This window comes from Bidens hawaiensis, unplaced genomic scaffold (assembly GCF_021521415.1).
Source record: "Bidens hawaiensis isolate Kalapana, Puna unplaced genomic scaffold, B.hawaiensis_p1.1 tig00018785_1, whole genome shotgun sequence".
In the NCBI taxonomy this organism is placed as follows: domain Eukaryota; kingdom Viridiplantae; phylum Streptophyta; class Magnoliopsida; order Asterales; family Asteraceae; genus Bidens; species Bidens hawaiensis.
The window spans coordinates 387,986-460,074 of record NW_027492855.1 but is presented as its reverse complement, the minus strand read 5'-3'; the positions used below and the strand labels follow the sequence as shown (position 1 = coordinate 460,074).

Here is a 72,089-nt window from a genome sequence, read left to right as displayed (position 1 = left end):
CCATTTATGTGTTATGTTTTCGGGGCTGTGTGTATACTCAATATGTTTGTTAATACGCTTATCCTAAGAGATAAGTGTATGCCTTATGTGAATAATGTGAAATGTATGAATGATTGCTTGATGTTACGTGAACGATCTTCGGATATTGCACGTACTGTCAGGTTGTAACGCTATGTATAAGGTAAGTATGATATGTATGCTTATGTGTATGAATGTGATAAAGTTAATAAAAGAAGGAAAGGATGGTTGTATGGTTGTATGGTTACGACGAGGGTACCGGGCCCTAATAATACTCGAGGTATGATGTATGGTTGTATGGTAACGAGGAGGGAATCGAACCCTACTAATATTCGAGAACTAGGGAACCGGACCCTACTAATATTCGAGGAAAGAGGGTACCGAGCCCTAATAATACTCGAGGAAAGAGGGTACCGAGCCCTAATAATACTCGAGGAAGGAGGGTACCGAGCCCTAATAATACTCGAGGAAGGAGGGTACCGAGCCCTAATAATACTCGAGGAATGTAGGGCGTAATGCTCTTTATAACGTAAGATATGAAAGCAAGTTAATACAAAAGAAAGTATGAAAGTATGAAAGTATGAATGAAAGAATATAAGTTTGTGTGTATTGTATAATGTATGATTAACTAGAACTCACTCAGCGTAGCTGACTTTTAGTATGCACGCAGGTGAGTAGGATGAGGCAGCTCGCTTGAGGAGACACGTGGCACTGAATAAGAGGCTGGCATCGGAAGACTCAGGACGTTTAAGTTTAACGTTTTGTTTATTTTGAAAGACAATATGTTGTTTTAAGACAAGATGTGTTTTGTTATGAAATGTTTTATGAAAGTTTTTATATTCCGCGAATGTTTTAATTAACTCTGATATTAGAACTGTGTTTATGAGTAAATCCAACACGAAAGTAGGGCTACCGGTAACGGGGCCTTACATCTTCTGAACAGTTTTGAATTTTAAAGGTTCCGCAGCTTAGTAAGAATCGAGATATATGAGAAAGAGAGTCTTCGTTGAGGATACCATGAAATTGAACTGAATTTTCCACCATATGAATGGTGTTTGATTTGATTTCGAAATGTTCGGTGATATCGGGTGGAGCCACTCCATTGTCGTAGCCTTCGAGAGTTGGCTTGGCATATTGGCTCATGTTTGATTCATGGTTTTGTGCTTCCATCATTTCTTCGGTTTGATTTTCTCTTGATGTGGTGGCGTATACTGACTCGTCTTTGATTGGTTCAGCGGTTTCTGCAGTCCATTTACGTATTCGTCGATGAAAAAGTCGTTCCAGTTCAGAAATTAGAGAAACAAGCTGAGGTCCGAATGTATAGGACATACATGGGATTGAATCAAATTTAAACTATTAAACTACAGGTTAGTTAAAGTTAAGTTAAATTAAACTATAGGTTAGTAAAAGTTAAAACTAAAGTAATGGTTAGTTAAATAAAAGTAAAGGTTAGGCTAGCCTTTAACAAAAATAATTCTTAATCTAATAGTTAGTAAAAAGAAAATAAAATAAAAGTTCAAAATTTATACAATTATAAACAATTATTAAATTAAAACTTGGATCGTTCTTAGAAACGTACCATGTCCCCGGCAACGGCGCCAAAAACTTGATGTGTGCTTGCGGTGTGGTAAAATATAAAAGATGGGAAATTTAGCTTTCGCACAAGATCGTATTTTAAATTTATAAAAGTGATTTATACTAAGACTAAACACACAAAAAATAGACAAGTGTACCTATCGTATATGTAGAATGGTATTGGTAAGAACCAAGTATCGATCCGTGGACACAGATATTTCTAATAATGAATCCTTGTTTTAGTTTAATCAGAGAGTTTTAATCATTTTGGGGTTAGATTTTAAACTTATTATAAAATAGAATTACTTATATATATATATATAATATGTAGGTGACAAGAAGAGAAATTCTAAATGAGTAAATCGTTATATGAAGGTTACCATCTAAGATCAAGAATCCACTTCATTCTTCCTTGATGATTATTAAGTAAACATGTGATAAACTTTCCCTAATAATATATGATAGAATAGTCCTTCATTTCTAAGTGAACATATTCTATGACATAAAAGAAAGTAGCATGTGTATTTTCAAGTCCATCCTTGCTTAATCTCATAATGCCACGAGAATGTCAATTTAAGTAGGCAAGTAGTATAGTAAAGTAGAAAGATTATGATTGATTTCGATTTCTCAAATACCAATTCTAACAACTTCGGGTGATTGTAGTTAACTCACACAAACTCCCCTTGATTATTTAATTTGGTTATAATTACACATTCCATTAACATATGATTTATTTAAGTAGCATGATAACCTAAGCAATCGTGTTAACAATCTTATTTCAGAATTATCAAAACTAGAGAAATAGATCATAACTTATATCTTATCATTTCTAAGTACAATATAAAGATCCATGTTTTATCTTGAATAAGTTATCAAGGTATTCTTTTTACCATTTCTAGTTTCCAATAACATGAGTGAATCATGAATGATTATTAGTCATCAACCTTAATGTATTAAATTAAAGTGATAAAGCATTTCTTCATCAAAGGATAATTGCAAAATAACCGTACTTTACCAAACTAAATCACATATTCAACATAATCATCAAGTAAAACAAAGCTTCTTCATAGAAATTAGATGGTAAATGGAGTTTAGCTCATAATGAGCATGGTTATGAACATTAAAAGAGATGAAGATAACAAACACATGATCAACCTAGAACAATGTAACCAAATGTGGATGAATCTTCCTTCTTTAATGATGATGATGATGATGATGATGATGATGATGATGATGATGATGATGATGATAGCCTCCAAGCCTTCAAACTCTCCACAAGATCATCAACAAGAGTGTAATGTGGGTGTTTTTATAAGTGAAACCCATATATAATGTTTTCTTCAAGCACACCAAATGAGTGCAATATGCTCCTCTATTTATAGGCTGTCTGGGCAACCAGACACGGCCCCGTGCTCCATGAGGCACGCCCCCCGTGTCCAATCGCATTAAATGCTCTATCAGATTGTACATGATGACTCACCACGGGGGCGTGCTTTCTGATGCACGACCCCGTGTTTTTGGGTGTCTGTTATATCTTCTTTTGTATTTTCTGAAAGGTGACCACGATCCCGTGCTCTCTAAAGCACGGCCCCGTGTCCAGCTGTCCAGTATTTTGTCTTTTCTTGTAGATTTTTGTCTTTTCTAAAAGGTGAGCACGACCCCGTGTTCTCTAAAGCACGGCCCCGTGTTTCCTGAAGCACAACCCCATGTTCTCTAAAGCATAGCCCATGTTCTCTGAAGCACAACCCCATGTTCTCTGAAGCGCATCCCTATGTTCTCTGAAGCATGGGGGTGTGTTTTTCTGTTTTTCTGGTTTTCTTCAATTTTTCTTTGTCTTTTCATTTGTTTCTTCGTTTGAGGCTTGGATTTACTTGCAAATACATTTTAACATGATAAGTAGTTATTTTAACAATATTATACGATAGAAGTTGCAGTTTTTAGAGATTATTTGATGGTACAAAGATGTATAATTTTACATACATCAATCATCAACCACCCGCAACCTCCAACCATTGTATTGTCGCAAATAGTTGCCAATTAAGCTAAAATTGCAACTGATTTTAATTGTACCAGAACGCCTAACTGTCGCAGTACAATTGTATGACCCGCCATGATCACACTTTAGCCAAACTTTAACGACTTCTCCACCGGCTATGGTCTTCGACCGTTGGGTTACTACGACAACACCAACTTCACGACTTATCGTTTACGCCCAGTCCTTAAGTTCATCGACAAACGAAAACAACTGAAAATAAATTTAACATTCTGTTAAAAACAATATCGTCATAAAATAACATAAACATACTTTATAAAAATTATTTTATACCTCGTTGGTTGAAAATGGCGAGACATTGTCGGAAGTTTCACCAACACACTCTTCTTGATTGTCATCATCAGAAAATGACATATCTAACTCGTTTTTTTATTATTAAATTTTTTGATATGTTAGAATATTATGCAGTGAAACTATATAAGCTCTATATATATTTGATTGGTTAGAATATTATGTCGTGTCATATAATTAACGGTGGAATGTTGTTTCGCGTCAAATAATTTACCGAATATTATATCGTCTCAAATAACTGGCAGAATATTATATCGTGTCAAATAATTACCCTGCATGTACGAGTCGTATAAACTATACTACTCGTATAAAACGGGTCCTTCACGGGTTTTACATACATGGTACACTGAACTAACGAGTGGTATAGCTTATACTACTCGTATAAGTCTGAAGTCTAGTCAAACACTATCTAAAAAGTTGCGTACACATCTGAAAAGCTGGTATGTACGGTCTTAGAAGGGTGTTGATCCAAAACGAGCGTAAAGAGGGTGTAAGAGGATTATACGAGTAGTATAGGCTATACAACTCGTATGAATACCAGCATCGCCTCGTATAAGAATTTGGTCAAACACTTGGTGGTTGTGGGTGTACATATTTCTATACCGGTTTTGAAGAAAATCAAACAACATTTAGCATAAGTATTTTCTGTTTTGTCTTGAATAGGGTTGGTTACAATGGAGGGAGAAAACACCCAAACACCGTCACAGTCGCCGGAAGAGAAAGACGTAGTAGTAATGAGCGAGATTCACTTAGGCTGTCCGCCCAACTTCAATGGATCCTTCCTTTCTCACTTCACCTTCTCAATTCCACCAGGTATATATATATATATATATTCATAACCTAAATCAATCCAACTCATTCTTTACAATACTAGTTTTATTATTTATATCTCCATTTACAAATTCAAACTCAAACCTTCATTCCAACTCTCACAATACTACTACTTAGTCAACCGTCACTTCATTTTAATAACTTCAGTTAGTTATATAAAGGGACAACAACTAGGTTAAGGTTTATTATCATCCATAATAACAACTACTCTTTTTAATCTAACTTGTTTAAAATATAAATATTAATACTGAGGTTTGGTGATTATAATAATGTGTGTTCATAATGGATTGTAGATGTTGGCTACATTCAAGCCAAATATGAGGAGGTTCTTGATTATTCCAAACTCAACCACGAAGTCAGCTTGGAATTGGATCATGATGGTGATCTTGCTTTACCCAGACGCAACAGTCAGTTTTCCACTACCCATTTTTTTCATTAGTTAGGGGTGTAAGTTATAGGCCCGTTTTTTATACAAGCTCAGGCTCCATTGTGTTGAATAGCCTTGTTGTTTACAATTCCTATTTTTCTTTTTAAAGAAATAATCCATCTTGTCTTGTTTGTAGAACATTCAAAACACAAATTTGATGTGCCTATTCAACACAACATCACCTCATCAATTCCAAAGGTTGGTTTGCAGGTAAGAAATTTATATTATTATAAGTAACTGAATTTATTTATATATTTATTTTACTGTCGATTTACTAAATATAATGTTTTTATTGATGTAAAAGAATATGTATGCAATTATGAACTTTTAGGATGATATAAATTGACTTTTTTTTCAGGTTTGGAGAGCCGAACTAGTACTTTGTGATTTTGTATTGCATAAGATGTATACTTCATCTGAGTTTAACGGGATTGTAGCAGTAGAACTTGGTGCTGGTACAGGTAATTGAGTAATCTTAATCAGATAACAAATTGTTAAATCAAATGTGTTGTAGAAGATAGTGTTTGGATATGCTTCGTTTATGTTGTAGGCTTGTAAACGAACTGAAGTTGTTCATTCATTTAGTTTTAACCAAACACGAAATAATCAAATGGATTTTTTGTTCATGTTTGTTTGTTAAGAAGATGAACATGTTCGTTTTCGTTTGTTAAGATTCTAAACGCACAGTTCACAAACGTAAACGAACACAAACAAACGACATAAACGAACACAAATAAACATAATTGAACAACCATAAACGAATATATATGAACACAGACGAACATAAACGGGTTAAATGAACCTAAAAAAATTATAAAATTACATAGTTAAATGGGTTAAATGAATGTTCACGAGAGTAACTAAACGGACGAAACATGTGTTTCGTCAAACAGTTCACTGAATGTTTGGTTCGTATACAGGTCTATTTTACTGTTTAAAGGTGTAATAGACACATAACCAGACGTTCAAGTTTTTGGCAGAATTTCTGATCATGCAAGTAATTAATAGATTAACAAATAAACATTTTTTTTGTGAAAAAAGAAGATGTTTTGTGAAGTGAGAGTAAAAGGCTATCAAATTTGGTAAATAAGGTTGAATATCTAATCTTATTTTACCTTTGTATACTCTGTTTTTTTTTTCTTACATTACATGATTTCATTTTTTTATCCTTGTTAGGCTTGGTTGGTATGCTACTTGCACGGGTCGTAAAAACAGTCTTTCTGACAGGTACATATGCATATGCAGTTATGCACAATGCACATAGATTTACGATCTCTCATTTATGTATTCCTAATGCTTATATTCTTATTATCATGTGATAGATCATGGGGTTGAGATACTTGAAAATTGTGCTACCAATGTCCATCTTAATTCAACATTGTTACCATCTAAAACCTCTGTCTATGTACGAGAACTTGATTGGAAGGCTTCATGGCCACCTACGCAAGACAATTGTGCATCTTCTCAAAGGTGAAAACATTATCATTTTACCTTACTTGTAAGTGGAGGTGGTAACTGAGTGGGTCAAGTGGGTAGTGTAACTGGTCAAAACAGGTTGGGTTGAGCTGACCCACAAACACTTTCTTGTTTCTTTTTTCTTTTGAATTTTATATATGCTTGATGGTTTAAAAATTATTAATAAAATAGCATACCTCCTAAATAGAAGCAAGCTTTACACTTTTTATTGATTATAGCAACTAACTTTAAATCAGGTGCAAAATAGAGGCCAACTTATAATTCTTTTTACCAATTTTGGAAACCAACATCATTTTAACTGATTTTACGTGAAAATTTAACATTCTGATGTGACATTGGTAACTGGTTTAAGCCATGCCAATTGCCACATATGATGTCACATATATAAAAATTGCTTCTGTGAAAAAATATAGAAAAAGAGTTTATTTTACAAGTTTGAGAAAATGATGTTTTTTTAATTATAACCGTTAAATTTTACATTACATGACACATGCCTTATATATACACTAGGGATTTAAAAAATTCAACAAAAAATGTCCTGTATGTAATATGTAACTATGTATTAAGCAGGTCCATTTGTTGCTACAATTAGTAATAAGCCGTGATTTGGTTGCTAAATCGGTAATAAAGTGCTTCTGTTTTGAATCTTATTTGAAGTTGGTTGCTAAGATCACACAAAAATGTAAAGTTTGTTTCTTTATCGTGTAAAACGCTTTAGTAGATTTTATACGTTTTAAATATATTCCGGGTGACTCGACCAGCTCGGCCCTTTTCTGTTTTAACCAATTTATTTTTATTTTTATCCATTTGGCCTTTTATAGGCAAAATTTAACTCAGTTCAACCTGTTTATTCATAAACCGGTCAGTGGTTCAAACTCAAAAGTTTATTTTTGAATCTAGTTATGCTTGGAATCAATCAGAATTTGAAGAACTAAAAAGGGCATCTTTGCTGGTTGCTGTTGATGTGATTTACAGTGATGACCTCACTGATGCATTATTCCATACTTTAGAGAGATTAATGTCACATGGTTTAGAAAAGGTAAATGTTCGCTAATCAGGGTTTCAACTTTCACCGTTGTTTTTGTTTACATCCATGGATAGTAATATGTTGATCTAATTTTAGGTATTATATTTGGCTCTTGAAAAGCGATACAATTTTAGCATTGATGATCTTGATGTTGTTGCGAATGGTTATTCACATTTCCGAAGTCACGTAAGGGATGAAATAGGTAATTTTTCGTTTAGACTCATTTACTTGTTAATTCGGTTTTTATGCTTTTTCATTGTTAAAATGGATAAGATTCAACAAAAAAAGAAACGGGTCAAATGGGTAAAACCTAGTGAATCACTATATCAAATAAGGTTATGTTATTGTAATAATATAGTTTTTTTCCAAAATATATTTAACTCATTAACAATGGACAAAGAAAAAAGGTTTTGTAGGGCAGCGTGACCTACTGATTTTGACCCAGACATGTTTCAGGTTAACTGATTTTTGACCCGAACTCGTTTAGGATTGATTTCTGATGGTTGGTTGGCAAAATAGATGATGCAGAAAACAATGAGCTTCACAATGGATCATTAAGTTATTTTGTGGGCACACGCATTGATCTAACAAGGATCCCTCAGTACGCGATTAATTACAACCGAGGACATGATTTAGAGCTCTGGAAAATCAAGTATGTGAGAAGAAAAAGAATCTATAATTTGAAACAGAATTAGTTTCACCACCTGACTTACAAGTTTTGGCCTGTTTACTTAGTAATGACCAATGAGTAAACCATAGGACCTGATGGTGCTAGAACCGGCTGCTATGTCACTTTGTTCTTTAGACAAGCAGAGCTGCCCTCTTGTGAACCATTTGACGAGAAGTCCGTGACGAACAAACAAGAACAAATCTTATGGTCACTTAACTAATTGAGGGAGCATCAACAAGTTTCTCGTTCGTTTTTATACATTCAAGTGAACTTTTCATTTATTTATAAACACATCATTGACAATAACATGGTTTTTATTATCATTTCAAGTTTTAGTGAGTGATTAATTCGAATGATTGATTAAAATTGAAGATAAAGATGGAACGCAGTTGTACTTGTCAGTCATCAACAAGTCATCTCTTTGATTAATTGTTCTTTAGGTTTATCTTTTAAATTTCTTGGGTTTAAATATTGTTGAAGTTTCATTATGTTTGAAAAAGAAGAGAAAAATTGTTACAAAAGCCTTTCTTGCTTTCATCTTATTCTTAGGAGTGTTTGTCTACACTACAAAAGGCTAAATCTATCTAGAGATTGATCATATCAAATTGGTTTTTATCAATGATATTTTCATTCAGAGACCGAATTGAGATGGTCAATCTTCTTGTAGAGGAGTCTTTTTTTTACCAAAATGAATGGGATGGAAAGATTATTTATTACCAAAATAGATGATTTGAGAAATATTTATCAAAATAGTTATTTTTCATTTATTCTTTTATTTAACTAATCTAATATAACTTCTTTCTTTCTTTTTTATTTAATCAACCAGTTATTATGAATTTCTTTTATTTTCTCTTCAATCAACTCATTTTAGAGTTTTTATTTTAAAGTAGGTCAGGCTCGAAGAACAAAAGAATGAAGAGAAACCATATTTGGAATAGTTTGTTAATTTTTTTTTTTTTAATTCTTTTTCTCAACAATGCATAAAATAGGCAACTTAACAATAATTCGAAAGAAAATAAGGAAACAGAATAATTATTAGTAACTTAATTAAAAGTCTTGTGTACCCTAAAGAACATGAGCATAAATGGTAAGAATGATATATACGGTAAGAGTGATATATAGAGAAAATAAATAAATACTTGCCTCTCAAGTCTCAACAATGATATCATAGGCAAAAATAAGTAATGGGCCGAATCAAAGTTATTTTAAGTTAAAAGAATATATGTATAGGTTGAAAGCTTATTTGGATTTACAACATTCTATTTCTATTCTACTTTTTGGCGTCGTCGTTTTCTAACAATCAAAAACCGGCATCCATCTTTTACACCAAATAAATAGTGTGCACCCAAATTCTCTCATCAAAACAATAATAAACAGCATTCATTATGGGATGTTCAGAATCAAAGATCGACAACATATCAACTGTGAAACAATGCAAAGAAAGAACAGCTTGCATGAAACAATCAGTCTTGGCTTATGCTGCCTTTGTCTCCGCCCACTACGCCTACGCTGTCACCCTCAACAATACTGGCACCGCCCTTTGTGATTACGCACAATCAGAGCTCCAGTCTCCCAATGACCACCCTCCGACACTGCAGTCTCCACTGCCATCTCCACCGGATGACAATGACATATTGGCCTGGGATTTTTTTATAGAGTTAATGCAATATTTAACTGAAAGTGGCATTGAGAATCCAAGTGCACATGGTGACGGGCAGCTGCCACCATCCATGCTGGGAGATACGGAGAATGTGAATTTAATGAAGGTGTTTAGAGAGCTTGGTGATGGTTTTATGGAAACCTCACATAGTGCATACAAAGCTTTACACGTTCATGAGGCCAATAAGTTGCTTTACCACTCTGGTTTTGCAGATAATCAAGGTATCATATATATATATATATATATATATATATATATATATATATATATATATATATATATATATATATATATATATGAATGATCATATGGTTTTTAATTTATCGGGTGGAGAGGATTGTGCATAAACTAATCGGCCCGATAAAATCTAAGAACCAAACCAGGACTCGACTTTAACTGTTATGTTCTGTTAGATTCTTGGTTTTATAGTTCTTTCAAAATAATTTTCGGGTTCATGATATTGGAACTTTGGAAGGGTGTTCTTAAGTTTGGCTTGGATGTCAATGGTAGAATTACATCCAAGTATTAAGCTTTTTTTTCAATAAAACTGTGCATTTTGTTGAAACAAGCCACCCAAATAAGTATATATTTTCATATAACAAATTTGGTTACAAACATGTTTGATAACGAAAAATGTTGTTGCTAGTTTTGGATTGTGTAGTTTGAAACTTAATCAAAGTTTTTTTTATCTGATATCAATTTATGCTCGTTTCAGGCCAAATTGGGCATTCTATCGTGAGGGTTCTTAAGGGCGGAAAGGTCGATTTTTCTTCCAAAGAGAAAGAAACTCATGCTACCCTGCTAGACAAGATGCTAGCATGGGAGAAGAAGCTATATGATCAAGTGAAGGTATGCAGCCTTTTAAATTTTTATATTTTAATCTTTGTGACAATACATATATATATATAACTTTTATTTATAATTAATAAATAAATAAAATTAATATATTTTATCTTTTAAATATAAAGATAAACAAATATGAAAAATTAAATAATTAAATAATAATAAACAAGCCCGTCTGGAGTTAAAATAATGAACTTATCAGGAACCAAGCTTGAGCTTTATGATAAAAAAAAGTCTCCCGATCCCTTTCGTCTCTATAGCCTCTTCCGTCTCTTTGAAAAAATGTCTCTCCCGATCCCTTTCATCTCTATAGACTATAGCTGATTATTCCGCTCTTCCGCCCAGGTCTCATCCAATTACCCTAACAGGAAAATAGTCAAAACAGTGCAGCTTTTTTATGGCCTGAGTTCATATTTGTCTAGTTTTAAAAAAACTATACATAATTAGCAAGTTTTACAAAAAATATACTAAACAGTAAACAAAGCGTGTTTCTTATTAAAATCAATAGGTTTTACGGTTTAAAATACAACATTTGATCCATATCCTATATAACAAAACGAATCAATGACAAATTTGGAGTTGGGTCAAAACATTTCGTTGAGAAGTATTAATTTGGTTCGGATCATAATGGGATCCTCACCAAAATTGGTTCGCCTGTAAATGTGTCATGAATGTATCACAACTGTCAAGTGTAATGATGATGAACAGGATGGCGAAAAGATGAAACACGAATACCAGAAAAAGATGGCATCCCTCAATAAACAAAGAAAACGAGGCGTTAGGCGTGACAGACTGAAGCAAACAGAAGCAACCTTAAATTGTCTGCAAGCAGCATACGCTGTTGAAATGCAGTCCATAGATTCAACCGTCACAGAGATCAATCGCCTTCGCGATCAACACTTGTATCTGAAACTCGTTCAAATCGTAGAAAAGTAAGTACAGATTCAAACAATAACAAAATGCTACAAAATCAATTACTAATGATCAAAACTTATGCGCAGGATGGAAGAAATGTGGAGCAACATGCGAGAGCAGCATGCACAGCAATCGACAGCCGTGCAGAGGCTAATTAACAACAACATCAAAATCTCGCAATTACCTAACAACACAACTGATAATAATTCGAAAAATATGGAGCGAATTCATCTTCAAGTGACAAAATGGTGCTCGGAGTTCGAAAACCTAATTCTACACCAGAAGGAATACATCAAATCACTCAACAACTTGCTAAAACTAAACCTAAACTCTGTACATAACAACCTAAAGCCTCAAAACCCTAAGATTACGTCACTGTTAAGTACGTGGAACGATCAGATCGAGAAGCTTTCGGAAGCTAGGGCAAAAACCGCCATTAACTCATTAGCATCTGCAATTGCTGCAATTGCACAGTGTCAGTCTCACGAGATGAAGTTGAAAAACAGATGCGATGAGATTCGACGAGAAACTGAGGAAAAAACGAGAGAATTTGAGAAGTGGTGTGATAAGGAGATATCGAGGAGAGTACCGAGTGGTGAGATGGATGACGTGGACGTGATTGCTGACCAGCAGGCTGTTATGGATGCGTTGAAGAGGCGGCTGGTGGATGCGGAGGAGGTTCACCGGCGGTATGGAGTTCAGGTGATTGAGAAGTCGGTGGCGGAGATGACGGCGGCGTTGACGGAGGCTTTGGCGGCGATGACGGAGTATGCTGGTGGTTGTTTGAATATGTATGGAAGCTTGAAGTCTCACTTAGGAATGGCAACGGGGCGGGTTTGGGGCGGGTTTTGCTTAACCCGAACCCGAACCCGAAACCAAAAACCATCCCCGTACCCGCCCCATTACCCGTCGGGTTTAATTCGGGGATTCCCCGTTTGGTTTTTTGTACCCCCCCGACCCGCCCCGTCCCCGAACCCGAAAACCCGAAAACCCGAAACCGATAAGAGAATTAGGGATCTTACATTACAGGTGGTAGCCTGGTAGAGTGGTAGGATGAGAACGAGGAGGAGGAGGGTGGTCCGGTGGTGCAGACGGGGCGATTGAGTGGATGGTGATGGTGGTGCAGACGGCGATTGAGTGAATCGGGGGCGGAATGGCGGTGGCGCACTGGTGCTGCAGATTGATGGTGCTGCGGACTGCCGATTGGTGGTGCACTGGTGCTGCAGATTGAGTGGTGCACTGGTGCTGCGGACTGCCGATTGGTGGTGCACTGGTGCTGCGGACTGCCGATTGGTGGTGCACTGGTGCACTGGTGGTGGATTGGCGGTGGATTGGTGGTGGATTGGTGGTGCACGGTGGATTGGTGGTTTAGGTACTGAGACAGTGGACGGCGATTCACGATTGTTAGGTTTAGATTTGAGATTGTTAGGTTTAGGTTTTTAATATATGTATATATATATTATTTTTATTTATATTTATATATATTATATCGGGGCGGGTCGGGGCGGGGGTACCCAAACCCGAACCCGAACCCGAACCCGAAACAATCCCCGAAACAATCTCCGAAACCCGACCCGAAACCGAAAAAACAAAACCCGACCCGACCCGAAATAAGCCGGTTTTCGGGTTTCCCCGTCGGATTCGGGGATTTTTGCCATCCCTAGTCTCACTAAACTTATTACACACAAGTATTTTGGGTAAGTTGAGGATTCTAACTAATTATTTCTAGAACGTTTTTGAAAGGGTTTTTATTTATTTATTTATTTATTTTCTCAAAAAATAGAATAACGGTATGGAAAATAGAATGAAAGTATTTGTTTTATTTGGTTAATATATGGTAAATTGAATGAATTATTATTTTATTTTCTTTGTTATTCAAAAAAATTGTGTGAAGAAATAAAAATGATAAAAGTACTTCAATCTCACAATAATTATATTTACAAAATAAAGAAAATTGCAATAGTGATGGTGGTGATAGCTTCAACAAAGACAATGGTGGTAACGGTGGCAGTCAGGGGCAGTGATAATGCTGGTGGTGGCATTGTTGGTCAGGTGGTGATGGCGATGCTAAGTAGAGGTGCACAAATCGGTTTTTTTAAAAAAACCGGTTCGGTTATTAACCGGACCGGTTTTTTTTGGCCCAGAAAAAAACCGGTTCGGTTAATAACCGGACCGGTTAATAACCGGTTTTTGTCTGTCAAAACCCTAACCGGTCTAACCGGTTAGGACCGGTTTAGAAACCGGTTAGAACCGGTTAATAAACCGGTTTTTTAATAACCGGTTTTTTTTTTTTTTTTTTTTTTTAAATAACCATTATTTTTTCACAGTATAAACAAACCGGTAACTACAAGGCAAACCGGTAACTACAAGGCAAAACGGACTGACCGAAGCCATTCTTTGCTTTCGTTGTTAGGGTTCTTTGCTTGGAAGATTAAAAACACATAACTTTCATTTATAGTTTTTACATTAAAAATACAAACATTAAATCGTTATCGCATATTCGTAACTCAAAAATACAAACATTAAAGAATGCTTAGACACGATTACATGAACAACTTGCTGTTTCTTACTCATTATTTGCCTCCATGTTTGCTGTTTCTTTAACTAATTTTCTTCGCTACCCGATCCCGAGCTATTCCTTAGGTAATCGTCGTACGCGGCTTCTTCATCGGTCATTGGTTGAGTGTGTCCTTGATTGACCTCGTCTTCATACAAGCCCGCCTCATACTCCATTTCCCCCTCGAGTGAGCGTTGATGTTGTGCCCTATCTAAAGAGTCCAAGTAATCCTTGTAGCAAATCGACATCTCTATAGCTGGTGGAGTGAGTCGAGTCCTCCTAATCGATATAACCCTGCCAGAAACAGAAAAAGCAGACTCCGAAGCTACCGTGGAAGCTTGGACCGTTAGTAAATCTTTGGCCATGGCGGCGAGGATCGGAAACTCATCCTCCTTACCTCTCCACCACGCCAGCAAATCAAGACTTCTAAATTCATCCGGAGTCATGTGTTTCACAAAGTTGGTACCACCATACCTTCCAAGTTCACTGCTTGGGGTGTTTACCTTTTGACGTTTACCGGCGTCTTCCCAAATCATGTAGTACATCCCCATTTCAAGGTCGGTTTGGGATTGGGATTGGGCAACAGCTCTTAACGAGTCATGAATTTGGGAAGACGACCCGTATTTTGTAAGGTAAACATCATACATGTTTGACAAGGTGGTGTTAAAAGCATTCTTTAAAGTTTGGCTATAATAGGGGTTTTGATCGTCGTTTAACTCTAGCTCATCACAAATTTTTTCTATTAAAGCTTCAACACCACCAACATTGATGCAAGGGTTTAACGCAGCAGCACATGTCAAAACAGCAGGTAGTTCTTGAAAATATTTTCTAAATTTTTCTTTCATTTTTACACCCATATCAAAATAAGGTGCACCCCTACAATGAAGTTCACTCAACTTTGTGCACATGACAGCAATTTTTGGTAAAGCAATGGGGCTTGTTGGATAGTAAACCCCGGATAAACTAGTTGTGCAAGATTTAAAAATTTGAAGGACCTCCGTAACGATCTCAATCAATAACCAGTTTCTAGGATCGTACGGTGCACATTTACCCCTACTTGACAAAATTTGATGAAACGCAATTAATGATTCTTTTTGTTGGATGGCTTTCTCAAACATATCACAAGTCGAGTTCCATCTTGTTGGACAATCCCAATTTGGCCCCAACCATTGACAATTAGCTTCTACATAAAATTTTTTGTATCTTGAAAATGTTTTATTGTTGCTAAAAACATCTCGTAACATTCTTTTAAAATTGTTTCTTTGCGTTTCGATCACGTTTAACCCATCTTGCACGGCCAAGTTGATAATATGTGCAATGCATCGGCTATGAAAAAACGCTCCATCACAAATAGGTTTATACTTTAATTTTAAATGGCCAATCGCGGCCGTATTGTTGGACGCGTTATCAAACGAAATTGAAAAGATTTTATGTTCAATCTTGTATTGTCGAATGACTTTATCCAAGAGTTTAAAAATATTTCTACCCGTGTGCGGGTAATCAAACAATTGAAACGCAACGGTTCGTTTCATCATTTGCCACGACTCGGGGTCAACCCAATGAGCCGTCACACAAATGTATGAGTCGGGCGAACCATGAGGTACCGACCACACATCCGTTGTTAAGTTTACACCAGTTTGTAAGTTTGAAAAGTATGAAATTAGTTCGGATTTAGCGTTTTTCCATGCTTTAAGACAATCTCTTCTAAGGGTCGAACGACTTACGTGTTGGTAGCGTGGTTGAACATACTTTTGCATCATCTCCGTGAATTGAGGGTTGTCGAAGTGGTTGAAAGGAAGTGTTTGTTGAATCACAAAGTTTGAAAACTTTTGACGTACCGCTTCAAGGTCGTACGTAAACACCGCTCCTTGATTCGTCATCTCCGGCTGCGAACTACTTCCCGATTCGTCCTTCAAGGCCTTGCAAAAGGGCCTTTGTACATGTGCTTTTAAAGTGGAGTTTGCATCTTTGCCATAAAACTTCAAACAATGTTTGCATCGAGCTTTTTGGCTACCGTTAGACATTTCGCATAGGTCGAAATGTTGCCAAACATCTTGGTTTCGTTTCGTGGGGATGACCCGAACGACCGTTTCTCCCGTGTTCGAGGCACCCATGTTGACGGATGAAGCAGCACTTTGGGAGGCCATGATAATCGACTACGAAATAAGAGCGTATGGAGTGGTAATGTGGTATAATTGAGCGTGAGATAACAAAATAATCGCGTATGAAATAAGCGTTTAGAGCGTTTGGAGTTGTATAATCGAGTGTGATCTAACCAATACCCAACCTAAACTATATATAGATGTTTGTGGGGGTAAAATGGTAAAAAAAAAAAAACGGTAAAAAAAAAACGGCCATATAGCCGTATACAACAGTCAAAAACCGGTTTTTAACCGGTTAACCGGTTATGGAGAAACCGGTTAACCGGTTTTTCCACAACGGTCAAAAACCGGTTTATAAAAAAACCGGTTAACCGGTTTTTCCATAACCGGTTATTAAAAAAAACCGGTTTTTTCATTAACCGGTTTGTTAACCGGTTTTGGCTCTAAAACTTGTAACCGAAATACGAACCGGCGGTTTGTAAACCGGTCAAACCGGTTTTTAAAAAACCGGTTTTCGTAAAAACCGGTTTCCGGTTTAAACCGGCAAACCGGTTCCCCAACCGGTTTTTTTGACCATCTCTAATGCTAAGCATAAAAGAATATAACTATGGAAACTCCATCTCTTATAAAGAGCTTCCATTTTTTTCCTACTTCCATGTGAAATGAGTTTTATCTTTCTTATTTATACCCATGTAGAATGCTTCCACTTTCTTCCATCTTTCCATGTGTGATGGATTTTCCTTTCCCATTTTATTAATATGAGATGAACTTATTTATGGTATATTTTATTTCCTTTATTTCTTTTTATTTCCTTATTTGAATTTTACAATACTTATCTTGAGAATATTTTTGATCCTTCAACTTTTCTAAGTTGTCAAATTTGGATCGAAATTTTTGGGATGTTACAATACATGCAATAGCAAACTGTGAATGTTGTGTGTTTATCAATTGAATGACTAATTGCTATTTGTTTAGTTGTTTTACTTTATCACATTCGGAAAGGTCCAAAATAATCACATTATGATCATACGCCTGTTATGGTAGATATAGCCCGTGTTCATGAGGCATAGTCAACCGACACCCTTTATTTGCTCATGGTTTGATTGATTTATACTCACAATATCAGTTTTGCTCATTTATATATATTTATTGTATTGAAATTGGTGACTTTCTCACTCAACCTCGTGTTGACAACTATATGTTATTTTTGTACGCATTTGCATGTTATCATTTGATTTGAAGTTAAGGTGAAGAAATAGTTAGAGATGCTTTAAGATAAAATTAATAACAAAACTATTTGTTTTTGGTTTATTTATTTTGAGATATTTGGTTATTTTGGATTTGTTTTGTAATTTACTTTGAACTTGTATAGTTGGATGAAATTTTGGTTATTTAAAACAATTAATCAGATATTGTCATATTTACATTGCATGATAGTACCTTGTGAGCTGTGAACCAACGGTTCACACCCCGACATTCCGCCTTAGGTTGGGGTGTGACATTTTAGACGTAAAGGATAAAACATATCAATTTTGTTTTATCAATTTTAAAGATAAATGATACTAAATGAAATTTGGTACAAATATAAAGGACAATTTCTGTAATTCTATCTAGATTTTTTATTGTAATTCTTTATTTTTATATAAATGATTTAATATTTATTTTTTATAATTAATTTTTGATATAGACATGAAGCTTCATTGTTTAATGTTTATTTTGTTAAATTTTTATTTTATATATTGTATAAGTTTTAACTATTGTTTAAAAATTATAACATGTATTAAATAAAAAAGAAAAATAAAAAATGGAGAATGAGAGGAATGATCTATATCCTTAGTTGAAGGGTGATGCAAACGTGGCGAGTGAGGTAAAGCTGACGTGATGCAAACGTGGCGAGTGAGAGGGAATGATTCAAATGAACCATACCCACCAGGGGAATGAAGGGGAATTAGGACAGGAAAAAAGCTATGAGAAGAAAAATGTGTGACTTTATTTCGCGTTATTGTTCCTGAGTTTAATGAAAAGGAATGGAAAAAGAAATTAAACATTTTAGGTGTTTATGAGATAAGAGGAAAAGAAAATAAAGATATAAGTTTCCTATTATATCCTTTAAGTAAATTATAACAAAAGAGTTAGATATGAGGGTAATTTAGGAATTGATAAGAAGTTATTATGAGATACAAATATTTTCTCTCATAATCTCTCCAATTTGAGAGGACGAACATATGCTCAAATTTTCCAGATTTTACCATTCTTTCCCCTCTCATTCTCTTCTTACAAAATCTTTGAAACATGGTATTTTTCATCTTTTCCTCTTCTTTCTCTTCCATTCTCTTATTAAATGATACTCGGGAACAAAACTTAAATATCTTGTAAGTGCTTTAATACATTAAATGAAAAAGGAATTACACTACAAAATAGTTTTCAAGTTTTTAAATTGTTTCAATTAGCCACTGATAAAATATTTTGTTTCAATCAGGCCACTAAAGTTTCCTTTGTGTTCTAATCCTATATATTTTATCTACATAGCATGTTATGTAGTTTTTTTTTTGTTTTTTTTAATTTTTAGATAGTTTCACTTTGCAAAATATTTTTAAAAAAATTGAAAAAATAGTAAAAATTGAGAAAAATAATTTTTAAATGGCACATATATATATATTTATGTGAAAATTGCAAAAAAAAGCATTTTTTTTTAATTTTTACTAATTTTGTCAACTTTTAACAAAATTTTATTGTAATGTCAAACTATTAAAAAATAAAAAGAAATGTAATTGTGGGGTCAAATGTTTGCATATGTTGTTTGTTGTCAGCTGAGTCTGTTGATCATTTTTTATCTAGTTGTTATGTTGCTTAGTATTGTGGAGTAGCATCATTTCATGGTGCAATATTCCGTCGTTAGACGTATCCTCGATTCGAGAAATTTTTAGCCATGTCCAACAGGTACTGGAGAAGGAGAATAAGAGGCAAAACGTGTATTCGATTATAATGGTGGCTTGCTGGTATATTTAGAAAGCTCGGAACAAAGGATTTTTAAAAATGAGCCCAATAGGAAAAATGACATTCTCAGCGACATCAAGGCTCTAAGTTATTTATGGATAAAAAATAGCTCGAAAAATGTGGATTTGGATTGGTCTATGTAGAAATGTTTGGCTTTGTAATTGTTGATGTTTTGTATTGTTGTCGTCCCATGCTAGCTTCTCGTTAGGAGGGGATTGTCTTTGGTTATAGAAAGTTGCAGTTCAAAAAAAATTAATAAAAATAAAAAAAAACATATATAATATTTTATTCAGGTAAAATATATAGGATTAGAACATAAAGGAAACTTTAGTCACATGATTGTACCAATGCATTTTATGAGTGACCTGATTGGAACAATTTCAAAACTTAGTTACTATTCTATAGAGTAGGGATGAGCTCAGGATGGTACCGGTACCGACTGATACCGATCCCGAAAAATTGAAATATTTGGTACTAGTACCGGTATCAAAATGTTCGGTTCGCTACCAGTACGGTATCGATTCGGTACCGGTATTCAAAATTCGAGAAATACTGGTACCGTAGCGATACCGAGTGTCACACCCCAACCTAAGGCGGAAATGTCGGGGCGTGAGCTGATTGTCACAACTCTCAAGGTACTATCACGCAATATTTAAATGACAATATCTATTAATTAAATTCAATTATCAAATAAATCAATTACAAACAAATACATAATTCAAATAACAATACAAATTTTATATTTCTTGATTAAAATATTTTTCTAACTAATCTTCACTAAGTCTTCATCAACCTGCATTAAATTTCTACGATAACCTGCATATGCGTATAAAATAAAATATTTGTCAACAACACATGTTGAGTGAGTAAATCACCAGTTTAAGACACAACAATAATAATATATAATAAATAAAGAAAGATGCAAACTGTTCCTGTGAGAATAAACAGTTAAGCCATATCACATAAACAATCAATCAAACCATAAAGAAAGAAACCATAAAGAAAGGGCTCAACCAATCCATATAAATGGACATTGGTTACCAAAGCAAGGACTAAACTGTTGCCATAAAAATGGACATCGGTTTCCGAAATAAGCAAGTTGCATTCAAACAAAGCAAGTAAGCAAATAGCAAGTTAAGCATAAACTGATATACACACAAGGATTAACAGTTACGGTTTTGAATACTAGATAATAGATAAATATGATACGATACGCACATGTCCCCAAAAAGGTTAAAAATAAGTAAAATAGGGGAGTGAAATACTCACCTTAGCGATTAAGCAAAAGATAATGAATTCGTTATGATATAAAGGTAGATCGAGCTTTTCCAGAAGTACCGAAGAGATATCCTTTAACGATCAGGTATAGAGGTTCAATTGCTAATTAGGCCGTCGACGCAAAGGATGATCAAGAACACGAGGAACAATTTATAATAATTCAATTCGTTTGCAGGGTTTGGTCGCGGGATTGAATGGATGAATTTCACCAGTTTAATTTGATTATTATCAACACCTAAATGGCAAACCCGATTAAAAAGACATAGGCGGTTAACATATTTTAGGAATTATAATCAATTGTGATTCGTTTTTCCAATTATCTGAGAGATATGCTTATTATAAATCATATAAACGATATTGTGAGATCAATTCAGATTATAGACGAAGATTAAGGGGCAAGAAAAGATAAACGGTTACGGGTTGGGTAAAGAATACGGGTTACGGATCTTGGGCAAAATAATTGTAATAATATTTTGATAAATTTACAGTTCGGTCCTTGAACATGATATGTGAATGAAAAATGAGCTAAAACCTAAGTTTATGGTATAAATCGTATATATTTCAAAGATAAAACAGATTAAATAAACATTATAATAATAACTCAATAAACGCGATTTTTTTATTGATTAAAATTTCTTGAATGTAAAAACGGGTCGGGTAACATAAATTGGAAAAACCGAGTTGTTACACCGAGAACTAAAAACTTGATACCAATTCAATACCCAAGTTACCAAATCAATACCGATATCGAAAACATTCATACCTACCGTATTTCTATAGAGTAACCCATTTTTGGTAAAGTATCTATGTTAAAAAAATCAGTTAGTTGATCATATAATATAATCCGTGAGATTCAAACAATCCAAACCATCCAAAAGAACAGTTCAACGATCAAGATTCTCCTTCTAGACCACCATAATCCAGATTACCAACCTAATTACTTCATAAACCAGTTTTCTTGATCCTCATATTCCATATTTGTCTTCTTCTTCTTCTTCTTCTACGCGCTGCTTGAGGTGTGCGCATATAATGTATATATGTGTGAACCCTTGGGTGGGCAAAAGTGAAATTGCACTAATTTTGACGTGATTTTACTAATCTCGTGAAAATATCGTTAAAAGTGGCGAAAGGTTAATCAGACATCATGTGGTGGCGTTGATAGCCGAAAGACAAGGGTGCATGCACTAATCGGCCGATGGTTGAGTGTTATGTGGCTTATGTCCAAGGCTTGATGCAAAACTACTATCGAGCCGGATTACCAACCTAATTACTTCATAAACCAGTTTTCTTGATCCTCATATTCCATATTTGTCTTCTTCTTCTTCTTCTTCTTCTTCTTCTTCTTCTATGTCCTGCTTGAGGTGTGCGCATATAATGTATATATGTGTGAACCCTTGGGTGGGCAAAAGTGAAATTGCACTAATTTTGACGTGATTTTACTAATCTCGTGAAAATATCGTTAAAAGTGGCGAAAGGTTAATCAGGCATCATGTGGTGGCGTTGATAGCCGAAAGACAAGGGTGCATGCACTAATCGGCCGATGGTTGAGTGTTATGTGCCTTATGTCCAAAGCTTGACGCAAAACTACTGTCGAGCCGGGGGCCTCATCAGAAGCAACCTATCTATCTCGGTATGGTAGAGGTAAGACATGATGATATCTTTTACATAAACCTTTACGTTACAAGAAATTTGCACATCTTCACATTATCTATCTGTTTCTAATCCCAATTTCTTATCTTTTTCAGTTTCTTGATTTCAAGAACTGAAAACAGATAAAGATTTTGGGCAACAAATGGAAGGTGTCATTCACACAAAAGGGGTTTTATCTCTCCCATCAAACCCACAATCAAGAATTTTTCTTAACAAATTTTCACACCAACCCATCAGACAAAGATTCAATCTTTCAATTTCAAGCCTTTCAAAACCCAAATTCACACATGGGTTTTCTTCAAATCTTGATGGGTCAAGTAAATTTCAAACCTTTATGGGTCAAGAAGCTTTTAAACCTCTGTTTGGTGTCAAAAAGCTTAATAATTTACATGTTTGTAAAGCTTCTGCTGGAGAATTGGAGGCTGAGCCACCAAAGTTTATGGGTGTTGAAGTCTTGACATTGAAAAAGATTGTACCTTTAGGGTTAATGTTTTTTTGTATTCTTTTTAATTACACAATTCTTAGGGATACAAAAGATGTGTTAGTGGTGACAGCTAAGGGTTCAAGTGCTGAAATCATACCCTTTTTGAAAACTTGGGTTAATTTGCCAATGGCTATTGGGTTTATGATTTTGTATACTAAGTTGGCTAATGTTTTGTCAAAAAAGGCTCTTTTTTATACTGTAATTCTTCCGTTTATCGCGTTTTTCGGGGCGTTTGGGTTCGTTTTGTATCCGCTTAGCAGTTATTTTCACCCGACTGCGCTTGCTGATAAGCTTCTTGAGTTCTTGGGGCCTCGGTTTCTTGGCCCGCTTGCGATTTTGAGAATTTGGAGTTTTTGTTTGTTTTATGTGATGGCTGAGCTTTGGGGAAGCGTGGTGGTTTCGGTTTTGTTTTGGGGATTTGCTAATCAGGTATAATGTTTATTTTGTGTGTTTAAGTTTATCTTTATTGTTACTGAATTGTGTTTATAAGTTTATAAGACACGAATTTGTAGTGTGTTTCAGTTATGAATATGATTGAATTTAGTGTATTTAGACCATAAAGTTTATGTTTAGAGATGAAAAGTTGTTTTTATTGTAGATGAAGTGTGTTTGAAATGCGAACTCGATTGAAGGATATAACTGTTTTTCTTGTACATAAAATCGGTGTTTTAAGGATATAATGGATAACAAATAGTTGAGGTCTTTTGTTTGCATTAAACAATTGTATATTTGGATTCCCTTTATGTGTGTTGTTAAATATATGATTTGTGTATATACATACATATAAACATATATGCTTAATGCATGTATATGTGTGTTTGGGTGTGTTTGCATGCATGATTTATGTACATACAAAACATATAGGTTTAGTGCATCTACATGTGTGTGTGTGTTTGCATGTATGGTTTGCGTATATACATATTTTTACATACTTTTATTAATGGAATGTTTATACATGTAATTGTTTCATGCAGATAACAACCATTGAGGAGGCCAAAAAGTTCTATCCACTATTCGGGCTCGGGGCCAATGTTGCCTTAATTTTCTCTGGCCGTTCAGTGAAATACTTTTCAAATATGCGAAAACATTTGGGCCCGGGAGTTGATGGGTGGGCCATTTCTTTAAAGTACATGATGAGTATTGTAGTGTTAATGGGCCTTGCAATTTGCGGACTTTATTGGTGGGTCAATACGTTCGTTCCTCTTCCGACCCGTAGCAAGAAGAAGAAGGTAGCATTTAAATCTTTATACATTTCTTGTTAAATAATTAAAGTGGTTTTTGTATTCACATTTTGGTACTAATTATCTTATTACCACTTTTTTTTAAACCTAATTCAAGATTCTTTTATTTCTTTGTTTTTCACAAATGTGACATCTCTGGTATTAAACATGGTCATATTTTGCAGGAGAAGCCAAACATGAGCACAATGGAAAGTTTGAAATTCTTGGCGTCATCACCATATATTAGAGATTTAGCCACTTTGGTTGTCGCATATGGAATTAGCATTAATCTTGTTGAGGTTACATGGAAATCAAAGCTCAAGGCGCAGGTAAAGTTTTTGAAAATAATTCATATTAGTAAATAAAAATGATAAAAAAGAAAACGTGGGTCGATTGTAATTTTACACAAATAATATGTATTCTTTTGGTTGACTTAAAAGGGATGCAAAACTATATTATTTCAATAGTAATCTATCTCTTGAAAAATTGACACTTCAACTTACTTTGCACCCATTTGATCCGTTTTCTTTTAAACTGTCTAGAAAAAAAAATCTTTAATGGGTCAAATAATAATATTCAGTTAAAGAGGGAATATGGCAACTTGCTTAAACGTCTCAAAACAGGCCAAAATTATCTAATGTGTAACTTTAAACATACAACTTTCTAAATCACTTGTTTAAAAAATAAATATTATCTTTGTACTCATATAGTTTCTATAATCATATCTTAACACATAAATTGTTTACAAACAATTTCATAATAATGTACCTTTTTTTCAGTTTCCTAGCCCGAACGAATATTCTTCATTCATGGGTGACTTTTCAACTGCAACCGGAATTGCAACATTTACAATGATGCTTTTAAGCCAATGGATATTCAACAAATACGGTTGGGGCGTGGCTGCTAAAATCACACCCACGGTCCTACTTGTAACAGGGGTCGGATTCTTTTCTTTGATCTTGTTTGGTGACCCGCTTGGACCCGGTCTTATGAAGTTTGGGTTGACCCCACTTTTAGCTGCGGTTTATGTTGGTGCAATGCAAAATATATTTAGCAAAAGTGCAAAATATAGTTTATTTGATCCTTGCAAAGAAATGGCGTATATTCCTTTGGATGAAGACACCAAGGTTCGGTTTCTTACTTTGTTTGGTTTTTAAAATGTTTTTAATGATCATTTGGCGGTCAAATAATCTAGCTTTAATGGAATCAGTATATAATCAATTGCTTCTTTATTTTTAATGTAGGTTAAAGGCAAGGCGGCAATAGATGTTGTGTGCAACCCGTTAGGGAAATCAGGTGGAGCTTTAATCCAACAATTCATGATCTTAACCTTCGGTTCACTTGCCAACTCAACACCATACCTTGGCGGTGTGCTTCTAGTGATCGTGGTGGCCTGGCTAGGTGCCGCCAAATCACTGGACACACAGTTCACTGCCTTGAGGCAGGAGGAAGAGCTTGAAAAGGAGATGGAAAGAGCCGCGGTTAAAATCCCAGTTGTTTCATCAAACGGGTCACTTGCCAGTGACAGTGACTCAAACACAAGTTCAACTGAAACATCGTCTCCTCGAAATGTGTGAATTCGAGGGTTTGATATAGATAAAGATTGAAACTTTAGGATGTACTTTTTGAGTATTTGTTGTTTTGAGTAGAATAATAATAAGAGCAGAGGCATGATTAGTGCTGGCTTTTCTAAAGTCTTTGAAGTTTTGTTTATTGTTCTCATCTATATAATATTTAAAGAAACATCATCTTGATGTTGTCAATTTATTGAAATTTATTGTTAATTTGTTTGTTTCTTTTTTTTTTAACCAAAAAAGGAGGGGAATACTTTGTGGATAATTTAAAAATAGCACTCTCATTTACTATTTGTTATTATTACAAATATGGAACTTTAAGCAGTAAACTGGGATTTCCTTTTGAAAATGAATTAGAAAAGAAGTTAAATATTGAAAAGGCAAGAATCAGTAAGTGGAATTTTGAGAACAAGTTAAAGAAAATTAAATATAGAAAATGTAGTCAAACCATACATGAACCAGTAAAGTAAATGGGATTTTGAAATACATCAAATATGGTTCATGAATGATCGACATAATATGAGTTGGAAAATAGGATTATGAAATAAAATACATATAAAAAACACATTCATCTTGTAAGAGGCATATGACCGGCCCAAATAAAGGCGGTTCAAGAGTACACAATTGACATTATATAAATTAGCAAATGGGCTTTTGAAATAAATTAAATATAAAAAAGGATTCATTTTGTAAGAGCCATAGCCTAAGTAAAGGTGGTTTAAGAGTACTTTGTTGACATGGAAATAAATTGAATATAAAAAATATTTAAAATACCTACCATCAAGCTTGGTCGTCAGCTCATCTTGTTAGAGCCATATTTGACCGACAAAAATAAAGGTTGTTCTCAAGAGTACTTAATCCATAAGATATGATTACTATTGTTATAATTCACCTGCCTAAAAGAAGACGATTCAAGAGTACTCAACCAACATGACATGTATTAGCTTGATTGGTAATTCAAGTTCTAAAAAGTGAAAAACGAATTTGAAACAATTACTACATCCACTATTTATTTTTTATCTTCAAATTTATATGAACATATAAAGAAACAGTAGCAAGTTATTACATGCTTGGTAGAAGAACCAAGTAAGCATATCAAACCAAACCAACAAATCCAATCAAACAACCACACAAATCCACACTAGTTTCACACATTTATTCAGTCTAAAAGAATCCTACACACACATATACTGCACTGCAACTAACAGTTGCAAAAACTATATCTTTACTGCTTTCTTGATTACTTTGTATGAAGACTTGATAAAATTCTTACTTCCTGCATTACCTTCTTCATCATCATCTCCGATGACAGCCGGCTTTCTTCTCATGCAATCAACCCCCTTTTTCATGCCCAAAATAATCGACGGCGATGACGGAATCCGCCTCAAAACTCTTGCACTCTCACTCCTAGAAATTTCCTTAAACTTCCCAATCTTTTCACTTTTTTCCTTCCTTCACTTCAAAACTCTTCCTTCTACTAAGCAGTTTTGCTGACTTGTCACTCCCCAATTCGCTAACACTACTTCTTCTTGGATCAGTCTTGTTTTTCAAGACTGTTTCGTGAAGTTTAGCTGACTTGTCACACTCCAATTCACTAGCATTGCTTCTTCTTGGATCTATCTTGTAAGGCGGGTTCTTCAAGATTGTTTCTTTCTTCGGTTCTTGAACAAGCACCTCATTTTTCAAGATTTCTTGATGTGGAGACTTCAAATTCTTGATCTCGAGTGCCTCGGGTTTCAATACTTTAAATTCATTTTTTATGATTTCATCGGTCTTTTGATCATTTGCATCATAAAGTTGAGTGCTTTGATCATCATTACCATCTTTCTCAAGTAACATTTGAAGCCATTTTTCGACATTCCCTTTGCCACGTTGCTTTCGGCTTTCTTCGTCTTCATCTTCCACTAAATCATATTCATCAGTAGGAAACCGAATGTCATATTCAAGCCCGTTTTCTTCCATTTTCATTTTTAGCAGCCTTTTGCCATTTTCAATATCATTTTTAATATTATCTTCGACCTCTTCTATCTCTCCTTCTGATGCTTTATGCTCTTCTTCCAAAAACACCCTTAACTGCTTGTGTTCTGGGTGGGTACAAGGCAAACATAAAAGGGTATTATCGTCTTTTTCTTGCTCAAAGACGGGTTCTTGTTCTTGGGTTGGTTTGTTTTCGGGTTGCTGATACAAGACAATCTGATCATTGTTTTCATCATCATGTATGAGGGTATCATCCATTCTTGATCTTTTTCTTGTTTGTTCCCAATCGGGTCGAATTTGGTTCTCTAATTCGTCTTTTTGCTTGAATTTCTTATGGAGTTCTCTTTCTGATGAATCACACATTGCCTTTTGAGCTTCAAGTCTAGCCATGAGAGAATTAGATGCTGCTTGGTTTAACCGAGCTTGTTCCTTATAAATCACACTCCTGAAATAATAATAAAAAACAGATTTTAGCAAATATCCTGACGCAGTTACAACGAGAGGTTATTAATAAAACAAATAAAGATTTAAGGCGGGAAAGACAAAAAATCATTACATTATAAAAAAATAATGTTATCAGTGAAATGCTATACTTTTGTAACCAGATTTAACACACTAATTATTCAAAAAAACTTCAAATTTTCGAACAATTTTAAAGATTATGGAGTTAATCACAATTCACACCCTCAAAAAGCTATATGTTTCATTAACAGTTTAACTTTTGAATAAATTTTTGTTGAGCCCAATCTGAACTGTTTTGGCCCGTTTCAACATCTTACCTGTTTTGACCTGTCATACGAATATCCCAAAGTAAATTTTTGTAGGCACAAAATTACCATAAATGACCCGTTAAACCAACCCGACCCGCCTACCCATTTTCAACATCTTGTTATTAAAGATTCTTACTGGTGCATGGCGTCTCTAATCATCTTCTCTAACATTCCCTTATACGACGATTGTGCTTCAGCTAACCGCCTACATTTTTCTGCACGCCTTCGTTTTTTAATTAACAGTAATTCAAGATCTTGAATTGAAGTTCTTTCTTCTTCATTCTTTTGTTTCTGTTCTACCATTTCTTCATCTAGTTTCTCAATCTCTGCATTCTTTTTTGCAGTTTCTTCTTTTTGTCTCAGCGAGTCCCGAGCTATTACTATAGCTTGATACGGGTTTGAGTTAAAATCGGGAACTTCATTTTCTTTTGACATACTTGGTCTTGATTTTTTTAAAGCTGTCACAAAATATGAGTTTAATATGGTTGATTTAGGAAAAAAGATCATTTAGTCATGAATGGGTTAATAATAATCACAAATTATTGTCCAAATAACTACAACCTAATTCTTCATAGAAAAGTAAATTTTTGGACATAAAAGCGGTATCCATGAGACGTGTCTCGACCCGTCAAACATAATTTATGAGAACAATAAATTATTAACGAAATAATATATTTTAGAATCATATTTGATAAGAAACAACTTGTATAGTTTTGTTATCATAATTATTACACTAATTATTTTTAATAAAATAAGAAACAACTTGAACAAAATGTATAGGCATTTCATATTTGTTACCTATAGGTGAAATAATATATTTTAGAATTATATTTGATAAGAAACAACTTGTATATTTTTGGACATAAAAGCGGTATCCGTGAGACGTGTCTCGACCCGTCAAACATAATTTACGAGAACAATAAATTATTAACGAAATAATATATTTTAGAATCATATTTGATAAGAAACAACTTGTATAGTTTTGTTATCATAATTATTACACTAATTATTTTTAATAAAATAAGAAACAACTTGAACAAAATGTATAGGCATTTCATATTTGTTACCTATAGGTGAAATAATATATTTTAGAATTATATTTGATAAGAAACAACTTGTATAGTTTTGTTATCATAATTAATACACTAATTATTTTTAATAAAATAAGAAACAACTTGGACAAAATGTATAGGCATTTCATATTTGTTACCTATAGGTGAATTTGTTGTGTGTCTTCGGTTCATATCAACTGACTGCAGAGCCAATAAGGTGTCATTTGGTTCCTTTCTAGACAAAACAATAGCAGCCGGAGCAAGTCCTGATTTCTTCTTTGACTCGTTAAACGGTTGTGGAAAACAATGCGAATCCACTGTTTGTGAATCATTAAGTTCTTCACACTCACCGTTGCTAAACAACAAATAAAATCCCCTTTGCCTGAAAAGTTTTAAGACAAAGTTTTAAAATAATCTCCATAATAGCTATCAAAGAATGCAGTAAGAAACTATACAAGTAGATATGGGCCAAAATGGATTGACCTATGTACTAATACGAATAAAAATAACACAACCCAAATCGACCCATTCAAAATTAAACGATTCAAAAAATTTTATTGTAACTTTCTTGCAATAACATAAAAACACAATTTTGACCCATATAACCCGTTTGAAAAAAAAACATAACCCGAATCGACTCAGTCAAACAGTTAACAGTTTAGAATTGCCACCTCACCATCAAGGTGTCAAGAATTTTTTACCTGAAATCCGAGTTTGACGATGCAAAGATGGACAAGAACTGGTTAACCGATATACCCACTTGTAGGTCCCACCATGGAACCAAAAACTCAAGCTTGTTATGCTTCTTCTTGCATACTTGCCATTGTAATAATCTTAAATTGCTTGAAACAGTCAATCCTGCCCCTGTTATTCATCAAGAAATAAAAAAAAAAATGAATACGCCCCTTCGTAATTAATATGATAAAAAAAACTATATAACAAAATAGTATCTATTTGTTTGAATAACACTTTGGAGGACTTTCAACCGGGTGTGCATGAAACCAATATAGCCAACATAACTGAATCGAACCCAACCGAATTTCTGGTTTGGTTTTGTTTTTGCTTGTACCAAAACCAAGAAAACCGGACCAACTTTTATAACTTCACAGAAATATAAAAACCGAAAAACCGACTTTTGTTATTAATTTATGAATTATAATTTAGTTTTTGAACGGGTAGTAATTTATAAGAACTTAATAAATGATGTAGTCTGAAAGTTTTAGATCCAAATTTGTATTAATAAATTAATTACTATACTAATTAATAAAAAAAATTTGGACTCAAAGTTTACTGCCCAAATTCATTATTATGGACCAATTTTCTTACCAGCCCAACAATCTAAAGCCGTAATCACAAAACCAAGAAAAACAGAAACCAAACCGAACTGAATCCATTGTGAAAACCGGAAACACCAAAATGAATGGTTTTAAGCCCAAAAACCAAACTTTCGGTTTTGGCTCACTTTGAGCCCAAAATCGACCCAAACCCTATTTTGTACGAATCAAATAGGTTCACTACTTATAAAGATAATTACTTGAGCAAGGAAACCAATGATCAACATCCCAAGCAAGAGGAGAGGCCACATCAGCATGAATATACAGAACATTGCCATACGGGTCTACTCTAAACGTCTCGGGATCAAAGCCAGCATTCCTGAAATCAAAATCCCTTTTATATTGAATAACATATAGTTTCATGAATTGAAGTCTCATTTTATTTAATTACCCGAGATGGTTGAGCTGCTTCCATAGTAGGCTGACAAAAATCTTTGGTCTTGCTGATGGTTTTGCTTTCGGGTCAATAACCGGAAACAACTCATCTAACTCATTGGCTCTTGAAACCTATAAATATTAGAATTTTACATAATCAAGAAAACAGGTTTCTTATACCATACTAATTGCAAATCCAAATTAAGGATTTTCATTTTCACAATCTGTGGAGGTCAAGAATGAAATTTTGAAAAAGTCTACACACAGAAAAAAAAATCCCCCCCTAAATACTGAATTTGTAAAAATCAAGTGGATTGCAGCAGATCACAATTCAAATAGGGCTTTCTTATAAGAATGTTAGTTTCATGATTGGTAATCTACTTGATTTGATAAATTCAGTGTTTAGGGTTTAATTCATCTAAATTAACATTCTTGAAAAAAGCCCTAACCTGGGTTTGAATTTCATGATCTCTATAACCCACTTAATCTGATAAATTCATTGTGTAAGGTTTTGTTTTGTGTTCAATTTGTCAACACAAAGTGAGAACACTAACCCTAAACACACTGAATTTATCAAATCAAATGTGTTACAAATCATCAAATTAAAAACCAAATTAGGGCTTTTTTCAATAATGTTAATTAAACACCAAAATTAAACCCTAAACACTGACTTTATCAAATCAAAGTGGGATTACCAATCATGAAATGCAAATCAAGATTAGGGCTTTCTTCCTTGACAATCTGCTGAGATAAAAATCAAAACTTTTCGACAAATTGAGCACCGAAACAAAACCCTAATCACTGAATTGATCAAATCAAGTGGGTTCCAGATCATGAAATGCAAATCAAGATAAGGGTTTTATAAATTCGATACTAAAATCGAATAGAATACTTTAGCTTTACCTGATGCGGCTGTATCGCGTACGGAGTGAAAGTAAAAGGCGGGCCAAGTGCGTACGGGCCAAACCCACGATCCCGACAGATCTTAGCATAAGCTTTCGGGTAGCCGAGGCCTTCATCGACCCTCAATTCTTCTGCGGAAAACATCAACTCATCGGCCATTGTCAGGTGGTTCAAGATGGAGTTAAAGCTGAAGTTGAAGTTGCAGTTAAAGCTGAAGCTGAAGTTGTAGTTGAAGTAATAGCAGAGAAGAAGAATATAACGGTCGAGTTGAGTTGGTGATAATAATGACTAGGATTTTGTTTGGTCGTTGGGCTTTTCAAATTGAGTTTGGGGGTGCCACGCTGGCAAGTGTAACGGCTACATTAGTTTAATAATGGTCGGATTTGGTGCTGAAATTTTCAAACACTTTAAGCTAACAACGTATTTTATAATTAATTGTTTTGAGAGAATATTATAATTGATTGATTATATTATACTAGAATCATTATCTTTTAAGTGTATCAAATTATATGATATTGGATTTGAATTCAGAAATTTTTGTACTTGATAAATGTATCCTTGCAAATTTTAATAATTCAAAAATAATAACTAAAAAAAGAAGTTGATTGGGTGCGATGTGTTCGCGCAGTTAGATAACTTAACTGTGAAAGTCACCGTTTGAAAAAAATAGGGATATTATATTTGGATACCACTCCATGGTGTATAAACAAACCTATAGGATATAGGACCCTACAGACATTGCATGTCCGATATGCGTACGATAAGTTTAGGCAAGTAACATTTTTTGTAGTTTGTGTAGGTTGTATAGGTTTATACGCACGGTATACATCCGTCTCGTATGGGTCTATACGGTTCGTATTTGAACAATGCGTCTCGTATAAACCTATACGCGGCGTATAGGGTACGGGACATATATTTTTGATTTTTTGTTTAATTTTTTTAATAAGATCCCGTTTTAACTAATAAAAAACTTTTAGTAAAAATACACAAATTTTAATAAATAATATCTTCAAATAGTTATATAATAAAAACACATGATTTATAAATAAAAATATTAATATTTAGAAGTACATATTTTGCTCCACACTAATTGAACAACTTACGAACAATAAGAACGTTTTGAGATACTATCTTTAATTATATCTTAACTGTAACCCTTGCTTGTGAGTGACACCAAGATTGGACATTTGAAATTGGGGTTTGTTACATACACCATATGGTGTTTCCAAAACACCCACCCAATCCGCCTCGGATTGCTGGGGTGTTTTCGAAAAAATGTGTTTTTTTTGTCATTTTGCTGTCTTTTTTTTGTTATTTTATTGTGTTTTTGTCTTTTTGTTGTCATTTCTTTTTCTTTTGTTTGTTTTGTTTTTTTTTGTTAGTCGGGTGTACCATTTTTTGATCGGTTTTTAAGGTGACAACGAAACAACAATTTTAAAATTAAAAACGAACAAAATAAAAAGAACGAGATTTATATATTAATAATTACTACATAACGAGTTCTGTTTGTTTTCTTTATTTGTTAGTCGGGTGTAACTAATTTTGATTGGTTTTAAAGTAACAACGAAACAACAATTTTAAAATTAAAACGAACAAAATAAGCATAATTAGATTTATATAATAATAATAATTAATACATTACGAGTTCAAAAAAAACAAACGAGTTCGGGAAAAAGAAACAGCATACAAAAAACAAATCTAAAATGCAGCACCACCCGCGTCGTCATCGCTCCCCTCCTCGTCGAAACGTGGCGCTGGTGTTGTGTACTGGGCTCCATGCTGTTGGGCAGACACATACCCAACCATCCAGGTCATCTGACTACGGAGTTGTGACACGTCACGCTCTACTCTCCGTAGCCGGGAGTCAGTGGCCGCATCCAAAACGCATGGCGCGATGTGTACGCGGAACGTGCCGCGGGTGTTGATGTGGTGGCTATTATGAACACGATAAATTAACGTTAATAACACGAAGATACAAAAAAAAAAAAATTAACGATAAAATAGAATGTACCTGATCACCGTCCTCGCCCTCACCGTCCACATTGTCAACCCCGGCGTTCTGAATATCCACCTCCGGCTCCTCGATTGGCGGAGGCTCAACAAACGGGACCTCAACGTACGGGGGAGCATGTAGATCAGTGACCAGGTGATACTGGCCTTTAGTCTTCCGGATGATGTGCATGCCCTGTACCCGTGAACGGCCCAGCTCTCGCGGGAGAATCGGCGGCTGAATGGGTAGGGTATCCAGTCGGTCCTCGTAGCCCAAAGCAATCGCAATTCGCGTAGCGTACGTGCCACCGACCAGCGACCTGCGGCCCTGCCTGTGCCAGTAAATGGCGAAGTAGTCGCCGAACGCGCGAGCTAGGTTGCAGTGTCTCCCCGTAAGCAGGCATCGCAAAAAAAAAAAAAAAACAGGTCACGGAGGTTGCAGTGATCTGCCCTCTAGTGACGACCCGAGCGATAAGCCTGTGTAGGTACCTGTACAAAAATATTATATTATATTATATTATATTATATTATATTATATTATATTATATTATATTATATTATATTATATTATATTATATTATACATACCTGTGCAATGGGTCCCTGATGGATGAGACTCGGGAGTTTGGGCCGTCAGTAGGCCAAGGATCATTGCGAATCGCCGTCCAAAAACGCATCAACAAGTCATCTGGTGTATCGTGTATGCTCTCCGTGTAAACAGGCTCGATTAAATCCTCCGGTGTGTACAAGCCGAGCGCCAAAGCAAACTCCTCCATCGACAGATAACGGTCCCTCCCCGAACATACGGAACCGAACCTCCGCCTGACGGGTATCCGCACCATCAAGCAACATCTTGACCTGCGGCTTCCATCCGGGCGTGGCCTGAAACAATATTTACACGTTCATTAAATCTACTTTATAAGTTATTTGAAAAGAAAAAAAAAATACCTAAAAATGAACATAGAGTAAAACTCTAGTGTGAGCGCCCGGTACGTTGGCTGCTCGGCGGTAAACAATCTTTCACACGGTGTATTAGTCCCAACAATATTTTGCATCCTGTCTTCCGCCCGAACACTTTTTATAAACTTCTCAGACAAGGTCGTGCTAGGTTGCGACACCATACGCTGAAGCTGCGTAAACCGGACATGGTAATCGGATTCTGGGTCAAACGTCAAAGGTGCGTAGCCAACTAAAAGCTCATCCCCTTCAACGTAAGTATTCGCCATCTATATTTAAGATATAAATCTAATGTTTATTTTTATGTTATTATAATTATATAATATAGATAACCTGTTTTCTAACCCATTTCATTATCAAACCCGTTTGTTAACCTCAAACCCAAATCTATCCCGTTTCATTATCAAACCCGTTTGTTAACCTCAAACCCAAATCTAACCCGTTTCATATCAAACCTGTAACCTAAATCTAACCTCAAACCCTTAATCCAACCCCTTTTGAAAAAGTTTGATAACCTAAAACCAAATCTAACATCAAACCTTTAATCCAACCCGTTTTCAAATCCGATTTCAAACCAGTTTTCAAACCTCAAACCTTAACCCTTAATCTAAATCAAAACCTATATCAAACTAGAGTATAAGACAAGTATTTTACTTACCTTGATGTTGCCGGGTAGGATCTTGAATAGCTTATGTTAAACGGGAACGGGTCGGATCGCCGTGGTTGGGTGTGTGTTTGTTTTTGTTTGAAAGTGTAACCAGACACGGAGATAGTATCTGTGTGACCATCGATCCGCCATGGATTACCGTTTAAAATAATATTATATAATTTTGAAATATTGTGAGTAATATTTATATAAACTAAAACACGTTTGTTATATAATTTTTATATACTGTGAGTTCCAATAATAACATAAATTTTATAGCAATAATAAATTACAAATAATAATAATAACACAAATTTTATTAAACTAATAATAAATTACAAATTTGAATAATTATATCAAAAAACATCTATACAGCGACTATTTCCTAATAATCTTTGGGCTTATTAGCAGTTCTTCTGGATAACCACTCAAAAAATAGCATCTACACAGCAAATCTGTGCCACAACGTTCCAGTCACCAGGAAGTGAGCAAATTTGTGTCGGTTAGAGCACTCCAGTCACCTGGATGCCAAATCCGACAGGATACACCAGATAACTTTAAATAATGTACCATATACAGGTACAGTTAGGCCCGCATATCTCCTCCACCAGTTGTGGAGGCCCTTGTTGATATTATCGAGTCATCAATCGGTTAACATCAACAAGGCGACAATTTGGGGTGACACCGAATTCATCAAAGATTGTTAAATGAACCCCATGTGGGTGCATCGGTGCAATCTTTATTGATACGGGACTTTATTATGTGGCTGACCAGTGCTGATCCCCACAATCACCACAATCCCAAATAAAGAACACTGTTGGGATTTATGAAGGCGGACTACTAAAGTGTTCCGCCAGCTCTCGACAGCTGCACTGGTAGCACATAAGTTCAAAATAGCATCTACACAGCCAACATATGGTTTTATTTTGTAATAATAACGGACTCCAAAATAACATTTACACAGCCACTACTATTTCTGAACGAAATTATTAGGCTGTGTAGATGTTATTTTCGGACCCCGTCGTCATTATTTTCTGCCAACATATGATTTTATTTTGTAATAATAACAAACTCCAAAATAGAATTTACACAACCACCACTATTTCTGAATGAAATTATTATGGATGTGTAGATTCTATTTTCGGAACCCGTCGTCATTATTTTCCGCCAACATATGATTTTATTTTATAATAATAACGGACTCCAAAATAGAATTTACACAACCACCCCTATTTCTGAACGAAATTATTATGGCTGTGTAGATGCTATTTTCGGACCCAGTCGTCATTATTTTCCGGTGGTGGTGGTTTTGGTGGTATAATCTGGTGATGTATTGATTGAAAGGTTGAGCGTTTTTTGAGGTTTTGGCGAGTTGAATGGTTATAACCCGTGGGTATTTAACAAAATCGCATGCGGATCAGATCCGCCACGGAATGGACAATCCGCCACGGAGATCAGATCCATGGCGGATTGTCCATTCTATGGCGGATCTGATCTGCATGCAGATATTTATTGTATTATTTTATATTATTTCTTATTATTTTTTAAAAATATGTTATAAAAAAATTGTTGAATTTTTTATATATTATTTTTAATATATATTTTATCATATTATGTCTTATTATAAAATATATTATTTTTTAAAATATATAATAAAAGAATATCTAACTTTTAAAAAATAATATATTCCTTATTCACAATCAAATATATTATTCCTTATTATATATTATTTTAAACATATATTATTTTTAAAAATATATTATAAAAAATTGTTAATTTTTTTATATTATTTTTAATATATATATATATAATCATTCTCAAGTATATATAAAAAAAGTATATCTAAAAAACATTGTTGATAACACAAACATTTTATTAATAATTATTCATAATAATACAAACATTTTATTCATAGTTTCTCAAACTACAACATACACATTGTCCTAAATAAGCTGACTCTTCAGTTTGCACTCGCCAAGTTTCCCTTATTCGTATATACTCTTTTATACGATCTTCGTACAAAGACTTCCATTGACGTGCTGGTAGCGGCACGGGGAAATTCCCTTCTAATTGTACGTTGAGCCAATGATTATTTTTAACATTTAAGATAGCAATCACTAGAATCTGAGATAGTGGTTCCGGACTCATTCTCATAGGGAAGTAACTCTCACTGGAAGTCAGATGGAGATTGATTAAAACACAGTCAAACGTTTGAGCCACTACGTGTCCGTGCCCAGGTACCGAAAACCAGTTACTCTTTTGTTGGAATAAAGTTGACGTCGAGGAGTCTAGCGAATCACGAACCGTGTCATAATTACCGGTTGTCTCGTAGTTTAACCTGTGCCTCCACCACGATTGGTTAGTGTCCATCTAATTCCTCATTGGTGCTCTGACCTCCTTCCAGTTTATTTGACGCATGCCTAAACCGAGAGCGATTACTCGGAAACCGCAATTACCATATGGCTTTACATTGCTTATATCTGAGATGAACGGTATGCCCAGGTGGGAATGATGTGCACATAATTTTCTATGATTGGGGCGTCCTTTGGGTTACGTAGTAATGAGAAACCAAGGTCGGTTGCGGTCTGTTTCTTTTTAGATGAACGTTTCGGTGGTTTAGGTATCTTAAACCGGGGCTGAGACTGAAACTGGGAACGCGACAACGAATGGGTGGGGATTTCGGGTGTTGGTTCCCTTGACGAGGGGTCGTACGAGCTGTGTCTGTGGGGATCAAATGACGGGGACGGGGCGTAGGAGCTATGTCTGTGGGGATCAAATGACGGGGACGGGGCGTACGAGCTGTGTCTGTAGGGATCAAATGACGGGGACGTGGCGTACGAGTTGTGTCTGTAGGGATCAAATGACGGGACAGGGAGTACGAGCTGTGTCTGTGGGATCAGTTGACGGGGACGGGGAGTACGAGCTCTGTCTAGGGGTTTGTCTTTTTTTGGCTTGTTGGTTTAGATTTGGACGCCCCCGAGGGTCCTCTCGTTTCTCAGGCTCTGTTGTGTGCTGCGTTGCCTTTAAAATGTAAGAGATGGGATGATTTAGCTTTTGCACAAGATCGTGTTTTAAGTTTATAAAAGTGATTTCTACGAAGACTAAACACACAAAATAGGCAAGTGTATATATTGTATATGCAGAATAGTATTTGTAAGAACAAAGTATCGATCCATAGACACAAATGTTTCTAATAATCAATCGTTGTTTTACTTTAATCAGAGCTTTTAATCATTTTGGGGTTAATTTTTAAAATTTTTATAAAATATAAATACTTATATAATATATAGGTGACCAAGACGCGAAATTCTAAACAAGTAGTTCAACTATATGTGATAAACTTGCCGTAATAATATATGGTAGAATAGCCCTCATTTTCTAAGTGAGCATATCCTATGATATAAAAGAAAGTAGCATGCGCATTTTAAAGTTGACCCTTTCCTAATGTCATGCTACCACGAGAATGTCAATTTGAGTTAGCAAGCAGTTTAGTAAAGTAGAAAGATTAGGATTGACTTCGATTTCTCAAATACCAATTCTAACAACTTCAGGTGGTTATAGTTTAGTCACACAACTTCCCCTTGGTTGATTTAAGTAGGTTATAATTACACATTCCGTTAACATATGATTTCTTTAACTGGCATGATAACCTAAGCAATCGTGTTAACAATGTTATTTCAGAATTACCAAAACTAGAGAAATAGATGATACTTATATCTCATCATTTCTAAGTAAAATATAAGGATCCATGTTTTGATAAATTATCAAAGTATTTCTATCTTTCAAGAAAATGAATCGATCATGAATGATTGTCAATCACCAACTTTGAATTGTTGAATTAAGATGGTGAAACATTTCTCATCAAAAGATAATTGCAAGATAACCATGTACTTTACTAAACTAAACCGCATGTTTTATATAATCATCAAGTAAAACAAAGTTTCTTCATATATTTTAGATGGTAAATGGAGTTTAGCTCTTAATGAGCATGATTATGAAAATTAGAATGGATGATGATAACAAACACATGATTAAACTAGAACAATCTAACCAAATGTGGATGAATCTTCTTTCTTAATGATGATGGTGGATGGATGATGATAATGGTTGATGATGATGACCTCCAAGCCTTCAAACTCTTCACTAGATCTTCAATATGAGTGTTAGTGGGTGTTTTTATAAGTGAAAACCGTATAGAATTCTCTTCAAGGCACACTTGATCAATGCAACATGAGCCACTATTTATAGGCAGTCTAGAGGGTGAAGCACGACCCCGTGCTTAGGTAGGCACGCCCCCGTGCTTTTATTGACATGTGCTAAAATCGTTTTGTCTTTTTGTTGAAGGTGACCACGACCCGTGGTCAAGAGGCACGGTCCCGTGCTTTTGGTCCTAGTATTTGTCTTTTCTTGTAGATTTTTGTCTTTTCTGGTGTTTAGAAGCATGGGGGCGTGTTTCTTGAGGCATGGGGGCGTGTTTCTTGCTTTTCTTGTGTCTTCGTCTTTTCGCTTGTTTCTTCGTTTGGGGCTTAGTTTTACCTTAAATTGTATTTTATTATGATAAGTAGCCTTCTGTGCTATGTTATTTGATAGAAGTTGCAGTTTTTAAAGATTATTTGATGCAAAAAAGATGTATAATATTATGTACATCAGGCTCTTCCTTGTTTGATTTCTCAGGAAGAACAGACATTATCTTTTAGAGTAGACTTTTTTTTTTGCATTCGGTTGTTTAGTCATAAAACTTGTTTTTTCACATCTTCTAGCTCCGCTTCATAGTCTGGTTCTTCGTATCAAACAAACGCCAGACTGAAATCGAACTTCCTCCAAAAGGGGTCTATGTCTTTTAATGGAATACGTATATTGTTAATAGTGTACCAGTTAAGCTTACAAGCACACGGCAAGCCCAAGGATGTCTGTAACCGGTGGTCGCACGAACCCCCCGTATCTTGCAATGTGCCAAGCAAAGTCATTTTCAAGTTTAATGAGAGCAAAAATCGACACCGTATTATGTAGCTTATTAACAAAGTCAACTGATGGTACTTCTTGATCCTAACACGGGAGTCTTCAAGGATTGCACTGATTTCTTCCATTTGGGAATTCACGACTTGAAGGGCATACGCCGCAATAGTGTCTAGCGAATTGTTTGGCCCCGGAAGGTATCACTTCAAGTTTGCGTGCTGGCCCTCTACTCTGTTTATTGTATGCTCGCCGAAGTTTAGGCGGTCGTCAATCCAGCAGGACACAAACTTTTCTTTGTATGGATCCAACCAGTTGTCGCGAATATAATACCAAGCCTCTAGAAACAAATAAAACAAACAATTTAGGAAATGTACAACTAGAATCTAAAAATCATGTGTATATACGGGACAAAGACTTACCGCGTCTGCCGTGTCCAGCTAACGTTGCTTCCATTTGACCGCAGTTGTAGTCGTACACACTTTTTGTTGGCGACTCGTACAGTACTTTCCACCAGTAAGAGAAGGATTCAAAGAAACCTGCCTGAAAAAGACTCTTATGTTTTTTCATTAATTACTATTATGGGAAACTCTATCACTTGCTCAGCCAATGTCCTCAAGCGTTCTAGGTTTGCTAAAATCAGTAATTCTCGATCTGGAGGTGGTATGTCTCATATGTTGGAGAGTGAGCAATACATATATATATTTCTATATATTATTTTTATCTGCTCATTTATTATCCATTTTATTATTATTATTTTATTTTTATTTTAATGGAACAAGAATGGGTTCAGGTACAGGTCCGTCCGTACGTGAGGGTCGACGGTTCGGGTGAACCTAGGGGGTTATTAAGATATACGGTACCGGTGTTGGTAGGGTAAGGGATTTATCAATTTTGGTTGGGAGTGACGGTTACTAGATATTTCTGGTTAATGTCAAACGGGAGATCTAACTTGGTACTATCATAACTATGGCCCGATAAGTCAGACTCATTATCAACCGATGCTCTAGAAATTTCAGCATCCTCGGTACTTTTATTATTTCATCCCCCGGTTCCTTATCCGGGTCCCATTTCTCAATACATGTACCCACAAGATATGCACGTATATATATACACACATTAGCACACATAAATAATATTATATACTTTACACATATGTTGCCATTTTTACCTATTAATGTACCCCGTGACTTCCCCTGAATTCCCTCGTGCGGACAAGTCTGTTATTATGTTCCGGACCATAACAACTCACTTGTCCATCCAAGTTCATCCAGACCTCGTCACTATAAATTATTAGTTGATATTCAGATCCTATAATACTTGAGCTACTGGTTATATTTTAGGTATCTTTTAAAGACATCCTAATTCTTTTTTAACCAATGGCTCTGATACCAAGTTCTGTAACACCCCGCAACCGCAGCGGAAACGTAAACGGGATGCAACAGACACCTCTGATATCAACCACATTGTTTATAAAGAAAACTGAATACATTAATATACTTCAAATTACATTATCTTGTATTTCATTACCGTCTAGGTGATACACACATCATACAATACGATACACAATTCTATTTGTTATAATGTTTCCTAACACCCTGCACGCAAATCTTACACACATCAAGCACTTAGCACGTAAGCAATCACTTCATCTTAATTGTACCTGAAAAGCATGTGAGAAAACGGGTCAACTACGAATAGTTGGTGAGTTTCACAATTCGAGTAAACCATGATAAATCATTATCATAAAATAATATTATTATCGATGTAATTATGCTGAGCCCACAAGTGAAACCTCTGACTATCACACACAACCCCGTGGCATACTCCGCCCACGAACCTGCCCCAAACCGCTATGCCTAACATTACATAGCAAAATAAATATAACACCCAATATAGACATGTGCAACTGGCTGGGAAACATCAGCAAATCCATGCCGGACCAGTTGGGTTTGTCAGACCAATAGTACTATCCACACTCTACCGGCTTTCAGTTAATCACTCGTGTTCCGGGGCCTTAGAATGTTAGCAACTCAGACAATTACCATCTTAGTACATTTCCGTACGATTCCCGTACAATAAAATATATGTAAATCCACGCAAATCCATGCGTTCAGTATGTATTTAAACATTTCAGTAATAGCATGCTTCCGCCCCGAGAAACTATTTAAAAACAATTCAGAAAAAGGGGCTCGTGAAACTCACCTTAGCACATGCAAGCAGGTAACAACAATCATTATCAGTTAACACGTCCAATCTGTAATATGATCCCTACGATCGTTACTATACACTCATTATTAATATAACTTTAACCAAGTTAACCGGTACATCTGGGGACACTGTTAACCCAGCACTGTACCCGTTCTGGGGGCAAGGTTAACCCAGAAACACTTCTCCGGACTCAGATTGTGATGTCGTTTAGGGTTCCATGGTCACAACTACCATTAGTCGTTTTTCTCGTTTTGCGTGCCTAGCACGGTTATCCGTTTTTACGTTTCAAAAATGAGTTTGGTCACACACGACCCGTAAGTAGTGGTTGACTGATAATTTAATTAAAGATGTGAAATTAGAGCTCGGTTTAGACGCCCCGATTGGCCGCGGGACCCGTTTCCGTCTTTAGTGCACCGGAAACTGTTAAATCGGTTAAAAATACCCAAATCATCCGAATTATTTTCGGATGATTCATTTTTACTTGTTTAACTCAATTATATGAAAATAGTTCATTTTTAGGGTTTTTATACACCAGTCAGCTCGCTTAAGCGAACTTCACCGGTTTACGCGTTTTAACTTTAAAAGTTTGATAATTAGCACAAATAATTATCCGTTTAACCTCGGATCTTGAAATTTTGTAAAAATAACATTTTGACAGTGGGGAAATTTATAGAAATATTTCCAGAATTAATTTTTATATTTAAAATTTATTTATCTATTTTTAAACACCATTTAAACACTAAATATGTCGTAAATACCAAACGATCTTATAAAAATCCCAAATTTTTCCTGGATGTCCCCTGCCATCCACATAGTCCCCTGTAATTTTTCCAGAACCAAAATCTTCTTTTACATGCCATTTTCACTAAAACCGAGCTAGAAAACCCTAGAACTCGTTTAACCGAAAAGCCTACTTAGACTTCTCCAACTGACCTAAAATTTTTTGTGTGACTTATACATGATATAAAAAGCTTATCTGAAATTTTCCAGAATTTTTCATGATATTTAACTATTTTTCACCATTTTTAGCCAAAACCGAGCATTAAATTCACCAAATATTCATCCTTAATCCAAAAATTACCAAACATTCACAGAACTCTTATTTTCGTATATAGAACATCCCTGTAAAATTTCATGACCCAACTCTAAACACACCACAATCTGTCCAAAAACTCCAAAACCGAACAATACGGAATATACCTTTCGTTTTCCGCCACTACAAGCTACACACTCGTCTTTCCGCCTTATATACCACTAAACACAGAGCCTACAACCAACATACCACAATACCAAGCAAGTTACACTCACGATCAAGCCTCTTACACTATAGTTTCGGTTATGATTCAAAAACAAAGATTTAAACCGTAAAAATTCGTTCTTGGTTCGTTTAACCCCTTTCTTGGACCAAGATCCCTTGTATAACCCGTATACATCACTTGATCATGCAAGAATCGGTTTTCATCTTTGAAACCTCATTTTCTTGCAATTAAACTCAAGAAACGAAGATGGAAACGTGATTAACTCGATTCTTTACCTTGTTTTCTTGCTAAAAATTCTCGGTTTTGGTCCATGGAGTTGAGAGGATTGAAGAACTTGTTGAATTGATGTGTAAAAAAAAGAAATGAAGCCTAGGGGGACATGGTGGAGTCCGATCGGTTCAAGTGGGGGGTGGGGTGGGGCCCACCTCTCCATTCTTAGCCACATATTTGGATTCCCGTAATCCGGATAATGTTTTGGATAATTTGGTTCAGTTCGTTTTTCGGTTAAATGTTTAATTCGGCTTAAAACGAGGCTAAAACGGTCGTTTTTCGGCTTAAAAATGAAATTTATATAAAACCGATTTAAAAACTTTAAAAACTTAAACCATGTCATTTATTAACTTAAAACATCATAGCATTAATTATCGCGCATCTTTTTCGGCTTGATCGATCATCTCTTGCTTGGTTTGGTATTAAAGGTTTCGTTTAATGTACCGACGTACCATTAAATCGAAATTCTTTTTCTGTGCTTTAATTCACTTATCCCGAAGCTTTAATACTTCGTAAACATCACTAAATATCATATATCTCGTCTATAATTGAACCCTCGATTCGTTCGGGTTTCAATAACTATCGATCGATTAATCGCATATTCAATACGATGAATTATATATTCACGTACAATCAATACAGTGAACCATGTATTCTCGTATAATTACTATGGTAACTCATGTATCCGACATTAAATATGACGTAACTATTGTCTACCGGTTAGGGTATACCGGGTTTCGTCGGAATCGTTACATTCTCCCCCCGTTAAGAAATTTCGTCCTCGAAATTTTACACGCTCACTATCCCTTTCCGAGAGAAAGGTGGGGGTTTTTCCTTCAGAATTCACCCTCGCGTTACCAGGTATAATCTGGTCCTCGCTGTGAATTCCACTTAATCTTAATCAATAAAGCTTGGTATGTCCAAACTGTTTAGCTTTCCCGTCTACTATCTCTACGGAATTATTTATGATAACAAGCATGTCTTCTATGAGTACCTCCATTACTAGTACTTTCGTTGCCTCATCGCTTAGGTACTTTTCAATCTGTATACATGGCAAAACATCATGTATAGTACTTAGCCCCTGGAGTACTTTAATCGATAAACTAAATGACCAATCATGGAGATAGTCTCATGAGGTCCAATATATTAAGGAGCTATTTTCGGTTTTGCCAAACCTCATATCACCTCTCTAAGGTGATGCCTTAAAAATGCCTTGTCACATCTTTCCAGTGACAATGGTTTCCTTTGAATGTTGGCATAAATCCTTTGCCAATCTCGCGCTGCTTTCAACTTATCGTAAATATTATAAATCCGATTGGTTGTATCTCGAATCAACTCAAATCTTATGGCTTAATTGACGCCCATTTTCAATTTAACAAATTGGTGATAATTACTTCACCCATAGAAAGCTTCAAGCTCTCGATGCTTCCTTCCCCGCCTTCCAATAATGGAAGTAGGATGACTATTTCGATCTGAAATAATTGAAAATGGTACTCTACGACGAGATACCATTTCACCATCATGAATTTGGGCGAGAATTCATTGTGGTAATCGTCATGGATTGGGATGAAATGCGAGGATTGGTTAATCGATCCGCGATTACCCAATTTACCTCATGCCTTTGATATATCTTGGGAATTTGCGTCCTGAAATCCTTTGTAATTTATTCCCACTATCATTGGCGAATTTTTCTGTCGTTGTAGCGTTCCCTAGGGTTTTCGGCGTGCAGCCTTATCTCTTGCATAACTTAAATATTCACCAACATACGTAACCATATCTTTCTCCAAACTAGGCCATTAATACAATCCTTTCAGATATTCGTATCATCAATAGTCTATTCCGATCCCGGATGTATGGAATATTTCGATCTATGCGCTTTGTCCATGATTAATTCACGAAGGTCATGGAGGGTCTGGATCCAAACCCGATTTTTGAAGTAGAGAATTTCGTCCACGCGCTGTTCAAAATTCTTCTCATTGCCGTAAAGTTCTTCCTTTTCGCTGTTCCTCTTTCAACGCCTCACGTTGAGCGACTCGAATCAGGTCCGAAAAGTTCGACTGGACTATCATCCCTAGCGCTCGCACTCGCAATGGCTTAACCCGACCTTTCCTACTCAAAGCGTCAGCTACGACGTTAGCCTTGCCGGGGTGATAACGGATGTCACAGTCATAATCGCTTAACAACTCGACCCATCTTCGTTGCCTCATATTCAGTTCTTTCTGATCGAATATGTGTTGCAAACTTTTATGATCGGTGAAGATGGTGCACTTCGTATCGTAGAGATAATGCCTCCACATTTTAAGTGCGAAGATAACCGCTCCCAGTTCTAAGTCGTGAGTAGTGTAATTTTTCTCGTGTACTTTTAACTGTCGGGAAGCATAGGCTATAACCTTATTATACTGTGTCAACACGCATCCTAACCCTTTACGCGATGCGTCACAATACGCGACAAAACCATCGTCTCCATCGGGGAGACTTAAAATCGGCGCTTGGCACAATTTTAATGGTTTCTATCTTATTTGGATCTTTGTGAAATCTTTGTTGCTTTACAACATGACCAAGGGATTATGCCTTCTTTATTCAAAATCACATTTCGAAAACTTCGCGTATAGCTCCTCTTGCTTTAACACTTCCACAATTTTCTTAACCGTCGTTCGTGCTCTTCTTTACGTTGCAAATATATCAAAATATCATCAATGAATGCTATGACAAATTTGTCAAAATAAAGTTTATAGACTCGGTTCATGAGGTCCATGAACACTGCCGGCGCATTTGTTAGCCCGAGAGGCATAACTAAGAATTCATAATGGCCGTAACGAGTCCGAAACGCTGTTGTTGCAACGTCCTCCTCTTGGATTTTTCATTTGGTGATAACTATATCTAAGATCAATTTTCTAAAAATAAATCGCCCCTTGCAATTGGTTAAATAGATCATTTACTTCGAAGAAGTGAATACCTATTCCTGATCGTCACTTTATTCAATTCTCCCTAATCAATACATATCCTAACACTTCCGTCCTTCATTTCCCAAACAACACGGGTGCACCCCATGGTGACTAACTAGGTCGTATGAAACCTTATCCAATAATTCTTGCATTTCAGTTGGTGCAAGTCGGTAAGATGCTTTAGCAACAGGGCCAGCTTGAGGTATTAAATCGATTCTGAATTCGACCTGTCGGGTTGGCGGTATTCCAGGAAGTTCTTCTGGGAAAACTTGTGGAAATTCGCGTACCATCGGGATATCTTCTATATGTTTTCTTTTAAATACTTTGGCAATCGCGTTTGTTAAATACACCACGTCTTCTTGTCGTAAATATTATAACATCTCAAGATGAGATTAAAGTGGTAACACAATACCGTACACTTTTCTCTGTATCAAATCGCTTCATCGTCCGAAGGAGATCTTCTAATCATCTTCTTTTCATATTTGATTTCAGCTTCATGTTGAGTTAGCCAATCCATGCTAACTATTACGTCAAAACTTCTTTACTTTACTGGTCGTAGGTCAATAAGGAAAGGTTAATCGTTCAGAATAATAGGACAATTCCGAACAATTTAGTTAACCATTAGGGATTTACCGTTAGCGATTCTACAGTATAGGGTTCTATAGTTTCACTAATCGGTATCTTTCCAAAGGGTAGGAGATTAACAGGAATGAACTACTATCGACGACCGTAAAAATATCACTGGTGCCTATTGATTTAAATCCACAACATATTTAATACCACCTTTGGATCATGACGTGCTTTATTCAAATTACTCACAAAAGCACGGCTCCTTGCTTGATCAGAGGTTGATGCTTGTCATGAGGTTCGTCTTCCAATGACACTTTGGTTCAACTTTGGGCAATTTCTCTTGAAACGTTCTGTACTGCCACATTCATAGCAAGTACAACTGTTTGGCATAATTTGATTTCTTTGGATGGATGGTTATTGAAGCTTTTGGGTTTGGAGTGGTTGAACACGGATGGGTTGGGGTTGCCGGTTCACATGGCTTCAATTGGTTCTACAATTGGGCATTACGTCCATCTTTACCACATCTGTGGCCTACTATCACTCGACATTCTTCTTCCTGCCGATAACCATATTTTCCACATTTAGGGAAGGACCCTTCATGCGGTTCATGTTTTCACACCAGAACTAGTCTTAGTATAATTCTGGGTTGTAGGACATACCTACTTATTCAAAAGCCTATCTTGCACTATACCTTTATCACTTCTCTTCTTTAACACCCGATGTCTCACCTAACGTCCTTCCAGTCCGCTTCCCATAGAGTTAAATATATCGATGCTGGCTTGTGACACAACCCATCCAAAGGTTGTATATTTTACCGGATTGACTATATTCCTTATCGATGGAGTTAGTCCCCAATATAGCGCTCACTTCGCTTAGTTTCAGGAGTAAATAGCCATGTTACCAGACATGACAATTCCTTCAAACGATTGGCGTGTTCTAAGTGATCAGCACACAACATTTCTATCTTCCATAGCTCAGTTTCCAATCTCTGAACTTAATTACTCGAATAAAAGTGCTCTAGCACAAGAATTTTAAATCCTGACCATATCATCTGAGCAATAATTTTCTAACTGTAATTTTGTACCAACGTGTTCCATCACGATACAACATAATCTACCAACATATCTGTAGCATATTTCACTACACAATGTTCTAGACTCTTACCAATATCCTTAACCATTTCGATCTTTTCTATCCACTCGTTAATCTATTCCTCCCTTTACCATCAATACACTATTAATAATTTCCTTACCACAAACAACAAACATATCCTTCATACCGGATCTAATTCATTACGACTACTATTCATGTTTAGTTTATAACTAATACTTGTAGTCACAATAGTATCCGGTGGGACAATATCACTCTTAGTAATAACACTAAGAATTAAAATATTCATAATCATGTGATTGCTCGATCTATAATTCTGCGATCACATTTGCATCAACACTAGCAGTGATCTGTGATACGACATTCGGTATCATCATCTGCTATCTTTGAGCAATCAACTGAATCATATCAATCTCCATCATTGGAGTTACTCTTTTTATGTCATTCTGCCGTACCCATCCCGTACGCAGTAATCAATACTAATTTCACCATATAACTCGTTACCAGCTCAATCATAACAGCAGGTACACATACACACCAAATATTATCATATATATTACACATACCGGTATCTAGTATATATGTCCCACAAATATAATAACATATGGACTTAACCTGACGTCGGTTAACGTTTAAATATATTTCATAACCCTTGTCACCAACTGACATATAGATCTTTCTCAACAAATATTAATGTTTAATATGCTTGATTTCAATATCCTTCTGCATGTCAGCATAACCGATGCATGCTCACCGTGAGCACCAAACGATTACGTACCACGGAGTTATAATATCCGTGTCTATTCGTATATCCGGCATACACGGTATACCACCTACGAACGAACAACCAACTATGCTATAATGATTCCAACACCTCTTTGTGTATGGGTAATCATTCTATTCGAGTATACATGGGTATAGGCATCTAACGGATGTAAGGTTAACATAGGGAGTTGCAAGGTTCAAGGTAATCGCGCTACATGGGTTGCCTTCAAATATTATTAATTACTATTATGGGAAACCTATCACTTGCTCAGCCAATATCCTCAGGCGTTCTAGGTTTGCTAAAATCAGTAATTCTCGATCTGGAGGTGGTATGTCTCATATGTTGGAGAGTGAGCAATACATATATATATTTCTATATATTATTTTTATCTGCTCATTTATTATCCATTTTATTATTATTATTTTATTTTTATTTTAATGGAACAAGAATGGGTTCAGGTACAGGTCCGTCCGTACGTGAGGGTCGACGGTTCGGGTGAACATAGGGGGTTATTAAGATATGCGGTACCGGTGTTGGTAGGGTAAGGGATTTATCAATTTTGGTTGGGAGTGACGGTTACTAGATATTCCTGGTTAATGTCAAACGGGAGATCTAACTTGGTACTATCATAACTATGGCCCGATAAGTCAGACTCATTATCAACCGATGCTCTAGAAATTTCAGCATCCTCGGTACTTTTATTATTTCATCCCCCGGTTCCTTATCCGGGTCCCATTTCTCAATACATGTACCCACAAGATATGCACGTATATATATACACACATTAGCACACATAAATAATATTATATACTTTACACATATGTTGCCATTTTTACCTATTAATGTACCCCGTGACTTCCCCTGAATTCCCTCGTGCGGACAAGTCTGTTATTATGTTCCGGACCATAACAACTCACTTGTCCATCCAAGTTCATCCAGACCTCGTCACTATAAATTATTAGTTGATATTCAGATCCTATAATACTTGAGCTACTGGTTATATTTTAGGTATCTTTTAAAGACATCCTAATTCTTTTATAACCAATGGCTCTGATACCAAGTTCTGTAACACCCCGCAACCGCAGCGGAAACGTAAACGGGATGCAACAGACACCTCTGATATCAACCACATTGTTTATAAAGAAAACTGAATACATTAATATACTTCAAATTACATTATCTTGTATTTCATTACCGTCTAGGTGATACACACATCATACAATACGATACACAATTCTATTTGTTATAATGTTTCCTAACACCCTGCACGCAAATCTTACACACATCAAGCACTTAGCACGTAAGCAATCACTTCATCTTAATTGTACCTGAAAAACATGTGAGAAAACGGGTCAACTACGAATAGTTGGTGAGTTTCACAATTCGAGTAAACCATGATAAATCATTATCATAAAATAATATTATTATCGATGTAATTATGCTGAGCCCACAAGTGAAACCTCTGACTATCATACACAACCCCGTGGCATACTCCGCCCACGAACCTGCCCCAAACCGCTATGCCTAACATTACATAGCAAAATAAATATAACACCCAATATAGACATGTGCAACTGGCTGGGAAACATCAGCAAATCCATGCCGGACCAGTTGGGTTTGTCAGACCAATAGTACTATCCACACTCTACCGGCTTTCAGTTAATCACTCGTGTTCCGGGGCCTTAGAATGTTAGCAACTCAGACAATTACCATCTTAGTACATTTCCGTACGATTCCCGTACAATAAAATATATGTAAATCCACGCAAATCCATGCGTTCAGTATGTATTTAAACATTTCAGTAATAGCATGCTTCCGCCCCGAGAAACTATTTAAAAACAATTCAGAAAAAGGGGCTCGTGAAACTCACCTTAGCACATGCAAGCAGGTAACAACAATCATTATCAGTTAACACGTCCAATCTGTAATATGATCCCTACGATCGTTACTATACACTCATTATTAATATAACTTTAACCAAGTTAACCGGTACATCTGGGGACACTGTTAACCCAGCACTGTACCCGTTCTGGGGGCAAGGTTAACCCAGAAACACTTCTCCGGACTCAGATTGTGATGTCGTTTAGGGTTCCATGGTCACAACTACCATTAGTCGTTTTTCTCGTTTTGCGTGCCTAGCACGGTTATCCGTTTTTACGTTTCAAAAATGAGTTTGGTCACACACGACCCGTAAGTAGTGGTTGACTGATAATTTAATTAAAGATGTGAAATTAGAGCTCGGTTTAGACGCCCCGATTGGCCGCGGGACCCGTTTCCGTCTTTAGTGCACCGGAAACTGTTAAATCGGTTAAAAATACCCAAATCATCCGAATTATTTTCGGATGATTCATTTTTACTTGTTTAACTCAATTATATGAAAATAGTTCATTTTTAGGGTTTTTATACACCAGTCAGCTCGCTTAAGCGAACTTCACCGGTTTACGCGTTTTAACTTTAAAAGTTTGATAATTAGCACAAATAATTATCCGTTTAACCTCGGATCTTGAAATTTTGTAAAAATAACATTTTGACAGTGGGGAAATTTATAGAAATATTTCCAGAATTAATTTTTATATTTAAAATTTATTTATCTATTTTTAAACACCATTTAAACACTAAATATGTCGTAAATACCAAACGATCTTATAAAAATCCCAAATTTTTCCTGGATGTCCCCTGCCATCCACATAGTCCCCTGTAATTTTTCCAGAACCAAAATCTTCTTTTACATGCCATTTTCACTAAAACCGAGCTAGAAAACCCTAGAACTCGTTTAACCGAAAAGCCTACTTAGACTTCTCCAACTGACCTAAAATTTTTTGTGTGACTTATACATGATATAAAAAGCTTATCTGAAATTTTCCAGAATTTTTCATGATATTTAACTATTTTTCACCATTTTTAGCCAAAACCGAGCATTAAATTCACCAAATATTCATCCTTAATCCAAAAATTACCAAACATTCACAGAACTCTTATTTTCGTATATAGAACATCCCTGTAAAATTTCATGACCCAACTCTAAACACACCACAATCTGTCCAAAAACTCCAAAACCGAACAATACGGAATATACCTTTCGTTTTCCGCCACTACAAGCTACACACTCGTCTTTCCGCCTTATATACCACTAAACACAGAGCCTACAACCAACATACCACAATACCAAGCAAGTTACACTCACGATCAAGCCTCTTACACTATAGTTTCGGTTATGATTCAAAAACAAAGATTTAAACCGTAAAAATTCGTTCTTGGTTCGTTTAACCCCTTTCTTGGACCAAGATCCCTTGTATAACCCGTATACATCACTTGATCATGCAAGAATCGGTTTTCATCTTTGAAACCTCATTTTCTTGCAATTAAACTCAAGAAACGAAGATGGAAACGTGATTAACTCGATTCTTTACCTTGTTTTCTTGCTAAAAATTCTCGGTTTTGGTCCATGGAGTTGAGAGGATTGAAGAACTTGTTGAATTGATGTGTAAAAAAAAGAAATGAAGCCTAGGGGGACATGGTGGAGTCCGATCGGTTCAAGTGGGGGGTGGGGTGGGGCCCACCTCTCCATTCTTAGCCACATATTTGGATTCCCGTAATCCGGATAATGTTTTGGATAATTTGGTTCAGTTCGTTTTTCGGTTAAATGTTTAATTCGGCTTAAAACGAGGCTAAAACGGTCGTTTTTCGGCTTAAAAATGAAATTTATATAAAACCGATTTAAAAACTTTAAAAACTTAAACCATGTCATTTATTAACTTAAAACATCATAGCATTAATTATCGCGCATCTTTTTCGGCTTGATCGATCATCTCTTGCTTGGTTTGGTATTAAAGGTTTCGTTTAATGTACCGACGTACCATTAAATCGAAATTCTTTTTCTGTGCTTTAATTCACTTATCCCGAAGCTTTAATACTTCGTAAACATCACTAAATATCATATATCTCGTCTATAATTGAACCCTCGATTCGTTCGGGTTTCAATAACTATCGATCGATTAATCGCATATTCAATACGATGAATTATATATTCACGTACAATCAATACAGTGAACCATGTATTCTCGTATAATTACTATGGTAACTCATGTATCCGACATTAAATATGACGTAACTATTGTCTACCGGTTAGGGTATACCGGGTTTCGTCGGAATCGTTACACTTCATGACGTTGTATATGTCCCTAGTAATACATTTGTTACCGGGAAAGCGTTCCTTTATGGCTGTCTTAATTTGAGTAGGCCTCAGACCCTGCCTATGTAACGTCGCAACCACATCAACTTCCTCGTCGGTCAGTTTCCTTAGAGCCCGGTGCCCCTCCTCAAACATAACGGGACCGCGGTTGTGCGTCTCGTTGACAACCTCTAGCTTCCAACAATCACCTGCCGCGTTGTACCTCCCGACAAGTTTAAATGGACAACCCCTTTTAATACTCCCGGTATGCCTCACCCTGGCCTTGAGTTTTGGTTCCCCTCCTCGATTGCATACAAGTTCAACACTTTTGTTCCTTGAACGTTGGACAGAGATAACACAACCATGCTCCCGTCCTGCCTTTTTAACCCAATCCACCAACTCATCAAGAGAATTAAAATACTGATAGCAAGAAATGTAAATAAAGTAATATTTAGTAACGTGTTGAAAAAGAATAATAATAACTTAATAAAAACATATTGGGTCATACATTATCAGTTACATAGGAAAATGTCGTCTGGCGTATGTAACGATCACCACCATCATCATCATCATCATTATCATCATCATCATCATCGCCTCCTTCGCCGTGAGCCTCTTGAATGCCATCAACGATGTTGCTCGTGACTGATTGTGACATGTATGGTTGCTCTTCTAAAGGTAAATAGTGGTACGAATTCTGTGTTTCGTAATAAGGACCGTCTACATGTAACTGCTGCAAAGACTGACCATAAGGCTATTCGGGTCTGGCATCGTATGTATTCGGCGATGTCCTATAATCCTCCCGCCAGGAAGGGTGACTACCATATATGATATACCCCTGATAAAATATAATGGCAACGTATAAAATATAAGCGCGCTATTGTACTATATAAATATACTAAATAACCTGGTCAGGATTCGGTAAATCGTACTGCTCGATATTTGCATAGCCCGGCTCATGGTTCGAGTCTGGAAGTTCATTCAAATCTGGCAAGCCCGACTACTCCGGCTGATCATTATATGCGTAGCACGACTGCTCGTCGTTCCCGCGCCAAACAAAATATCATACAACGACATTATCTTTGTATATTTTAACAAATATTAGGTTAGATACTTGTTTTTAATTTTAACAAAGTGAGTGGAAACATGCATAATATATAGAGAAAGGGAGACGAGAGCCTTTAAATTCAATTATTGACTTAATCCGGGGCGGATCGCCCAATCCGTGGCGGATCGTGTACGAGGTTTGACTGATTTGATAGTCCGAGGTTGACGTGTACGAGATCTGTGGCGGATAGGGTACACACATAATAAGACAAAACCGTTTGACATAATAAGACAAAAACGTTTGATCCATGGCGGATCGCCCAATCCGTGGCGGATTGGGTGGGTGTTTTTAATTTGGGGTGGTTTCTCTAATAGGACCCTTGAAATTTCAAACGCCAAACCGGATGTTTAAAGGACCCCACTCTAGCTTGCTCACTCACACCGGGGCATGCCCAACAGAGAGAGTGAGGGGAGGGGGGGGGGGCACATTACGTCGATGACCACCTAATGTGAGGCTCTCAACATGCCCGAGTTTTTTTTAACACACTATATATTTTATTAATAATAATATATTTAGTTTACACATCATTTCATTATACAACAAATTTTGTTGGTGGAGAGGAAAAAATCATCTCAACTCAACCTTTTGTTTTTACTTGTTCTCTTCCTTTCTTGTCTTTCTTTAAAAAATGTCTGTAATAAATCTAATACGGAGTACTTTCTACACATAATAGTTATAAGTCTTATTTCAAGTTCATATTTGGCATTTCCCTCTAGTGAAAGAATTCGAGCCACATCAAACAAAGTTGGCTCGGTTTGTAGTTGAGCTTGAGCGGGTTCGGTTGTGATTTTGTGGACATTTTTTTTTACTCACCCGGGACTTGTGAATTTTCAATAATTCTTAAAGATGGCCCTGAACATTAGTATCATCTACTACAAAATACTTTCATTATTCATACATGTTAAAAAGTATTCATTATTTATAAGTTTAGTAACAAACAGAATAGATTAAAGACATATATTCTTTTATATTGTTTTACATGACAAATTCTTTCGTATAACTTGATAACTAAAGGATTCATCATATATATTTTTTAATTAGAATAAAATTTTCAGTTAAGAAAACCATTCACAAAAGAAACTCCCAACCCAGATATCACAACAATTTTTTTTATTAAAAAGACCCACATTCACAATTTAAAAATTCAACATAATATTTCTTAGATGTAATTCAAAAGATATCAAATTTAATAAATATATTTTCAAATTCAATTCAAAAAATTCGTTTGCATCAATATCATGTATACTTGTTTATCTCTTCTGGAAATTGAAGGCCCGGATGCAGTATGCGAAGATGAACCCGAAAAACAAAACCAGCCCGACATGCACCCCTGCAACCGCGCCAAGGAAATCATGTTTGTAACCGTAATAACGGTCCAAGTAACCTTTCACGGTCTCTTCACTGTTTGTGAGCTTATTATCAAATTCCCCGAATTGTGATGCAACCATGCCATAGATGGTCCATGCCAACGGGTTTCCCCAGTAGTACCACCTCCACCGGACCGGAATCCTCTGTAAAACGGGCCACGAAAAGTGTATAAGAAATTGCAAGTAAATAAAAGGCGAAAACGAATAATGGGTAACATGTATATTTTTTTTCTAGGTACATACATGTAAGGAAACACTTATTCAAACATATTAAACCTTTTGTGAACTTTCAAATATGATTATTGAACATGAATAATAAAATGCTTTTGAGGGACTTACAGGTCGTGGAACAATGAATCCCGAAAAGAGATTGAAGATTCCATAAAATGAGGCGGCAATGATGGCAGCAATGTTGGCGTTTGGTGTAATGGCGACGGTCATCATACCGTAATATGTAGAGTAGACAACAAAACTGGAAGAACATGTACCAGAAGAATTTGGCCACTGTCCAATCGAATCCGATCATAGCGTACACTATGATACTGTACACTGCTGTTTGTGAAAAAATGTATGGTACTTCGACTAAAATCTACAGAAAAGAAAAAGAAGAGAAAAATAAGGTATTTATGTTTATTATAAGAAAAAAATATGTAAATAACTTTAATTATTTATATAGTCAAATTGATAAATTTATTAAATTGTGAATATAAGTTTCTAAATATTAAGAGTTTAGTACCTGAGCAAAGGCATATGGCAATGCGGAATACATTCCAGCAGCTCGTTCTCTATAAAACACGGTTCGTTCAACGTCCACGACTGGCTGTACCGACGATGCGTTTTGAATCCCAAGAAACAGCACGGCAGCGTACATTAACCCCATGGCGTTGGTCAAACCTCGCTGCGTTGACCTGAAACAATTTCAATAATACTTTTTAAGTTTCAACTAGATTTACCTTTTACTACTTTGCCTTTTTAATGAAAGTTGCCGTTAAATAAAAATAATAATAAGAAGGATTTACCTTTTACTCCCGAGATCCCAAAACATGGTACCGAACATAACCGCAATGAAGGTGGTGAATACAAACCGGACGGCTGTGTAGGGAGGGTTTCGCCAGTACGACAACCGTTGTTTCCATAAACAAGCGATGCATTGAATGAGAAACGATTGGGAATATTGGGTTGGGAAGTAGAGGTCTTTTGTGCCGGTCGAGGCACACTGAGTTCGGCAATGAGGGCTTTGTTTTGTCGGTAAAGTTCCGAGTTTCTGTAGATTTCGGTGAAGTCGACACCTAAAGCGAGTTCTTGAGAAGTGGTGCTGACTTCCAACATCCATGTTGCCGGGTTGTACCCGTCTTTTATCTTGCTTACACCGTCAATAACCTGGTTCATAACCGGTTATTCAAATTTTGATTACTAAGAGTAACTGGTTATTGGTCAAACGGTCAAAACCAGTTATTGGTCTTGTAGGTTTGAAAACACTAACTTGTCTGATCGAAACCGAACCAGTTTTATTAAAAGAATTAATTAACTAAATCTAGTAACAATCGATGTATAACTTACCTCAAAATACTTGATCAACTCGCAAGAATGCCGACCCACGGGTCCCACATACAACTCTTGTCCTCCACGTTTCATCAAAAACAACTACAAACAAACAATTAATATAACATTTAAGCAACATACAAATACAAATACCAATCAACTATAAATCCATAATAACATTAACTTTGTACCTCATCAAAGGCTTCAAAGATATCAATACTAGGCTGATGAATGGTGCACACAACTGTTCGCCCCGTGTCCACCGTGTTCCTAACGGTCCTCATCACAATAGCCGCGGCTCGAGCATCTAGCCCCGAGGTGGGCTCGTCCACAAATATTATAGACGGGTTGGCCACAAGCTCCACGGCTATGGTTAACCTCTTTCTTTGTTCGGTTGAGAGCCCGTTTACACCTGGCAACCCGACTAACGCCTCCCTTAACGGGTTAAGTTCCACAAGGTCCATAACCTCATCAACAAAACTCTATAAAAATATAAAACCGTGTTAGTTATAAGTTATAAGTTATAACTCGAAAAACGATATTTTACCAAAAAACGTGTGTTTTATATTATTATACAAGAACCTTTCGGGTTTTTTCATCGACATCAGTAGCCAACCGAAGCCAAGCCGAGTAAAGCAATGACTCGTAAACGGTAACATGAGGAGAGTGGATATCGTTTTGCTCACAGTATCCAGAAACCCGAGCGAAAGTTTCTTGTTTTTTTGGATACCCGGAAATCCTGACATCTCCTTCGATATAACCACCTGTTTTTTGGCCCGCTAACACATCCATCAAAGTCGTTTTTCCAGCCCCGCTCACACCCATGAGAGCGGTAAGAATACCGGGCCGAAAAGCACCACTTACACCCTTGAGTAATAATAATCTATCTTCATTCACTCCTTGCTCTTTCATTTCCTACAATAAGAGCGGGTCAATATGAATCTAACCAACCCGTTTAACCCATTTAGGACAGTAAACAAACCAAGCCATGCCAGCCTGACTCGTTTTTCTTAACGAGCTGAAATGTTGAGCTTGGGCTCGGTTTGTAAAAAGCTTGAGTCAGCTCGTTAATTCTTTAAAATAGGTATAAGTTTATATTTTTACACATATTGATGTATACAAAAAGAAAAAAAAAGACACTTTTTAACATGCACATAATGATACTTAATATACTATAAAATTTCTTATTTATATATTAATCTGTGGGTTATAATCTATAAATATTAAAATTCGGGCTTTATTCCAAAGTAGCCAGCTAATAGAGCCTAAAGAGCCCCCTGGCTCCGCTCGGCTTGTTTGTAGCAGGCTGATTTCTAGCAAGTCACGTGCTTTTGAACAACACTAGGCCCATTATGCTAGAATGGCCCGTTACCCAACCCGACCCACCCGTTTTTGTCACCTCTACTCAATATTATAATTTATAACCAAGTTACCTGTGGCATGTCAACCGAGTATTTCACATCATTAAAGGTAATCGAGTGCGGTTCAAATGGAAGAATCATCCCTTTCTTATTGGATTGACTGCCATCGCGTGTCGTTGTGGGTGTCAACTCTACGGCTCCAGTGTCACTATCATCTTGTGCTGATACATTAGACTGTGTTTTCCCATAAGCTGTAGAGTTCACATTATGTTAGAAAATGACCAAAACACCAATCTGAATTATGCTTATATATGTTAAATATTACTGAAATGTAATAATCAAGGGACCAGTTACAGTGATGATCAAAAAACCAAAGATTGAGATACTCACGGTTGAGCAAAGCGAGAGACAAAGTAAAACACGCGTTGAAGACAAAAACGAATCCAACTAAAGCTGCAGCTGCAATCCAATACCAATAGTTTTCAGCATAGAACCCTCCAGATGTGATGACTCTTCGTCCGAGTGTGGTACCATTATATGGCTGTTACACCAAAATCAGTTATAACTATAAGTTTCATCACACATACATACGAGTGTGTATACATATGCAAGGGTAGCATTGCCAACACGGCACAAAAATAACCAGTTTTTTTTGTGCCTGTTTAAAAACGAGTTGGGTCTGGGTTGACATGTTTAACCCGTTTAGTTAAACCAGTTGACCCATTAACCTAACTAACACTTTACATGAATAAAATCATGGGCCGTGTTCGGGTTGAACAACTCAACCCATCAACCTGCTAACCCAACATGATTGATAAATAGATAGATAGATAGATATAAGGGAGGTATACATACAATATCCCATTGATGACCAAGAAACTCATTCACAGCAATTCCATTCATGGCATACATTAGTGGAGATGACCAGTAGCCCCATAACCACCACTTCTTTACATCATCTTTAACAAAAAGAAACATGCTTGTTAGTTGATAAAAGCCGGCTAACGATTGTTTGCCTTTTTTAAACAAGTTTTAACGAACTAGTACCTCGAACAAGAATAAAGCCACCCAAAGCGAACACTAATAGAAGTGCGAAAGAGCCAAAAGTGTTTGCAACGATCATGTTCCGACCCATTGCTCCAATGAACCGAAATAATGCAGAAGCCATTTGATTTACAAGAAAGAGCAGAAGATAGTGCTTGAAAAATCTGCAGAATTATAAGAGGTTTAATAAATAAACCTTATGAATATCAGAAAAAAAATAAAATTTATAGAGGTTGTAGAGGTGGCAGTTTCGACTCGTTAACTATTCGGTTGATGGGTAGTGGTTAATCTTTAGAGGACCAAATGAATAAACTTATTACCTTGCCACATTAGGCTCAAATCCTACAACATAATAAGTCAAAATTGTCCAAACAGCGGCTTCAAGAACCGAAACGGGAATCTTGATGATCCATGATGGTAAGGCGTATGTCCACGAGGGGAAAAACAAGAAATCCCTTTGTTTATAAAACACGGGAAGCTTTGCGATCGTCATTGAGATTTCAGACATCCCGTTAAACATGATCATACAAACACCGAAGAAAAGAGCACCTACATAGATCCCACCATCTTCTATAAACACGTCGATGCATCTCAGTTCGGAAGAACACAGTCACTGTGATAAATGACATCACAGTTAGCTGAAACCGAGAAAAATAGCATAAAACTGATTAATAATCTTTGTCCTAGTCAGAATGCATGAAACGTAATCGGGTAAAATAAAAGTTTGTATGATCATTACTGAAATGGCATCATTTGACATGGTAAAATGTAAGGACTACGTATCAAAATCTTAAACGTCATCAAGCTCGAGCTCAACTCTTTAATTATATTGCAAGTTCAAACTCGGCTAGGCTAGGAGCATTTATTAAGTATTAAGCAATAGATATTTAATTATTTTATTTTTTATACATATATATTATTTAGTTAGTTTTAAACTTTATATATAATAATAATATCTATTACATAACTATATATTTATTATACAAATTTCAGATTACTATATGATATAAATAATAGGCTTGTGAGCCTAGCCAAGCTCGATATGTGAAGCTAGAGATTGAGCTGGTTTATTGGATGAGCCACTGAGATTCGGGATCGTTTAAGTTTGGCTCCATTTGAGCTTTTAACGGGTCAATCTCAAGAAGCTCATGAGAGGCTTGGGCCGTCTACACCCCTAGGCAAAGTCTTCATAAAAGATGATAACAAAGGCAAAAAAACACTCACTTGAAATAATTTGAAGAAATAAACGAATGAATTTCGCTTCATGAGTAATATTTCTCTATCGGTACAAGCCTTCAAGAGTTCTTTTTTATTTAAGCCGTATTTTTCGGTTGTTAGTGCAGCCGGGTGGCTTTTGGTTTTGTTGTAAGGGGTCGATAAATCATCTCCTAGTTTCCTTCCAACATGAAATGATTGGTATGCATCTGCAAACTCCTTAGCTGTCACAAATCTGTAAGGCAAATCTCTTCTCATCCAATATTGTTGTTGATCTTTCTTTGATGTAACCTATAACCAAAGTTCAAGCATAATTACGAAAAAAGAATAAAATAGAGAAAATGACTCGTTTACTTACGAAAGGGTTGATTTGGGTTGTGTTGTATCTCAAACGGGTCAAATCCAAAGACTGTTTTTAATGCATTCAACAACCAAAATCTTCTTGATTTGAGATTTAGATTATTAGTGTAATAAATATGTTTTAATAAGGATTAGCGCATTATTTATTCACAAAACGTTTTTCAAACGAAAAAAAGTGTGTTCGTGGATCAGCCCAACTCATCTTGGCTCGTCTAGGACCATACTAAAAAAATATATTTTTTCAACCCAACCCGTTTAAAGCCAAACAAAAATGGTTTTTTTTTCAACCCGGTCCGTTAACCATACAAGACACTGAGAATTTTTTCAGCCCAGCAGTTTAGAACCAGAGTGGAAAATTGACTTTTCAACCGGTAGAACCAAACAAAAAAAATTAATCTTTTTCAACCTGGCCCGTTTTGACATGTTACCCAACCCATTTTGCCACTTCTAGGAAACGGACAAAAAAACATGAGTCAACGAAATTATTTTCAACCTGTAGTAAAACCGACCGGTTTCAACCTTTATACATTTTAACCCGTTACCTACCAGCCCATACTTTCACCTCTACATAAATGTATGACAAAAACAACGTTTGCTTACTTCTTGCAAGAAATCAGCAACTCCTTTCCTCTCAGGGCATTTAAATCCCATCGATTCAAAAAACTCAAGCACGTTTTCACGTGGGCCCTGATACACTATCATCCCATCAGTTAAAAGAATGATATCATCAAATAAATCATACGTCTCGGGTGCAGGCTGGAGAAGAGAAATGACAGCTGTTCCTTCAAGAATATGAAGAAACTGTTTAAGTGATTTCACATTTGGAAAGTTGTAGAACTATCCAGGCCCGTTGATATCTCGTCCATAAGAAGAACCTTTGAGGGTCCAACAATCATTTCACCCGTTGTCACACGTTTCTTTTGACCACCAGAAATACCCCTTATCATTTGATCCCCAACCATGGTATCAGCACAAATGTCCAATCCTAATAACTGTAACACAAATGGTTTATGTTAGTTAAGCCGTTTACTTAAGAATGGGTCAATCCTGGTCATGTTTTTTCTCTAACGAGCCGACTGAGTAAATTAAAAATGAAGTTAGTGTTTCTTTTTAATGCATAAATCATAATAATAATTATATTTATAACTTTATATAGTTACTGGAATAATATGATTGGATTTGACACTGATTATTTATCAACATAATATGAGTTTGGATTAAAAAAAGTGTTTTTGGGTCAGCCCGACCCATTAAAACCAATACTACTATGTCAATTATTTGAACCGGTTACATGTTATGATTCATTACCCAATCTGTCCGGCCTGTTTAAACCCACAACAGTAAGTTGACCACTTTGACTAGAACCATGTTTTAATTTATTACCCAACCTGCCCGGCCTGCTAACTTTTCGACCCTTTATGTAAATATTTATAGAACTGTTGTGTTATCCCACCTTGAGAGTATAATCTGTGACCACACTAGCTTCCTGTCCAGCTGATGCTGCAGCCTAAATAATAAATAAAAAAGAATAAAATTTCAATCGTTATTAAATTGAAATTTTTTTTTTAAGATTAAAAAGAAAAATGTTTTTGTAATCCCTGAAGCTTTATTTTACCTTCATGTAGATATCGATATCAGGATCGGGCTTAATGTTTGCATTTTTCTCCCTTCTTGCTAACTCTGCCAACATTTCTGCATTTTGTATGAAAAAACTGTCATTCACCCCATTTTCAGTTTTGACCCATTTACTTAGAAAATGGGTCAGTTTCGGTTGTGTTTTATCTCAAACGAGTCAAGCAAAAAATATTAGTGGAGAAAGGAAAACTATTGTTTCTATAATCATAGTTGATGCAATAGTTATTTGAAAAGTGTTCTAAGAAATAAGAAAAGGAAAAACAAAGGTTTAACGGGCCAATATGACCAAACAAAGTCTGTTATGACTCCTAATAAAAAATAATTAACTATTTCAACCCGTTACCCATCCTGCCCGACCCATACTAACCATAACGTGATCCAACCCCTTGGCATCGGGCCGAGAAAGCTAGGGTTTCTCTGACTGTCATTTCTCCAATATGCACATCGTTTTGACTTATATAAGCAGATGTTCTTTCCGGTACAAATTCATGCAGTTCATGGCCATTATATGTCACCCTTCCTGAGCTCTGTAGTTACAAAATATTTAAAAAGTTTAGCTAAAGTTTATAACCGGCCAACGGGTCAAATGAGCTGAACTTTTATTTTTAGTACATGTAACCTACAAAACCATTTCATTAAAAAACTTAAAAGCATTCTTTGGATAAAAGGCCTTGTTAACCGTATTTTGAAAATTTACTTTAAATGGACAAGAAAAGCGTTACCGGGTTGAACCGGCCTGGCCCGCTTGACTTGTTAAGTAATTAAGGTTAGTAATTTACCTTAAGCTCCTTTGCTAGCTTCCCAGCTAAGGCTAACAATAGTGTGGTCTTCCCAGAACTTGGAGGACCCAATAATAATGTCATTCTACACACACATTTACAAGATATTATGAATAAATAATAAATATATTATTAAATAAAACAATAACAAAAATGTGAGTTATGTTCTTCTTCACCTGCTTGGTTTAACAACACCAATAACATCATCAAGGATGGTTATATGCCTTTTTGAATTTGGAAGTAGATTCAATAAGCTCAAGAACCCCAATAGATCAACAACAAATATGAACAAAATTATGATTTGAAACATGCACTTTAAACATGCATGGGCTTATTTTGAATAATATAGTTTCTTTATGAATTGTTAGCCTCTTAGATAAATATTTAAACTGCATATTTTTTTTAATGAATTATTAATTATTTAGACAAATACTTGCATGATTATGAGACACAAAATATATTTGTTTCTAGTCCAAATAATGCCAAATGATGAGTCCAATTTACAGCCCAAATAATGCAGGCCAAAATAGTAGCTACAGACCATGTCCAACAATTTATGCTGGTCAAAAACATGTTTCAGCCTCTACAGTCAAATGTTCAGATCTAACATATATAAACCACAAAAAATGTGTTTTACCTCAAAAATATCAATGTGGAAATTAATGAAACTAGGCAAAGCTCTGCTTCCTGTGTTAACATCTGCCTCCACAGTCAAATGTTCAAATCTGACTTCAATTGTTGGTAAATCAATCCCAACCCTGCATTGTGTAATATATATTTAATTATATATTAAGAACAAAATAAAATAAAGTCAAGCACTTATAACAGTTGATAAATAGTTAATTACACCCTAAAAGACAGACACCTAACCTACACTGTGTGACGGTTATATTAAATATGATTACATGTTTAACAAACAAGTTAGATATGTTAGGTCACCTAGCTCACAAGATAACCTTTATTATAATTAAACATCTTATGGTTTTGATTGAGAAAATAACAGAATTAGGGATGTAACGAACCGAATGAACACCTACGACTTGTTCGTGTTGGTTCAAATTAGTTTGACTGAACAAACACAAACACTTCAACGAACCGCTTTCTTATCAGCAAATTTATTTGTTCGTGTTCTTTTATTTAAAAGATAAACAAACATAAACAAATGATAACAGTTAAACATACATGAAAAAGATAAACCACTTGAAAGAATAACCTATAAAAAAAACATTAATTTAAAATATGCCTAATATTCATTTTCCTACATTATTAAAATTATTATAATTAAATGCTGCTTCTACATAAACAACATATATACATGAACAAGCAGTTTGCCAAACATTAATGAACGAACAAAAAGTTTGTTCATATTTGTTCATGTAACTAACCGAACATAATATCTTATTCATATTGGTTCGTTGAATAAATGAGCAAACTCCCCACTGAAAGTTTGGTTTATTTACACCCCTAAATTGAATTTCAAATAACCTACGCTACATTACATGTTTAGGGTTTGAATATAATATAAATTAAATTAATGTGCTAACTGTGTGAATCAAGTAGTGTAATTATATATACAACATAGTATAATTACATCATAGTGTAACTACTTACATAATTACACTACTTGCATATATAATTACACTACCTGAGTTAGCACGTTCTTTTAGTTTCCCAAACATGTTTAAAAGTCTTAAAATCATGTTATGAAAGAAACATTAATTAACAAACCTGTCAATTCTGTGCCTTAACTTCAACAAAAACTTTTCATTATCTTCATCGGCCACCTTGACAAGCCTATCAAGCAAATGCTTTCTCTGGTCAAATCCAAGGTCACCAACATCGATCTCATTGGACGGTCCGGAGGATCCAAACAGCAGACCCTTCTTTAAGCGATCAAACGTAGGCAACTTCTCGAGTGAAGCCCATTTAAGAGCCTCTTCGTCGTCGTCTTCACGTGAAGACCTTGAGAAAACATCATTCCCAGAACTCCTCCATACAGAAGTACTTCCAGATCTTAAACTACCAGTTGCTCTTATACTCCCTAGCCTTATACTGCTGCTAGCTTTATATATATCACTCCCATCCATTTGAAAACCCTATTTATATATTTGTGGGTATTTGATGCAAAGGGTTTTGGTTTGTGAGAACTGATATATATAGGGAAGAGAGGTTGTGTAGTTTGAAATGTAATTAGGCGGCTGAGGAAGAAGAAAAGTGAGAATGATCAACTTGAGTGAATATGTCATGTGACGCTTAAAAGTATTTTATTATTTATTAATACAAAATTCTAAATTGACGGAAAGACAAGACATTAGACATGTCCCGTTTAGTTAGCTTGGATAGAGATTTCATTTTTAGTTGTATTTGGTTATTTATTATATCAATTTAATTTATTTAAATTTAGTTTTCTTTATGTATAGAAAGAAAGTTTAAAACAAAAATATGTTTTAAACGGTGTGTGTTTGTTTAATCTTGAAAAAATATTAAGCAATTTAATGTTATCTAGCTTACTTGGTAGTTTAAATTTAATAAAACAGCTCATCGACATTAAACACAATCTTTATCATTAATTACATATTGTAATATTCTAGAAGCATCTAGAACATTAACAGTATAAGTAGCTTCTTATAAGGTCTTACGACTATGCCAATAGGCGTTGCGCCCCTACTAACGGCGCAAATACCCCATCATACACCGGCACAGAGGAGAGCAACGGGTGCGGGTGAATATGTCATGCTTGAATATATTTTATTGATATAAAAATCTAAAATGTTGAAAAGACAAGGCGTGTCTTGTTTAGGTGATTGGGAGGGGGGGGGGGTTATTTTTCTTTACTACTACAGTAAATGACCATTTTAAAACGGTTATATAGCGTAAACACAACATTCTCAAAACCGTTATAAACGAAGCGGTGCAAAATATAATTAAAATGGTTTCAACACCGATGTATATCCTAGAAGATATTAGAACGGGTTGTAGCCGTCATATATTACATAACAACAACAGGCTCTTAACCGTTGTAAAGAACATAATACAACGTGTAACATTCGTTAATTTTAAAACCTGAAGCCCGGTTCATTTTTTTTAACTTATATTTCTTGATTCGCACTTATTAATAACAAAACGAATTCTTATGACTTATATTATTTTCGTTGTGTTTAATTTCATTTAAAGTATCATTTATGCGCATTTACCCCCCTACACTTGATTTTTACAACTTGTGATCAAACAACAATAAACCAAGGACCAATTTGCAATTTTTATTAAAAAAAACTTATCTTCCTTCCCTCCCAAACCCGTCACCGACAGACCCCCCCCCCTTCACGAATTGATCCACAAATCAAGGCGTATAATCCAGGATTTGGCTATATGTCGTTTTCTTCGTTGGCACGCTATTGATCTATATGGTAACAACACATAATTGACAGCTAATTCGTTCGATTTGGAATCAATTTTCGCTAACTCTAAAACGCGGATTGATTTGCCACTTTACACTATAAATGCACCATAAAAGTTCAATTAACGAGTCAGACACCATCCTATTATCATCACAAATTAAATCCCTAACTCAATTGTGTTTCGAAAACAGTTTTTAATAAAGTTTGATCATCATGTTCTAGCGTAAACCCTAACTCGATGTCCTCCTTAAATTCATGCTCAATCCAGGTTATTAAAGTATGCTTTATGATAGAGTTTACATGTTTAACAAAATCCCTTTGTCAATTTCGATTGACAGAGGGCAAACGCACATCAATTATGGTTTCTTTGACATCATTAAGTTCGTCACAAACTCTTGCTCTAAGATTTCTTTGGTTTCTTGATTGTAAGAAATCGCTTTCTTAGTTACCCCCTCCTTAATCTTTTTGAACAATCCCATCACATGTCCTTTATTATGGCACACCTGTGATTGTCCCTTAGAGACATTAGGGTCGAGAATAGTACTTGATTTAGATTCATGGACCTTAAAACTTTCCTATTTGAATGTCCCCTTTCTCTCATGCGAGTTAGTGGTAACGGAGTAAGCAAGTACCGGTTTTTCTAGTTTTGCAATCTCTTTTCCTTTTGCACACATAGTGCTTATCAACTCACTCAACTGTTATAGTTGATCTTAGAAGCATCAAATTGTTAAGAAGAGAAGTTATGATAAAACGAACTAGAAAACATTTACCGATCTCCATGTCTAATCAATTTAGCTCTCTTGATGGCACTTGAGATGGAATTATTGATGATTATAAAAGATGATATGTTTGACTACTCCCATTTATTATGCTCTAATTTCTGATATTCAATTCTTCAAGAAGTAAGAGCTACGAGGGCATCATGTCTTCACACGTAATCAAGATCCGTATTTCCAAAAGTGATTTCAACCGTGTTCGTTTAAGCGACAAAGTTCGATTACAAAGCTAAGACTTAAAGTGGATACTATATTGATCTAGATAGAAGACTTGATTCAGCTACATTAAAGGTAATCAACTAGGCACACAAAACAATATATTGAAGATAATGTGTCAATTACGACACCAACATAAAAAACTGACTTAAGGTTCTATTTGAACTTTGACTTCACGTTGGCTATGACCAAAATTCAAATATTATGAACATACATATGGAGTAAGGTTCTCCTTGAACTTTGGCTTCACGTTTGCTATGACCGAAGTTCAAATATAACGAACACACTTAAGGACTCATAAATATTACACATCACCTTTGGACAAAATATGAAATATCTATGTAAATCAGGCCAATAGTTCATCATGTATACCATCAAAACAAGTAGTCGTTGGGTTTATTTTGTTTTAACAAAACACATAATTGTATAAAATGGTTTCATTAGACTTCAAATTCAAATCAAATAATTCTCGTTGGTTCAGTCACTTAATCCTTCATTAAAATTAACCATTAAAGCTCTAACTTGCACGAAACTTATGCCAAAGTTGTGGTTTTAAATATACATAATTTACGTTCAAAATAATAATATTAAAAATAATTGGCATTTTTTAAGTTCGTTTACCGAAAGCTTGTGGCATACGAGAATTAGACCGTTCATGAGTTCGATCAAACAAAAGCGTTAGCTATTCTTAATATCGAGTCACACGAAAGTTCGGTCACCCGTAAGTTAAGTCACAAAATTTCATTTATTTAAGCAAAACTAGGCCATTTGAATATTCAATTGAAAGTTACTAAGTTTCACCAAAAGATAAATAAGTTTCGTCAAAAAATTAGTTTCGTTTAAGGCGAAAGTTTTAAATAACAACATGCGAAAGTAATGACATATGAAACTGTTACCGAAACAAAAGTAAGCAATGATGAAACTGAGTTCGTGTGAAGATAATGCCAAATGAAACTAATGCGCGGAAATTAAATAAATAAGGCATGCAATGATGCGAAACAAAATAAGACATTATATTGGCTTTTCCAACACAAAATTTCCAAATTACTATTTCAAATACAAATTAAAATTTGACCTGTTTCACAAAATCAATGGTATCACTTTCATTCAAATTATGTATCTACTTGTTATTCTCACCCGTTGGAACGAAGAAATACCAACATAACTAGCCAAAAAAACGTAATCACACTTTCAGTTATCTAAAAACTATGAATACTCCATTTTTGACTTTTCATTGTAATTTGAACAATTAAATTTCCCAAACTGCGTACTTTGACTTTTGATTCACAAAGTCACCATTCACCAACTCACCAATGTGACTTAATTACAGAAGTTTAATTTGTACATTCCCAAATATCCTTTGCAGCCAATTGACCCAAATTCACATTATATTTGACTTATACAGAAACCCAAAACTACCCTTGCAATTGATTATTTCTTGCAGGTTGTGAACTTTGCAATTCTTTTACCCGAATTGTCCTTTAACAGATTTGACCCGAAACCATCTAAAACTTTTCCCTTTAGCTGCAATATGTAACTTCTGTCAAATCTTATTTATCAAAAGAAACAAGACAATCTATAGGTTTGCAGTTTGTTTTTTTATTACTTTAGTTTCAAAAAAATAAAACATATACACATACTTCATGCGATAAGGATTATACAACATTTCACCAATTTGATGTTTTAAGTATTAACTTATCCGTCGATCTTACATAAGTTTAGGTTCACTATCCCTCCTCTGAAGGACATCCCCGTTTTAACTATATATTACCCGGTATGGGCAATCAGGCTTACACTCTTATCATAAGTTGGTTTTTACTGATTTTCTTAGATATACCGAAAACTTAAATTCGTTGATATGAGCTACATGACTGGGGGTGGGTTTAAAATCCAACACATGGGATTGAGTCGTTGGAGTAAAAAACGGCATGCATAACATTTTTCACATATTATACGACCTCGTAAAAAACCTTATTTTTATTTATATAAACCCTTTTCACATATTCTACGGGCAGTATAAGATGACATGGGTCATATATACACAAAATGTTATACGAACTATATGTGTTACCGATTTTTTTTTTTTTTTTTTTTGTGGGTGGTTCGACATCACACATGTTCGTTGGTTGACACGTGGTAGGTTAATATATGTTGTCGATATTATATGCTTTTACTGTTTTGCAGTGTAGATTACACGAGGGAAATATGTCAAAGTGAGATACACATGTTAGTCTTTGACCATTTTAGATGGTCTTGTTAATTAGGCCAGATCGACGGGCCATAATGGACCCATAAAGTCAAGCTTCACCTGGTTAAAGTACTTTGAATCAGCCCAGGCCCACTATGAATATTCTCCTCCCCATTTTCAAGGAAACTTATTACTCACTATTTCGTACAACTGCTTATGCACATATCTAGAAGAGTACAACATTGTTACTTTCTTAAAACAATATATTCGCAAATGTTGACGATAAAGTTCAAAGGTGGCCAGATTTTATTTCAAGTCAAAATGTATATTTTCATATTGATAGTAAAGGTTTGTCAAATAACTTGAAAAAATGAAATAAAAAAGCAATATTGAAAAATTATTTCTTACTCCATCAATTTTCATACGCCCCTAATAATTCGCTATAATTTTCTGACTTACTGGGCAACCTTCCAACATAATTATCTATTAATCTTCATACGCGGCTAACACCTAAGGGATCAATCCCTAGTGTGTTACTTAATAGTAAGCTAAAAACAAGATGAGTTTAAACGAACTCGACTCTCCATTGCACACATATAATACTAAAGTACAATCCTAAATTTCACTCATCAAGCTCGACCATACTCACATAAATGATGGTATTATTTGTATTTACTTTTATTTAATATGTTAAGTTACTATTATTATACATAAAGTAATAGTAAAATAATTAATAAAGGAGCGTAAGTTGTACCAAGCTCGAGCTTGAAAAACTAATCAAACGTCGAACTCAAACTTGAAAAATAAAGCTTGAAATGTACCGAGTTCATGCTATATGTCTTAAAATTAATCAAGTTATGTTCACGGTTGGGTCAACTCAGGCTCGTCTCGTTTATGCCATTGGTTATTGAATTTATTCCGCAAATACTGAAATGTCTGTGTCTTTGTAAACATGATAGAACTGTCGATAGTGATTTTTATTTTGAAGCATTCAAATGTTAAAAGATAACTGCTTTGAGTTGACTATAATGAGTTTGATATGCCAAAAAAATAATAATAAAAATAATAAAAAAAATACGGATTGTGTCAAACCAACTAACCAAGCCAGAAACAATAAAAACTTTTCTTTTTAATTATCTTTTACTAACAGTATAATTATGTCGACCAATTATGTTACTGTAACTGGGCCAGCTTG

The 72,089-nt window shown here is 35.5% G+C and overlaps 5 protein-coding genes across 5 annotated transcripts; 2 read left to right on the top strand and 3 right to left on the bottom strand.

Annotated features, from left to right (window-relative positions):
* The first annotated feature begins 4,611 nt into the window (after nucleotides 1–4,611).
* LOC143557068 (uncharacterized) lies at nucleotides 4,612–8,393 on the top strand. Its single transcript, XM_077046234.1, has 9 exons — nucleotides 4,612–4,750; nucleotides 5,062–5,175; nucleotides 5,332–5,405; nucleotides 5,554–5,656; nucleotides 6,372–6,422; nucleotides 6,518–6,665; nucleotides 7,572–7,710; nucleotides 7,795–7,900; nucleotides 8,218–8,393. The coding sequence occupies exons 1-9, from the start codon at nucleotides 4,612–4,614 to the stop codon at nucleotides 8,391–8,393; spliced, it is 1,050 nt and encodes a 349-aa protein (XP_076902349.1).
* A 14,014-nt stretch (nucleotides 8,394–22,407) lies between these two features.
* LOC143557064 (plastidic ATP/ADP-transporter-like) lies at nucleotides 22,408–25,768 on the top strand. The gene is made up of 5 exons (XM_077046230.1): nucleotides 22,408–23,283; nucleotides 23,829–24,083; nucleotides 24,260–24,403; nucleotides 24,854–25,201; nucleotides 25,319–25,768. Exons 1-5 carry the CDS (start codon nucleotides 22,513–22,515, stop codon nucleotides 25,649–25,651), a joined length of 1,851 nt encoding a protein of 616 aa, XP_076902345.1. The 5' UTR covers nucleotides 22,408–22,512; the 3' UTR covers nucleotides 25,652–25,768.
* A 1,317-nt stretch (nucleotides 25,769–27,085) lies between these two features.
* Nucleotides 27,086–32,270, bottom strand: LOC143557067 (uncharacterized). Its single transcript, XM_077046233.1, has 7 exons — nucleotides 32,060–32,270; nucleotides 31,173–31,288; nucleotides 30,982–31,100; nucleotides 30,149–30,311; nucleotides 29,606–29,829; nucleotides 28,532–28,853; nucleotides 27,086–28,070 (listed from the first exon to the last, which is right to left on the bottom strand). Exons 1-7 carry the CDS (start codon nucleotides 32,216–32,218, stop codon nucleotides 27,086–27,088), a joined length of 2,088 nt encoding a protein of 695 aa, XP_076902348.1. The 5' UTR covers nucleotides 32,219–32,270.
* A 23,972-nt stretch (nucleotides 32,271–56,242) lies between these two features.
* LOC143557063 (pleiotropic drug resistance protein 1-like) lies at nucleotides 56,243–64,407 on the bottom strand. The gene is given in 22 exon segments (XM_077046228.1): nucleotides 56,243–56,524; nucleotides 56,720–56,837; nucleotides 56,839–56,969; nucleotides 57,117–57,288; nucleotides 57,400–57,583; nucleotides 57,586–57,760; nucleotides 57,941–58,024; nucleotides 58,114–58,404; nucleotides 58,505–58,837; nucleotides 59,356–59,534; nucleotides 59,674–59,824; nucleotides 60,139–60,242; nucleotides 60,331–60,491; nucleotides 60,648–60,898; nucleotides 60,900–60,965; nucleotides 61,552–61,833; nucleotides 62,503–62,723; nucleotides 62,726–62,894; nucleotides 63,356–63,409; nucleotides 63,518–63,594; nucleotides 63,905–64,064; nucleotides 64,317–64,407. Coding segments are annotated over 22 exon segments (3,708 nt in total). The 5' UTR covers nucleotides 64,401–64,407; the 3' UTR covers nucleotides 56,243–56,263.
* Nucleotides 64,408–64,905: 498 nt separating this feature from the next.
* On the bottom strand, nucleotides 64,906–66,404 carry LOC143557066 (pleiotropic drug resistance protein 1-like). The gene is made up of 2 exons (XM_077046232.1): nucleotides 66,045–66,404; nucleotides 64,906–65,074 (listed from the first exon to the last, which is right to left on the bottom strand). Exons 1-2 carry the CDS (start codon nucleotides 66,401–66,403, stop codon nucleotides 64,906–64,908), a joined length of 528 nt encoding a protein of 175 aa, XP_076902347.1. The 5' UTR covers nucleotide 66,404.
* Between the last annotated feature and the right edge of the window lie 5,685 nt (nucleotides 66,405–72,089).

Excerpts from the sequence above, each read along its gene's own strand:
- LOC143557067 (XM_077046233.1), bottom strand. The coding sequence starts at position 32,218 with ATGGCCGATGAGTTGATGTTTTCCGCAGAAGAATTGAGGGTCGATGAA. Across the intron at positions 31,289-32,059 it reads ACGCGATACAGCCGCATCAG|GTTTCAAGAGCCAATGAGTT; the intron begins GTAAAGCTAAAG and ends TAATATTTATAG. Across the intron at positions 28,071-28,531 it reads ATTAGAGACGCCATGCACCA|GAGTGTGATTTATAAGGAAC; the intron begins GTAAGAATCTTT and ends TTATTATTTCAG.
- LOC143557064 (XM_077046230.1), top strand. The coding sequence starts at position 22,513 with ATGGAAGGTGTCATTCACACAAAAGGGGTTTTATCTCTCCCATCAAAC. Across the intron at positions 24,084-24,259 it reads CCCGTAGCAAGAAGAAGAAG|GAGAAGCCAAACATGAGCAC; the intron begins GTAGCATTTAAA and ends CATATTTTGCAG. Across the intron at positions 25,202-25,318 it reads CTTTGGATGAAGACACCAAG|GTTAAAGGCAAGGCGGCAAT; the intron begins GTTCGGTTTCTT and ends TTTTTAATGTAG.
- LOC143557066 (XM_077046232.1), bottom strand. The coding sequence starts at position 66,403 with ATGGATGGGAGTGATATATATAAAGCTAGCAGCAGTATAAGGCTAGGG. Across the intron at positions 65,075-66,044 it reads TTAAGGCACAGAATTGACAG|GGTTGGGATTGATTTACCAA; the intron begins GTTTGTTAATTA and ends TACACAATGCAG.
- LOC143557068 (XM_077046234.1), top strand. The coding sequence starts at position 4,612 with ATGGAGGGAGAAAACACCCAAACACCGTCACAGTCGCCGGAAGAGAAA. Across the intron at positions 5,657-6,371 it reads AGAACTTGGTGCTGGTACAG|GCTTGGTTGGTATGCTACTT; the intron begins GTAATTGAGTAA and ends TATCCTTGTTAG. Across the intron at positions 7,711-7,794 it reads TGTCACATGGTTTAGAAAAG|GTATTATATTTGGCTCTTGA; the intron begins GTAAATGTTCGC and ends ATCTAATTTTAG.